Below are 72,089 nucleotides of genomic sequence, written 5' to 3'. Positions count from 1 at the left end.
CTGCTGCAGGCATGGTTGTCAAACTCACATTTTAAATCGTAGAATCGTACAATTTTAAGATTTCACTAAGCCTCAGCGAGTTAAATTGGAAGTAGAATCGAAAACAGAGTAAACTCATCTGAGTTACCACAGACTTGGGTGAGTTTGGGTACACTCGCGAGTCTTCTATGAGTATACGGGTTTACAAAAACTTGAGTTTCATTTTCTCTGTTTGCCATATTCAAGTTCTGCAAAGTGCAATCTGCCGTTGTGCAAGTGTGCGACACGATGAGTGAAGTCACTGAAGTGTTTTTCAATTTTTCCCCCTTTTTGATTTTTCAATATAGTGACCAGAATGTGAAGTTTATTCATGTTGGATCAAGTGACCTCGGAATAATTAAGAAGGGGGGAGGGGGGTTGAATTAATTATTAATGTGCCTTGACTAATTAAAACTTATCCTTCTTAATGTTACTAGATTCAATTAGGCTTTTACTACAAAGTTAAGAAAGTAAAGAACAATAATTGAAACTTAACCAAAAGTAAAAGGGATAATTAAAAGTGCACAGTGGAAATTAAAAGTGTAGCGAAGAAGAAGACAAACACAAGAATTTTATATTGGTTCGACAACAACCCGTGCCTACAACCAGTCCCCAAGCAACCACCGGTTCTTGAGATTTCTTTCAACCTTGTAAAATCCTTTACAAGCAAAGATCCACAAGGGATGTACCCTCCCTTGTTCTCTTTGAACAACCAAGTGGATGTACCCTCCACTTGAACTGATCCACAAGAGATGTACCTTCTCTTGTTCTCAGTTACAACAACCCAAGTAGATGTACCCTCTACTTGTACCACAAAGGATGTACCCTCCAATGTGTTAAGACAAAGTTCTTAGGCGGTTAGTCCTTTGAAACTTTGTAAAGAGGAAACAAAAGATATCTCAGGCGGTTAGTCCTTTGAAATCTTTTGTTTAAGGGAAAGGGAAGAATCATAAGAATTCTCAGACTGTGTCCTATTGAATTCTTTGAAGAGGGAGAAGGGAGACACAAAAGAATTCAGGCAGTTAGTCCTTTGTTCTTTTGGAAAAGAGAGAAGAGAGACACAAAAAAAATTCAGGCAATTAGTCCTTGTTGAATTCTTTTTGGCAAAGGGAGAAGAGAATAAAAAGATATAGCACACTTTTGTTTTCTGCAAAAGAACAAGGTTTGGAAAACAGAAAACTTGGAAAGCTTTTCGGCAAAGGAAGAAGAAGAAAGATGAGAAGCAAAGGTTTCAAAATTTCTCAAAAGTTGTTCAATAAATTCTAAAAGTTTTTCTAAAAAGTTATTGAAATGCAAGTCAAGGTCTTGCTTTTATAGACTCTTCATGTCTGGTCAAGCAAACCATTGGAAGAGTTATAACCTTGAGAAAAACCTGAAAACCATTGGATGAGTTACATCTCTTGACTTTTTATTCAAAACTTGTCACTGGTAATCGATTACCATAACCATGTAATCGATTACACAAAGCATTTTATGAAAGGATATGACTCTTCACAATTGAATTTGAATTTTAACATTCAGATACATTGGTAATCGATTACCAATATATTGTAATCGATTATACCATTTAAAAATCAATTTGAACGTTGCAAATTTAGTTAAAAGCTTTTGAAATCAAACTTTGCCACTGGTAATCGATTACAGGAAACTGGTAATCAATTACCAGAGAGTAAAAACTCTAGTAACTTAGAAAATTTTGAGAAAAACTTTTCTTGTAAAACAAAACTGTGCTATGTTTGGTTTTTGAAAAATTCTTTTCAATACTTCCCTTGTGAAATCATCTTCTCTTGAATCTTGATTCTTCTTGATTTAATCTTGATCTTGAACTTGTTGACTCAATCTTGAAATCATTCTCTTGGGCTTTTTGTCATCATCAAAACTACTTTTGAATAAACTTGATTCATCATCATGAAGCTTGCTTCTACAATCTCCCCCTTTTTGATCATGACAACCCTGAAATCAAGAAACACATACACATTCTTTTCCCTAGTCGATCACTCACTTAATTCTCCATATTCTCCCCCTTTGTTTTTGAGTTTAAGCTTCACTTGAAATTAAGTTATTTAATTATGTGAGTTCTTGATTTCCTATTTTCTCTCCCCCTTTGGCATCAACAAAAAGCCAAAGTGCGTAAGAAATAGAAAACATACATAAATAACTAATCATACAAGAGAATAGAAAATAATCAACCAAGATAACTTAACGATTCATCAAACTTAGAAAGGTAAGAAATATAAAAACCATATATAAATGACATTCAAAAGAATAGAAAACAATCAAACAAGATAACTTAACCATTCATCAATCTTAGAAAGAAAATACTTCATAGAATGTCATATAATCCAGAAAGTCATTCATAATAACCAAATAAAAACTACTAATGCAGAAATAAAGAAATACTAGAAAGTGTTTTTAAGACATAGTCAAATACACGGCTTGAAATCAAAGTACTAATAATAATACTATAAATTAACAAAAACTAAGATGATGGTGGTGCTGGTGGTAGATCAAAGCATGTGCAGATGTAAGTTACATCTCCTTCAACCTTGGTGATCCTTGAGTCCATCTCGTCAAATCGCATGTCCACTTGTAGTTCCAAAGCATCAAACCTTTCACCAACATAGGTTTGAAGACCATCGAACATGTCCAAAATGCTCTGAAGGAGAGAGGAATCCTCACCTGTGGTAAGTGTCCTTCATCATCAATGGGTTGAGCACCCTTTTTTACCCAAGAGCCATCATGCTCTTTGCGGTAACCAAAAGATGCAATCACAGCAGCACCGATCAAAAAGGATCTCTTGATTGGAACATAAGGTTCAGAATCAAGAGGGATGTTAAAGTGTTGAAGGAAGAGAGTGACTAGGTATGGATATGGCAATGGAGCATTTAATCGCAATGCCTTATGCATGCGATATCGAACTAAGTGTGCCCAATCAATTTGTCGACCGATATGAAAAGCCCACATGACAATAAGATCTTCTTCAGAAACCTGTGCAAGGTTTGAAGATCTTGGAAGTAAAATACGCACAATGAGATAGTGAAGGATGCGGCTTTCAAGAGCCAATGATCCGGCAAGCAGCCTTCCGGTCATATCCGCTTGGTTGGTGCAAACCAAGTGGCGGGCATCATGCATAAAGAAATCAAATTTCCAATCATCATTCAGTGTACCTTCAAATGGTGCACCTTCACTAGATAATTGGGTCAAGTCATAGAATAGGGATTGGTCAATGACCATTTTTATCCCAAAAACCTTAGAAATCAAAGTGCTTTCTTGAATTTCGAGGTTAGAATAAAAGGCTTTAACTAATTCAGAATAGACAGGCAACTTCAAAGACAAAAGGAATGAGATTTAAGTTCTAAAATGCCTGAATGCATTCAAAACTCTCATTGGAAAAGAAATCCATGTCTATGAACTTAGGATCAATAATGGAACAAGAGGAGAAAAGGTTTGTATACCGTATCCATTGTTCTTCTGATGAGAACAGTGAGGAGGAGGAAACGGAGGAAGGAATCTGCGCTTGCTGAGCCTCGGAATGTCGTTGGCTTCGGCTCAAAGAACCCTTGTGCTTTTTTTATGGTTCTGCCGAACTTGATTTGGACAAGAAATGAGCAAGATATGGCAGAAACAAGAATTGGGAACGAGGGTTCGCGAGAGAAAATGAGGAGTTGCAGATTTCTGATTTTGAATTTGAATATATAGGGGCAGGGACATGTTGTAATCGATTACAGCATTTGGTAATCGATTACACCCTTCTTAACTGCCTGTAATCGATTGCACTATTGTAGTAATCGATTACCAGAGATCATTTCAGCCAAAACTAAATGCTGAAAGACTCTTAAGGGAAAAAGGATTTGAATGAAAGTCAAAATACTTTTTTTAAAAAATAAATATATAACATTAAATTTTTGAAAACACTTTATGAAAGAACCTTAAGCAAGTAATTCACATATCACATTCAAAATCACGCATAATCATTTTTTTTTAAAAAAAAATAGTTATTGTATATATTCAATTATATCAAAATAATCAACACAAGTATTGAAGAATAAAGATCATAGACATTATCAAACATTTAAAAAAGAAACTTCATGCTTTGAGAAAGAAAATTAACTCAATCAAATCATATAAACACATACTCACAATTTCAATCAATCAAGACAAACAAATAAAATTTTGTTAGTCATCATAATCAAATTAATTGAAAGGAAAATTTCAACCAAATTAATTTTTAAAAGAGAATGGTTTTGATGTTACCTTTTTCATGATTTAATTGCCTAGATCTTCAAAGATGAAAGTCATACTTTTGCTTTTTGCTTAATCTTCTTGAGAGATGTTCTCATCGCTCTCATAGTCTTTGGTTAGAAGGTTGATCTCCTTTTTTGAACCATCGGATGAGTCATTGTCATCCCATGCAATGTAAGCCTTCTTGGTCCTTCTTTCTTCATACCTTTTCTTATCACTCTTCTCAGGCAATTCCTCATTTGAGGGACAATTTGCTTTGATGTGACCAAGTTGGTTGCATTTGTAGCATCTAAGAATTTGAGAGTCTTCTTGAGATCTTCTTCCATTGTTGAAGTTTTGACGCCTCTTGATTCTTCTCTTCTTGACAAATTTTTGAAACTTCTTCACAAAGAGTGAGAAGTCTTCTTCATTTTCTTCATCTTCTTCTTCATTTTCCTCTTGCATTGATGAGAAGGCTTTTAGTGCTATACTTATTTTCTTTTTGTCGGTTTCTTCATTTTGATTAAGACGTTGGAGTTCCATTTCATGTTCCTGCAATTTTCCAAACAAAGTAGCAAGAGACATAGAGCAAAGATCTTTACTTTCAGAAATAGCAGTTACCTTGGGCTGTCATTCCCTACTTAAGCATCTTAAAACTTTATTAATTAGATCTTCATTAGGGAAGATTTTTCCTAAAGAGGCAAGATGGTTGACTATATGTGTGAATCTTTTCTGCATGCTATGGATGTTTTCATTAGGGTTCATCCTAAACAATTCATATTCATGTGTAAGGGTATTGACTCTAGATCTTTTCACATCAGTGGTGCCTTCATGTGTAAGTTGGAGAGTATCCCACATCTCCTTAGCATTTGTACAGTTTGACACTCTAAAATATTCATCTATTCCTAGGGCTGAAGTAATAATGTGTTTGGCTTTAAGATCATACTAAATTCTTCTTCTATCTTCTTCAGTCCACTTATCTCTATGTTTTTGTGTTGTGGTGCTAGTACTTACATCTACTACGGTGGGTATGTAAGGTCCTATTTCTATTGCTTCCAAAATGTTTAAATCTATGGCTTCAATGAAAATCTGCATGCAGGTTTTCCAATAATGGTAACCCTCACCATTAAAGATAGGTGGCCAATGGATAGAATTTCCTTCAAGAAACAAAGAATTTGAAGAGGCCATGAATCTTGAAATGGTTAAACTTTCTACAAGATACCTGCTCTGATACCACTTATTGGATCAAGTGGCCTCGGAATAATTAAGAAGGGGAGGGTTGAATTAATTATTAATGTGCCTTGACTAATTAAAACTTATCCTTCTTAATGTTACTAGATTCAATTAGGCTTTTAGTACAAAGTTAAGAAAGTAAAGAACAGTAATTGAAACTTAACCAAAAGTAAAAGCCATAATTAAAAGTGCACAGTGGAAATTAAAAGTGTAGGAAAGAAGAAGACAAACACAAGAATTTTATACTGGTTCGGCAACAACCCGTGCCTACATCCAGTCCCCAAGCAACCACCAGTTCTTGAGATTTATTTCAACCTTGTAAAATCCTTTACAAGCAAAGATCCACAAGGGATGTACCCTCCCTTGTTCTCTTTGAACAATCAAGTGGATGTACCCTCCACTTGAACTGATCCACAAGAGATGTACCTTCTCTTGTTCTCAGTTACAACAACCCAAGCAGATGTACCCTCTACTTGTACCACAAAGAATGTACCCTCCAATGTGTTAAGACAAAGTTCTTAGGCGGTTAGTCCTTTGAAACTTTGTAAAGAGGAAACAAAAGATATCTCAGGCGGTTAGTCCTTTGAAATCTTTTGTTTAAGGGAAAGGGAAGAATCATAAGAATTCTCAGACTGTGTCCTATTGAATTCTTTGAAGAGGGAGAAGGGAGACACAAAAGAATTCAGGCAGTTAGTCCTTTGTTCTTTTGGAAAAGAGAGAAGAGAGACACAAAAAGAATTTAGGCGATTAGTCCTTATTGAATTCATTTTGCCAAAGGGAGAAGAGAATAAAAAGATATAACACACTTTTGTTTTCTGCAAAAGAACAAGGTTTGGAAAATAGAAAACTTGGAAAGCTTTTTGGCAAAGGAAGAAGAAGAAAGATGAGAAGCAAAGGTTTCAAAATTTCTCAAAAGTTGTTCAAGAAATTCTAAAAGTTGTTCTAAAAAGTTATTGAAATGCAAATCAAGGTCTTACTTTTATAGACTCTTCATGTATGGTCAAGAAAACCATTGGAAGAGTTACATTTCTTAACTTTTTATTCAAAACTTGTCACTGGTAATCGATTACCATAACCATGTAATCGATTACACAAAGCATTTTATGAAAATATATGACTCTTCATAATTGAATTTGAATTTCGACGTTCAGATACACTGGTAATCGATTACCAATATATTGTAATCGATTACACCATTTAAAAATTAATTTGAATGTTGCAAATTCAGTTAAAAGATTTTGAAATCAAACTTTGCCACTGGTAATCGATTACCAGAGAGTAAAAACTCTGGTAACTTAGAAAATTTTGAGAAAAACTTTTCTTCTAAAACAAAATTGTGCTATGTTTGGTTTTTGAAGAATTCTTTTCAATACTTCCCTTGTGAAATCATCTTCTCTTGAATCTTGATTCTTCTTGATTTAATCTTGATCTTGAACTTGTTGACTCAATCTTGAAATCATTCTCTTGGGCTTTTTGTCATCATCAAAACTACTTTTGAATCAAATTGATTCATCATCATGAAGCTTGCTTCTACAATTCATGTAGGGATGCAAACAAGAGATGATGCAAAGTTTGGGGACCCAATTTTTTTAATTTAACCTTTTTTCTTTTGCGTTGGATTTGTAGTAATGCTCTTTTAGCTCAAAATTTTAGGAAAAAAAGTACATTCCCGCAATTGAGGATACCATACCTGGGTGCTATTGTTGACTACTGGCAGGTTCATCTTCTGGGCTGCAAGTTTTTGTGTCAAACTTTACTCCATCTACAGTCAAAACTCATAAGTAAGCTTTGTTTCCTTTGTATAGAGACTAAACATTTCTACATAGAGGTGCTTTATAATTATTTTCAAACTAATGCTACACCCTTTAAAATTGGCAAGACCCATTTAAGAACTTCAGAGTGAAGTGCTAGGTTGTGGATGCATTTAATAAAGCAATATAGGCAGAAGGAACAAGTATTCACATAGCTTAATTCTACTCAGTAGCTAGAGAACTAGGAATTCTTAGTTTAGTTTCTTACAGTTAAATGAAATCTTAAAGTCTTGGTATAATAAAAACATCTAATCCTTTTCCTACAAGATGGAGTTAGTGACATGAATCAAGCAATGCCTTAGAGTTTTATTATGAATCATGTTCATAGACAAACCCTTTACCTCCAAATCCTTCTTAATAGTTTCAAGGTTTTGCCTAATCAATCTCCTTCTACATCTAAGCTACTCTCTTAATACCAGTCTTCTCTCTTTGCACCCTTGTAAACCACTTAAAGGTAAGATTCTACCATGTTAAAGCCTTAGTAGTTTCTAATACATAAAAAATAAAATGTTTGTAACATGGCATCAGGGGAATCTCCATCTCTTGCAAGAAAGATCATAAAAAAATAGTTACTATGAACAGAGATAAATCATGTAAAACGTTTTTCGTGTACTATTTTTGCTTCAACATTGTAATTCAGGAAATTGAAGAAAAACAAGTATGCGATTATGGTTAGTTAGTTTCAAACTCAAAATATCAGTCTACAATATATCATATTGTTGGTTCAAAGATCATTTTTAAGGGTACATCCATATAACAGACAAACAACTATGTCCTTGAAGTTTTATGATCATAAAGTTCAAGAAAGTTCTTTCTAACAAAAAACATGACAGCCATAGGTGTACTACTCTGCATTTACTATTGATGTATAATTCAACAAACATTTGTTAAAAATTGAAGCACTATTGCTCAAAATTTACCAATCATTAGAAAGAAGTCTTGAGTCTGATTTGTGCAAAGAAGGCATAGCTTTTAACATCAAGGGGAAGAGAATTTGACTGATGGCGTTATCTGGAATTTGGTTTATGATGAGTATATTTTTGGGATCTGCCATTGCCTAATTCTCAAATTTTTGTAGGCAGGTTGCAGGAATACTTCCTAACTATAAAGGAGATTAATAAGAAATTTAAGTGGAAAATAAGAAAAATGATAATTGGTTAGTGTATTCTTGCATATTGCAATTTAAGAAGAAAAAGAATTGGGGCTACAACATCGCCATAGTTTTATATTTTAGACAAAATTGGCTGAAATTTTATAATCCTTATATTAGTGGCATCACTCAACTGTTCTGATAATATTAATTATTTATATTTTCACTTATATATGTATGGCTGAATTTTTATAATCCTTAAAGAGTATGCAGAACATATTTTTTACATGATAATAATTTTTTAAAGCAAATTAATTTTCAAAATGAAGATCGTCTCCATGCTTATCATTCAGTTTATTTTTTATTTCAGGTAACCACTCTTAATCTTGAAATTGTTATAGCACTAGCCAGAGGTAGTTTTACAATTATTGCTATCTATATATGCCCAAATATTCTTTCTGTATCAGTGCATTAGGTATTTATCTTTTGTGTCAAACCTTTTTGCTTTTGTATCTTGTTTGAAAAATAAATCATTTCATAACTTGTTGTGATTTCCAAATTCTTGCATCCATAGCTCCGTAATGATGCCAAACCTATTTTGTTTTCTGTTTACTATCATATGTCATAAATAACCTTTGTAGGTTCAGTTCTTTGTTATTAGTTTGTTATAATGAGTTGAAGTGGATCCAATTCAAGTGGTGGAGATACAACTGCGAGTGGCTCTTCTTCGGTTGCTAGAAGTAAATACAAAAATGCCCCTGGGAATAGGACTGATATTGGGTGGAAACATGGGATTAATGTTGATGGAAATGGTAAGAAAGTCAAATGCAAGTATGTTCAAAGATTGTGAGTGGTGGAGTTTTTAGATTCAAGCGCCATCTTGCTAGGACTAAAGAAGATTTTGAGCCTTGTGCTACAGTGTCGGATGAGATCAAATTGCTAATGATGAAAATTGTTGTTGAATCTAAAGCAACAAAAAAAAAAGAAAAAGAGATTGAATAGTATTGATGAAGTTGAAGAAAGTGCTGAGGGGGCGAAGGCAACCAACTTACAGGGACAAAGGGGTTTTGGTTTAAAAGGAAAAGAAGGTAGTGCAAGTAGTGGGAGTGGCAGTGTTCATGAAACTTTGAATCAATTGATGAAAAAAAAGATAAACCTTTAGTTGATGCTCAAGTTGCTGAATTTTTTTACACAAGTGTCATTCCATTCAATGCTATAAAAAATCCTGCATTTCTAAAGATGTGAGATGATCGGGAAATATGGACCTGGCTATAAACCTCTATCTTATCATGATGTTAGAGGGAAGCTGTTGAAACAAGCAATGCAAAAAATCATGACAGTTTGCAAGAGTTTAGGGATGAGTGGAAGAGAACTAGTTGCTCAATAATGTTTGATGGGTGGACGAATAAAAAAAGATGTTCAATTTGTAACATTTTGGTGAACAGTCCAAAAGGAATAATATTCATGTATTCCTTAGATACTTCTGACATCTCAAAAACAACTGACAAAGTTTTAACTGACAAAGTTTTTAAGATGTTAGATGATGTTGTCACATTTGTTGGATAAGAGAATGTAGTTCAAGTGATTACTGATAATGCTGCGAAATTCAAAGCATCAGGAGAATTGTTGATGCATACTTAGCCGAATTTGTATGGACTCCATGTGCTGCCCATTGCATTGATCTGATACTTGAGGACTTGGAGAAACATTTGAAGGTTCATGAAGTTACTATAATGAAGGGAAGAAAGATAACCACTTATATATATGGTAGAACAATGCTTATCAGCATGCTCAAGAAGTACACAAATGGGAGGGACTTGGTTAGACCTAGTATGACTAGATTTGCAACAAGCACTTTGTCTAGTATTGAAATCATTGGGTATTTCAACAAAATTATACTTATGATTCAATTGTACATACACACGTGAAGTTTTGAATCATTAGTTAAAAATAATATAGCTAATAAAGCATTAACAATTTGTATTGCGTACACACATGAAGTTTTGAATCATTAGTTTTGCATGTGATATTAATATAATAGTTTTGTACATATGTATGACAACAAGGGATACGAAATAGTGGAAAAAATTACTATAGACGTATTGAAAAAATTGGATCGTGTATACACTACTAGAAAAATAGGATTTGACATCACCTAGTTAATAACAATTTTTACAAAAATTGATGTTACAAAATGCACAATGACATTTTTGTAAATATAATGCCTTCGTTAACATTGGTTTCTAAAAAAATGATGTTGAAATGAGAACTTAACATTGGTTTTATCAAAACTGATGTTATAAATAGTCATTTAACATCGGTTTTTTAAAAATGATGTTAAGATTCTCATTTCAATATCGGTTTTTTCAAAATCAATGTTGTGTCTGCTCAGTCAATGTCGATTTTATAGAAACCGATGTTGAGGTTTCAATATACTTCTCTCTCTCTCTCTCTCTCAGTCAGAATTTTTTAAACATCTCTTTCTCTCAAACCCTTGTGCAACCATTGACTCCTCTTTCCTCACCTCTGGCTATGTCCTCACCGCTACAGGTCCTAGACCCTCTCCAATAATGCATTTTTTGACCCATCCAATGGTAATAAAAAAATGAGAAAAGAAAACCTTTTCCCCACTTTATTCTTCTACTTCTTTTTTCCTTCATTTTTTTGTTAGGTCTAGACGACCATGAGTGTCATCCTCCCTAGATTTTGATGTATAACATAAGTATAAATTATTGATATTCTAATAAGTTTTTGACAGGTGGACAAGATTATTATGTTAAAGGAATATCGTCCACAACTATAGAGGGTATGCTTTGTTTTAACGTAGCGTGCTCGCTATATTTAGTGAGCATCCACTCTTATGCATAACATGTTGTCATAAGGTAAATTCATGCGTCGAATTTCAAGGACTGAGTATCAGGGAAAGGAAAATGCATGTGTACTATTTTATTCAAATTCCATTTGTCTTTATTACGTTAGAATAGCTAACATTTGAATTCAAGAAAATGGAGACATAGAAGAGACTAGAAGACCTTCGTGGAAAATCACCTTGTAATGAAGCAACTAACAAAAAACGAGGAAAAAAAAGAACATGATCACAAGGAAAAAAACTTGAGGAAAAAATATGTTATAAACACTACATGTTCCACACTGTTATTATTCTTTGCAAAGCAAAGTAGTTTTGTATTTGTGCTTAATTGTATATTCATTCTCTGAGTTTTAAGAATACTTGTATTCAACAAACATTTGACTGTGAAAGTCATGAGTGACTTAGTGTTAAAAAAATACTTGGGTTCTTAGATTCAGAGAGAGTCTAAGAAGATACCATAAGTGATGTTAAGAATACCTGTAAAGCCAGGAGTGGCGGATTAGAATACTTGTTTGTAATTAGTTATTGATTAATGGAACCCTTTACTAGTGAGTAAAGGAGAATTCAACGTAACTCTGGTTGAGCAAACCCGTATAAACCAAGTGTTTCTACTTCTCTCCATTTGTTTTATGGAGTATTCTTATTACATTTTCTAACATCACTTTACACCAAGTGCTTATTTGCAAGTTGTTTTAAGGATCTTTTATTTGTCATTGGACGACCACTTTGATCTTCATTACATAATGCATTTATTCTTAGTGGACAACAAGTGTTTGTTTCTGTCTTATCCATACTATCCCTGTTATTACAAAAAGTTTTTATCTTTGATACACACACTATTCAACCCCCTCCCCCTTTTAGTGTGTTTCTTCCTGTTTCAGTTGGTATTAGAGTTTGGCTTTTAGGGTTGAGTATCTAACAATACTAAGGAAAAGATCCTACACATATCAAAGATATGGAAGAAGGATTTTCCACCAGCAAACCACCTCTATTCAGAGGTATAAAGTACGACTACTGGAAGGAGCCTATGATAGCCCATTTTGAATATATTCATATAGATTTATGAAATTTGGCAGAAAATGGAGATTACAGACCATACGATGACCAGCTAAACGAGATCCCGAGAAGCCAATGGATAGAGTAGTGATAAGTGCCAATTTTCAGTTATTTTTGGGATTAAATGGTTAGCACTTATTCTTTGATTGTAATAGTTTTCTTATAAACTACCCTTGAATCTAATTGTATATATATTGTACATTTACTAATATTGTTGTTTAAATATGAAAGATTCATCCATGATTTTGTAGGTTTTGATGGTTATTTGTTAGATCCAGAAACAAAGCCAAAAGGATGGGTAAAATGGTCTTTTCATGAAGGTTCCAGTCCCTAAATTCGCCTAGGCTAGCATCTAGCTTGCCTGGGCTAAAGATGTAACTTCAACCCTAAGCAAGCAACTCGCCTGGGCGAGCTACAACTTGCCTGGGCGAGTGGATGCTTCACCATTAAGCCATAATTCGCCTGTGTGAACTACAACTCGCCTGAGAGAATTTCTTGCACTCCTTGGCTGTTTTTCTATAAATAGCCATGCATGGTTGAAGTGAAACGGATCCAACAGCCTTCAAATACTAGTGAAAACACAAAAGAAGAAGGAGAAGAGGAAAAGTGGAGCTGAGGCATTGCAGAGTTGTTACCGTGAATCACTTCCTTTGTCATTTCTCTTGTTAGTCTTGTGCTCTACGCAATGATCAGTTAGTTTTTCTTAAGGATTAGATGTAATCTTTGTACCTTTATGTATCCCTTTTGATATTATATATGTATTAATCTTTTCTACTCATTATTGGTAATTTCATTTTACTCGTAATTCTTTATTCTATTTGATCACTAGTACCATGAAATTGGATTTCAAGTGAGACTGGAAAGTAATCTTAGAATTTGAACCAATTGATTTTACTCTTTACATTACGTTGCTAGGAATAGAGCATAACATTTTGATTGCAAAAAGCACGAGAATATAATTGTAATGTTGGGATATTTACTACATATGCAAGGGATCGATATTTAGTAAATATTCTTATGTTCCAAGTGAGAGGAATCGAGTTCGGATAACTATGTGTGCATCAGTAATGTTGGAAAATAATTGATATATGTTAATCTTATTAGGATACTAAGGGTACGAATGATGAAATCCAATCCTATGTTTTCTTAGATTAATTCAAGTCGTTATTATTATTTCCGTAATTTATGTATTTTTTGTTATTTTGTTATTTTTACTTTTCTTTTAATTTAAGTTGTCTTTAGTTAATCAAACCAAAACCAATGACATTTGATTAAATTTGTACATAACTATTAAACTGATAACCTTTATCCGAATGAATTAAGTAAACTCGAGTCCTTGTGGAAATGAACTCTTTTATAAATGTGAAACCTACAACGACAATTGGTACACTTGCCAAAAGTCCAAACAAGCAGCAAAATCTCAAATTTTTGCTAAACCCCAACGCCAGGAATGTGATGTTGTGTGTGTTTTCAGAAGAGGAGTACACAAAGGTACATAGCTTTAGGAGTGTCAAACAAATATGGGACACTTTAGCTGCAACATACGAGGGAACCTCATAGGTAAAGAGGAACAAATTTAGTCTCCTCACCTGTAAGTATGAGCTTTTATCCATGGATGAAAACAAAGACATACAATGTATGTTCGGACGTTTCCAAACCATTCTTAACAAACTAAGATCCTTAGGTAGAATTTATGATAATTATGACCAGATTGAAAAACAATTCTAACAAGTCTATCTAGGAAATGGAGACTGCAGGTAACAACACTGAGAGCGTTAAAGAATCTTAAGTCTATGTCCCTTGAGGAACTTGTTGGTACCCTCAAGGTTCATGAACAAGAGCTCCAGCAAGACGAAGGACTTAGAAGAGAAAAGTCTTTGGCTCTTAGCAATTAGAAGAACAAGAAAGAACCATCATCCAGAGATGTGGAGAACAAAAGTGGGTTGTTAACTAAAGTGGATTGTTAACTCGTTGGCAAGTGCACCAATTTGTCACAAGTAGTAAAGTACTCGGAAGTCCGAGTGTCCAATCCACAGGGACTTTGTTTGTACTTAGATTGATTCAAACCCAATTTATAAGCAATGAGAAGAAATAGAAGAAGAAAGAGATAAAGAATTACAAGTGTGAAATTTAGAGTAAGACAAAGAAAAAAATAACAGGATAAATAAACAACAATTTAATGCAAAATGATGAAATTAGAATGCTATGATGTTGGGGCCTAGCATGCCAAAACTACTTATAATTTATTGTAGTAGATTTTCTCTAATCAACGAAATCCCTGTTTCCACCCGCATCTACTAAATTACCCTATCTTTGGTTTCCCGCACGAAGGGCCTAGTTTATTTATCCTTTTCCCCCAAATTTATTTGTAGAGATAAAATAACAAACTGCATTAAGATAAGAGATGCAAAAATTCTTGGACAAAATAAATGTCAATCTATTTCTAGCAATGAATTTATTCAAATACCTTTCCCCAATTCTTTAGAAAATAACCATTTTTCAATGCATTACCCTCTTAACATTATATGGTTGACTAGGGCATAATAACAGAAAATTATAGAGAAGAATAATAGAAACAAAGATGCATTAAATAGATAATAGGGAAGAATTACAATACAAGAGTTTGGCCTCTAGGCTCCCAACAAAAGGGGTTTAGCCTCTCCTAGCCATGAGAGGCTTTACACTTCAGGGGCTAATGAAAGAAAGGGTTGGATGACTAATAACAATAAAAAGGGGGAATGGCTAAAAGAGAGAGAGGTTTCCCCTAAGGGATAGGCCCAGGCTTTGGATAGCTCTAAGACTCAGTGTGTTTTTTGTTATGCTTCCTCCTCCTTATATAGGCTCTAGGTAGCTTAATTTTTATGTTGACTTCCCGCTAAGCGCGCATTTGGGCTTCGTTATAGGCTTTCTATGCACTAAACCTGCAGTGCACGCTAAGCATGCATCGTGCGCTAAGCCGCCTACAGCATACGCTAAGCCTAAGGCACACTAAGCCTACAACGTGCACTAAGCTTGTATCGTGCTAAGCCTGTAGCGCGTGCTAAGAAAGCTATCCAATTCTTCCAACTTTTCTTCCAGTTTTTGCAACAATTTTTCCTCTAAAGCACCTGAAATCTTCTTCTTTTAAATTATGCTAATAAAAAATTGCAAAGATGTTAATTTCTTCATTATTTCCTTAAAAACAATAATAGAGTAAAGAAATTACAACCATTTATTAGTCAAAATTGGCTATCAAATTAGCTCGGTTTTCGCAGTTATCATGGGTCTAAGTGGAGAAGCTCTTCAAGAAGAATGACATGGGACAAGAAGGACAAAGACAAAATTTCCATAGTCTGCTATGAGTGTAAAAAGTCTAGACACTTCACATTGGAATGTCCAAATTTGGAGAAAAGTCAAGATAAGAAGAAATTCTTTCTCTCATTATTGGCCCCAAAGGTTCCAGTGGGCCTTTCAGCAATTTGCTTAGCTAGTTGGCCCATCTGTACCTCCAGATTCCTGATTGCTGCATCGGTACTCTTCTGATGTGATTCGGTCCTTTGCATAAACTATACTAGCAATTACTCCAACTTAGTGGTTTCCTCCTATCAGTTAGGCTCTTGGCTAGGAGGTTGATGAGATGGACCTCCTTGGTTGAAATTATTCCCTAGATAGGATCTCCAACCCTGGCGTTGCGAAAAATTACCTCTCTGATAGAATCCTGGTGGTCCTCCTTGATGATTCTGACTACCCATGTAGTTAACTTCATTGGATGTGTTGTCTTGGACCATGCATGAACTTGACTCGTGAGTGCCACCATAGATGTTGCATCTCCCAATGTGCATGACTAAAGATGGAGGAGGTTGCACTGCATGCAGCTGTTGAGGGAGATTACTTAGAGTTGTTGTGAGGGTCTCTAAGGTGTTGGCCAGGAGCTTGTTTTGAGCCAACATAGCATCTTGAGAAGTGAGCTCAAGAAGGCTTTTCTTTGTAGGCGTGTAGGCTTGATCACAGAGAATGACATGATCACTGGCTGCCATATTCTTTATCTGCTCCATGGCTTCTTCTAGAGTCTTCAACTTGATCTTTCCACCGATAGAGGCATCTAGGAGCTGCTTAGAATGGGGTCACAAGCCATCAATTAAGATGTTGAGTTGGAATGGCTTGCTGAACCCATGTGTAGGAGTCTTCCGGAGTAATCCATGGAAGCGGTCAAGTGCTTCACTCAGCGATTCATCAGGGTGTTGATGGAAGGATGAGATTTCCACCTTACCCTCAATAGTCTTGGACTCTAGAAAGTACTTCTTCAAGAACTTCTCCACCATCTCGTCCCATGTTTGCAAGTTATTCCCCTTGAATGACTGAAGCCATCTTTTTGCTTCACCAGCCAAAGAGAAAGAAAATAGATTAAGGCGGATGGCATCTTCTGGCACTCCTACTATCTTCACCATGTTGCAAATCTCGATGTATGTGGCCAGATGTGCGTACGGATCTTAACTCAGTAGGTCGTGAAACAAATTCCCCTGGATTAGCTGGATGAGGGAATGTGGATATGAGATGTTGGCCGATTGCACGTCCGGTCTGGCTATGCTGGTGAAGTATTAAGGTGTAGCAGAGCTAGAGTAGTCCTCTAGCGTCATCCTCTGTAGATGGTCTTCTGCAATTATGCGTTCTTCAAGGAAGGGATGTGGACTAGTCAAAGGAGAGGATAATTCGGATGATGAAAGTCCTCTCTCTCTTTGATTAATCTGCACCTCTTGTTGCTATCTCTTTTTTCTTGTAGTGTTGTTTCTTCTGTAGGTTGCTTCAATTTCTAGATCCAAAGGAACAAGATTGTTTCCTCACATACACAAAAGAAACAACTATCGTGCAGGTTATCACAAAAAAAATTAAAACTAAAACTAATTTTTTTCTTTTTTAAAAAAAACTAAGTAATATAAGAGTAAATAAAGATTTTTTAAAAATTAAATAAAAAACTAAAAGATAAAACAGAAAAATTAAAGAATAAACAATAATTGCTCTCGAATTGGGATATGCAAACAACCAAGTATGAACACCAAAGTCCCCGACAACGGCGCCAAAAACTTGTTAACTCGTTATCAAGTGCACCAATTTGTCACAAGCAGTAAAGTACTTGGAAGTCCAAGTGTCGAATCCACAAGGACTTTGTTTGTACTTAGATTGATCCAAACCCAATTTATAAGCAATGAGAAGAAATAGAAGAAGAAAGAGATAAAGAATTGTAAGTGTAAAATTTAGAGTAAGGCAAACAAAAAGATAACAGGACAAATAAACAACAATTTAATGCAACACGATGAAATCGCAATGCTATGATGTTGGGGCCTAACATGCCAAAACTACTTATAATGTATTGTAGTAGATTTTCTCTAATCAATGAAATCCCTGTTTCCACCCGCATCTATTGAATTATCCTATCTTTGGTTTCCTGCACGAAAGGTCTTGTTTATTTATCTTTCTCCCCCAAATTTCTTTGCAGAGATAAATAACAAAAGGGGGAATGGCTAAAAGAGAGAGGGGTTTCCCCTAAGGGATAGGCTCAGGTTTTGGATAGCTCTGAGACTCGGTGTGTTTTTCTTCTGCTTCCACCTCCTTATATAGGCTCCGGGTAGCTTAATTTTCATGTCGACTTCACGCTTAGTGCGAGTTTTCGTGCTAAGAATGCATTTTGGCTTTGTCATGGGCTTCCTGCGTGCTAAGCATGCATTGTGTGCTAAGCCTGTATTGTGCTAAGCCTGCAGGCGCGCCCTAAGTGAACTATCCCATTCTTCCAACTTTTCTTCTAGTTTTTGCATCGATTTATCCCATAAAACACTTGAAATCTTCTTCTCTTGAATTCTGCTAATAAAAAATTACAAAGATGTTAATTTCTTCATTATTTTCTTAAAAACAGTTATAAAATATAGAAATTACACCCATTGATTAGCCAAAATTGACTATCAAATTAGCTCAGATTTCGCAGTTATGATGGGTCTAAGTGGAGAAGCTCTTCGAGAAGAATGACACGAGACAAAGAGGACAAAGAAAAAATTTCCATAGTCTGCTATGAGTAAAAAAAGTTTGGACACTTCACGTTGGAATGTCCAAATTAGGAGAAAAGTCAAGATAAGAACAAATTCTTTTAAGACTAAAGAAAAGAAGGGGCTTATGAGCACATGGGATGATTTGGATGACACCTCATCTAATGAAGATGCTGAAGAAGCAAATATATGCATGATGGAAAACACATCGTCTGAAGGATTTGAATCAGACCAGGACAATGAGGTAAATTTCAATGACCCAAAGTCTCTTGGAAAAGCTTATTATGAACTTTTATCTAATTCATCAATTCTCTCAAAAGCTTATCAAAACCTACGAAAAGATTTCAAAAATATATCCAAAGATCCTTTAAAGCTTGAGAAAACCCTTCAAGATCAAGTAGATGGTTCACTAGACGAATTTGCTCAAGCATGTAAGGCTTGAGAAACTCTTAAAGAAAAAGAGTCTAGGTTATGCACTGAGATTGAGAGAAATGCTAGCGAAAAAGCTACCCTTTTAAGAACTTCCAGGAGTTGGAAAACAAACTGAAAGATCTTCAAAAGGATCTGAAGGAGCTTAATGAACTTCACAATGATAAAAAGAAAGAAGGATATGGTCTCTGAAGAGAATGTGAACAAGCATATAAAGATTATGATGAACTCAAAGTGAGTAAACACAACCTTTGGGTGGAATGTTAAGAACATAAGAAATCTGCAAGTTTTTTGAAAAATGAGCTTTTGAAGCATCAAGAACTTAATATCCAACCTCAAGATATTGTAAAACTTCATGAGGAAATAAGAACCTTAAAGACTACTGTAGAAGTTCTACTGACAAATATGGAAATGGATATGAAGGGAATGTATATGTTCATGATTAAGATACAATTGTATGTTATTTCTGTGGAAAAACTAGACACATGATGCCTAGATGCAGGGATTGTCCTAAAAAGGGTTCACCCAACTCCGTCATCACTAACACAAAAAGGCCCAAAAAGATTTGGGTACCTAAGAAAAGAATTTTTCCTGTTACAAATATCCTTGATAGCAGAAAACAAACGCCTGTCATGGTACCTGGACAATGGCTGCTCGTGACACATGATGACAGAAAAGTCAATGTTCCAATACCTGACTCCAGATCGTGGAGGAACAATCATTTTCGGATAGAATCAAAAAGGCAGAATAATTGGCGTGGGTAAGATTGGTATTTACCTATATCCCTTTATTGATAACATTTTGTTTGTTAAAGGTCTTAATCATAATCTTCTGAGCATAAGTCAATTATGTGATAATGGATGAGTATGTTGTTCAGTGTGAGGATGGGTCTCCCTTATTCTCTACAAAGAGAAAAGCCAACCTTTACAAGATAAAACTAGGGGAACTCTCAAATCAAAAAGGTGTCATATTGTCTATCAGAGAAAATCACTAGCTATGCAATAGAAAACATGGCCATGCAAGTTGGAGGTTAATCTCCAAATTGCAGAAAAATAACCTCATAAGAGGTTTACCAAGTATGTCATATAGAGATTATTTACTTTGTGAGGCAATTAAATAGGGGAAATATATTAAAAACTCTTTTACCAGTAAAAACATAGTTTCCACCTCTAGACCTCTCTAGCTATTACATCTTGATTTGCTTAGTCCTACTAGAACTGTGTCCACCAGTGGTAAGAGGTATGGACTTTTAATAGTGGACAATTACTCTAGATGGACATGGGTTATGTTTCTAAACCACAAGGATGAATCTTTTGATGTCTTCTTTAAATTTTGTAAGTGAGTTCAAAATGAAGAAGGAGTATGCATTACTTCAATCAAAAGTGACCATGGGGATGAGTTTGAAAATGAAAGGTTACGATTAATTTGTGAGGACCAAGAACTCCTCAACAAAATGGAGTAGTTGAAAGAAAGAACAAATCTCTCCAATAGATGGCTAGAATCATGCTAAATGATAACTCATTCCCTAAGCACTTCTAGGCTAAAATAGTGAATACTGGATGCTATCTTCAAAATAAAATTTATATAAGACTCATCTTGAAAAATATTCCTTGTGAATTGTGGAAGGGACGAAAACCCAACATATCATATTTTCATCCTTTTGGGTGCAAGAGTTTCATTCTTAACACAAAGGATAGTCAGGGAAAATTTCACTCGAAAAGTGACTAGGGGATAGTTCTTGGATATTCTAAAACTTCAAAGGCATTCTGAGTGTACAACTCCTATCAAAGCATTGTGTTTCAAATTGGATGACATATACCTCTTTTCAATAATGAGGCACTTGCTGAACTTAGAAACACGTAGACAATGCTCCATCCATCCAGCACATTAGTAATTTTGACGAAACAAGGACATGCATGTTAAGATATAATTTATAGCATTAATTAGTTCAAAAATTGGTAATAAATGCAAATTATAAATAACAAATTCATATGAACATACATGAATGTAGTTGTGGAACGTCATATTTGTTGATGTCAATTGGGCTTTCATCAACACTATCGACAATCTCAGCTACACAATGACCTACAAAATGGGTAATTTGGTCGCACAAAAATAATTGATCCTATTGACGCACCTACCAATTGCGATAGCAATGCATTGTCCAAGGGCTTTGTTGCAGAGAAAATGAAATAAAGAAATATGTATATTAATTCTCAAATGATTGCCAATAATTGTATAAACTTGTTTATAACAAGTACGTTAAACATCGAATACACCACAGTGGTTCTTCCTATCTCATCTAAAGGTATGTACATCAAATGTTTTTAACTTTTAAAAAATATGTTGCTCATTTCTTGTGAATTGTTGTGATGGTCTCGATGTATAATGGCGTGCCATCACCAAAACCACTACAAAATTTAAAGTATAGAAATTAGTGACCTATATGTGAAATGAATAAAAAGTGATAGTCAACAATTAATTTTTTCTTAAAAGTAAATATAACATGCTCCAATCATTCTTCAACCCCCCGCTTACTATGTTCCACATCCAATACATGACATAATAGCCACACTCATACCCACCGGTTTGAACACGACTCTACATTCAATATAAAAAATGATTGAATAAGACAATTACGAACATACCAAACATCACTAGTTGGAAATAAACATTCATTATATGACTAACCTTTATTTCAATCCACTGTGTTGCAACTTTATCAATATGACCATCCAAACTACTCTTTAATGTCTTCATTGCATTGCTTAATAAGAAACATCAACGTGTAAACGAGAACAAAAATATTAATGTGTCAATGTTTAGAATATATTAAATGACTTATGATATAATACTTAACTTGTTAACTAAAACTTTGATATGAATATCAGGCTTCTTACGCAACAAACATAACCAAATGACAACATCCTTCATAGGACACAAAACAACCAACTACCAATGGGCCCTAGATTTGAAAATAATTAGGTATGTAAAATACAAACATTCTATACATGCATTTGATAAATTTTACTTACTGATTCAAGTAAGCTCCTAGGTAGACTTCTCGTTGGGATTCCTTAACCCATGTTTCAATGTAATGTTGACATTCAGCATGTCTGTCCTTTGCATTGTGTATGGACTGAGGCTCAAGGAATCCATATGAACCATGACCCAAGGTCAAACTCCACTCATCCATAAACCTATTTTGATCATTTGAAATGAAAAATTGAAAATCATGTATGTTATAACCAATATTAATTAATAGTCAATCATATAGAATGTACTTACATCCTCCACAACTACAGTATAGCTATGTTCAGACATTTGTCACCTGATATTATTTCATTTACATTAGAATATGTTAAGAATGATGCATCTGAATTTGGAATCCCAAATTTACTCCCATCCCACAACAAAACTCAACATGCTTGTCATAAATGTCATACAGGGTCCTAATCAACTGACGCAATAGATCCTCTGCACCAACATCATTCGACATTTGAACATGTTTAGCCACTTTCTTAGGAGTAACATGTGAATCCTATATGAAGAATGAAAAGAAGAATTAAAGTAATGTTAGTAAATAATTTATATCAATCTACGATTGTCTTAATACATGTTAAACAAAATAAAAATTACCTCATGTGATACAATTTTGACAAGATTTGTCAGCCATGCAATGAATGTGTCAAGGGCCTACCTGACATATTGAGTTTTTTACATAAAAAACGAGACTTTAGCGTCATCATCATAAATTTTCTGAACACTGACCCTTACCACATCATCTGCATAAGCCATGTTGTGTATGGTAGACTCCCCATCATATATGTTTCCTAAGGCCTCCAAGCACGTATAATTATCACCTTGCATATACAACCCCATAGTCAGTATCACATTAGCATCATGTTCTTCCCCTAATGCATTGTCAGCATTTTTAGCATTGCTACCCTTTGTGCTGATACGTGCACTTAATACCTACATATCCACATCAATCGAGGGTGTGTACGGTGATCCCCTCTCAGACAACTCTATTTTGATGGCCTCATTCAACTCTTGTTTCATTTTCTCTATAGTTCGCTTGTTTTCTTCTTCAATTTCATTCCTCGTTTCTTCCTTAAGGTTTACTATAATCTCATTAGTCCACTCTTACTTAAGACTTCCAATTATCTCAGCCAACTATTGTTGGTTGATGAATGTGGAGGAGGTGCTTGAGCCACGTGATTCCCTTCCATAGTATTGAGATATTGTCACACCAGATCCCACTGCACGAACACGACTTCCATGCTCCGGTCACCCAATGGCAGTGTTCAGTATGTTGTCACGACCTTGGGGAACAAAGGATCCTTGTGTCATCTGTTCTTCTAACAAGTCCTATATCAAGTATAAACTCACAATGACACCGTTGTTTTTTTTTTAAATAAAAAATTAGTCAGATAAAATATGAAAGATGCATTCATAATTTTATCAAATATTTCATGTGTTGCTTGAGATGTCATCTGCCCATATCGCTTTGTGTGGGCCAAATTCCACTTAACATGTCTTTAGATGGAAGATGAGGGGTTGTCAATTTGTGGCGTATTCTTAGTCAGCATTGCCTCATGATGTCTTTTCTTAATTTTTTCGTCTAACAACTTATTTTCAAGCAAATAATATCAACTACGAGACAATAAATGGGGGTAGTCATTGTGTTTTTTAATTTCTTGTGATCTTTTCCTAATTCCCTGTCATGCATAATATATAATTTCCATCAAATTAATTAAAATGAAATCATATAATTAAATTGAAAATAATAGTTAAAGACATCCATATTTAACCTGCCAATTAGGTGTCTTCCGAGTTGCAGCAAATTCCTCCCAAGTTTGTGGATCTATACCATATTTTACGGAAGGATCCTCTTTATCTTGTCCCTTATTGTTAGCATACACAAATTAGGTGGTCAACTAAGACTTAAATTGCCTCCATCTAGTGGCTATTGTTGACATGACCTTCTTCTTGGCATTTGCTACTTTTGGGATATCAAATTTGGCATGCATAAGAAATTTGGATGTCAAAATTTTTAACTTTTCATAAAAAATAAAAAATTAAATACACATCCTCATTAACTGTACTTACCAAGATTTCATCCCATACTAGCTCCTTTAGAGATTCCGGTACATCTATCCAATTGCTATGTACAATTGGAATCTTTCCTCGAGCTACTACCCCTGGATATTTGTGGAACTTTTCTTTATGTGGGACTGATCCTCTCCCAGTTGCAGGATCGATGATAACCACTGGTCTAGGAAAATCTAAGGTTCTTAGTCAATCTTCTGAGTCATGTGGATTGTCTACTTCTCTTAGACGCAACCTGTGAATGACCATCTGAATATGGAGGGGAGCTAGGCGGTGATCCCATGACCTGTGCAAATTAAAAAATTCATTAATGTAAATCGATTACAAATAGATATACGTAAGAAATTATAAAATATTTGATGCAATCCTACCCCCAAGAGCATTGGATAGAAGACTCCAAGAAGATTGAACCAGAGATGCAAGAGAAGACCCTAGGGTTCTCATGAGCCTTAGGGTAGATTTCGGGCCCATGGGATAAGTATGAGCCCACTTATCTTTGTACATATTAGATTAGGGTTTCATTATTTTTGAACCTTGCATTTTGGGCTCCATAGTGTAGGGAGGGTACCCTAGTAGTGTAGGATTTTTCAGCCCTTGTATTTTAGGACACCTAGACTAGTTTTTGTCTTAGAGATAGTTTTGTAATTTCACATGCATTAAGTGCACTATTTGATTTGTGTATTTGTTGGGAGAGGAGTTTAATTGAATTGGGAGAAGCCCAATCCAATTAAATTTTGGACCTTCCTAAAGGGGAGGTGAGCATTTGCTTGCTACACCTCATTGCCACATCATATAGTCACACTTTGTGCATGTCCTTCATGCTTTACATGCCTCATGACACCTAAGCACACTTAGTGGAGAATCTTGGACATGATCTTGGATTAGTGGCTGAACCATAGCTAAAATTCATTTATCATAATTAGTGAAATTTTGGCTCCAAATTTGGCTCCACAAATTCAAATTCAAATTCAAGTGAAATTTGAATAGAAATTCAAATTTTCCTCTTATTTTGTGTGACACTAAGGGCTATAAATAGAGGCCTTGTGTGTGCATTTTTTCATTATTTGAGAATTACACTTCAAAGTTCAGACCTCATTTGAGGCATAAAATTTTGTACTGCTTCTCTCCTTCTCCCTCCACTCATCTTCTTCTATCTTCAAGCTCTTATCCATGGCTTCCTATGGTGGTGAGCTTGTTCTTGACTCATCTTTTCCTTGAAGTGACATCTCCAATCATCTTTCATTCTTCTCCATTCTGCTGCCATTGAACTTCAAGAAGCAAAGGACTCCATTGATGATAAAGATCTAAGGCCTACAAGCTCCACATGGAGCTACTTCAATATCGACATTAAAAAAATAGGTTACAAATAATGCAATATGGTATACATTACTTTCATACGATGCAGTTACGTAGGAATGTTCTCCTATAACCCTTCATCATGATCGGTACGGGTTGCATGTACAATCATCCACGTCGTTGTGTTCATTTATAGAAGACATTCATTTGCAAAAAGTATGTGTCTCACAAATGTCAAGTGTTGAATTGTCATTTTGGTGACTGATACCACTTGCTCTTCCTTGTAGAACCACTGACAATCTTGAACCACATGGATCTTCGACATAAAATACTTGTTTGGCTTGTTCTGCCATAATGAAAGGTTCGTCCATGTAAGCTACCTTATTAAGGTCAACTAAAGTAAATCCCAGTTGATCTTGATGCACACCGATATTCGCATTGATCCACTTACACTTAAATATAGGCACTTTAAATTCATTGTAATCAAGTTCCCAAATTTGTTGAATGACTCCAAAGTAAGGCACGGAAGCTCGAATCAGATTATTGCCTGATGCACTACAAAAGTGATCTGAATTAGCATGAACACTAACCCCAATGTTCTACATGTATTGAGTTTTATTGTGCTCTTGCAACACCCTCATCATGTTCATTTTTGGGTGACTAACACTAACATTTTTTTTGTGAGTCTCTATGTATGGAAACACCTCTGTTATGTTTTTTAATACATATAGATGCACTTGTAAGACCTTTTGTCGAGTCATTGTAACAACATTGTATCCTCGTGTACCCTTACATCCCCGTGTCCGGTCATGACAAGTTTCAGGAAGCCCGACAGATTTAACTATTTCAATGTAATGGGAGCAAAACTCAATACATTCTTCAACAATGTACCTTTCAACAATAGAAGCTTCTAGGTGTTATTGATTCTTGGTATAACCCTTTAAAACCTTCGTGTACTGCTCAACTGAATACATCCACTGTAAAAAAATAGGACCACACAATCGGATATCCCTCACGAGAGAACCATTATGTCAAAAATTGATGGAGGAAAATACATCTCCATTTGACAAAGGACAATGGAAGTCACATTCTCCAAATCATCCAATTGTTGAGGGTCAATAACTTTGCTACAAATAACATTAAAAACAAAGCATAAACGAGTTATGGCTACCCTAACTTTGTCAGGCAAGATATCACGAATGGCTATGGGCAATATTTGTTGCATTAACACATGACAATTATGAGATTTCAAGCCAACCAATTTCAAATTATTGACGGATACAAGGCTCTTAATATTTGAAGAGTATCCTTGTGGGACTTTTAGACTCCATAGACATTGACAAAAACTTCTCTTCTATGTTGTTGACATTGTATGACATGTTGGTGGTAGATATGCTCATCGATCATGTGATACCAGATGCAACTGCTCTCGTATACCCATTTCAACCAGGTCTTGACGACACTATAAACCATCCATTGTCTTGCCTTTATTGTTAAGAAGAGTGTCAATTAAACTATCATAGACATTTTTCTCCACATGCATCACATCTATACAATGTCTAACATCAAGATCAAACTAGTATGGAAGATCAAAGAGTATTAACCTTTTCTTCCATATGTTTGGCTCATATGATGGCTTCTTTTGGGTCTTCCTAAAGATAATTACGATGTCGTTGACCCGATCATAAACTTCTTTTCTAGCTAATGGTTTTAGTGCACTTTCATTTTCCTGACTCCTATTAAAAGCTTTCTTTAATCACTGATACGAGTGATAAGGTTTGAGAAATCTTTGGTGCCTGGTATATACTGTCTTCTTTCCATGTTTCAGTTAGATGAAGCTTGTATTTTTCTCACAGATAGGACATGCATGATGTCCTTTGACACTATACCCACTAAAATTCCCATATGCTGGAAAATCATTAATGGTACAGAAAACCATTGCATGCAACTTAAAGGTCTACTACCTCCTTGGTCTGCTGAAGGTCTGCTGCAGATACCCGTCTTCCCATAATTTTCTCAAGTCTTCAATCAAAGGAGTGAGATACACATCAATATCATTCCCTAGCTGCCTTGGACCTGCTATCATCATACAAAACATTATGTACTTTTGCTTGATGCATAACCAAGGAGGCAGGTTGTAAATCGTCAACAAAACAGGCCACGAACTGTGGTTATTGGCTAGGTTACCAAAAGGATTCTTTCCGTCAGAAGCAAGACCAAGCCTTAGGTTTCTTGCCTCGGCCCTAAAATCTGGATACAAACGATTGATTGTCTTCCATTACGGAGAATCAGCTGGATGTCGCAACAATCCATCACTTATGCATTTTTGCAAACAGATTTATGTACAATATGAAGTCATTAGGGCATGCATGGATTTTTTAGTACTCCATTTCCACTGGACATAAAATCTTTTTTGCCTAGTAGTGATTCTTCGGCAACATGTTATATTCATGAAGCATCTTTTTCAAAACATAATCAATTCAGTGAAGCTCTTGTCACTCCACCCAAATCGTGCCAGTTGACCAAAGCTAACACCGCTGACAACCTTGTGAAAGCTGTGCACCCCAAATATAGAGCCCTCTTTGAATCATTTTCTATTTTTTCATACAAAGGTGCATGTGCTTGGTGAAAATCATGTTGCCAAAGATCGTGAATCATGTCTTCTATATGATGTCCCATGTCTACATTAATTGGCTCAGTGTGAGAGGATGTTGGCCTATCTGGCAATTCCCCGTGCCATATCCATTTTGTGTAATTAGGAATGATCCCGTGACATATAAGATGTGACCTTATGTCATTTAATGATTGATGTATCCCATTTGCACAATTAACACATGCACAGAAAAATTTTCCACGCAAAGGTGGTGCATTAGGTTTAGTAAATTACAGGAATTGTTCAACGCCATTCTCATACTCTTCAGTAATGCATGATATTTTCATCCAACTTCGATCTATGTTTCCCATTTGCTGTGACACTTCTTTAAGTTATCTGACATGCATGAAAACCTCAGTTTTTTCATTAAAGGTGTGGCTCTATCCCATTCAGGAAGACATTTTTTTTATAGTTGATTGGTATGTATATGTTAATTGTCTTTTGTTAAATTTAACGAAATTTTGGCAGCATTGCGCATTGGTCTCCAAGTACACGACATGAAAGTGGTGGCATTTGATCATCCACCACATTCAAGTATGGACATGGAGAACAAATTGAAATGAAGTACATCGAAATTTTATCAACTTTAACAAAAGACAATTAACCAATACGTAGGAATCAACTATAAAAAATGAGTCTTCCTAAACTGTCCAAACGGATAATTCCAAATTCAATACATTGATTAATGCAAACTGTCCATATTAATCATTGTATTGAGTCTCAAATGGGAAACTAAGGTTCACTCGCAATGCACATAACTGCTTAAGTAAAACAATAGTGATATATCAAGAAGCATGTAATAACGACAGGTGTGGGACAATCAAATACATACCTCGTAAGATGGTGACTAATGACAACAACGAGTGCGATTAGGGCAGTTCTATATTATACATAACTGTTGACTCAAGTACAATGCTTGAGAAACATGACTTAACTTGGTAAGTGTGCATAAAAAACTTGTACCTACAACGAAAACCAATTGTTAAAGATTGAAGACTAATTAAAGTAAAAAAAAGGTAAACCAAGTTATGTTTGCATTTAATTGTATAAGCCTAATGGTAAAAAGTGAGAAAAATATAACGAAAAATAAAACAAAACAACAAGCATTTAAGTGTAACAATGGCATATAAACATACCATGTGATTACAAACTCGATGATTAAGGACTGAAGTAGAGAATTAGAGAAATAAATCAACCAACTCCTATTATTTTGTTATACACAAATTGTAACGACTCATACAAACATAGAAATGGGGTGCTCAATGAATAAATTGACAATTACTAATTACTTGTATAGATTTGGAATGAAACACAAAGGCAATGCATAGACAAAAAAAAAACTACATTCTACGATAGCAAAACGACGATGGTTCTTAATGACCATCTTAGAATGTGTGTGCGGTGGCAATTTTGTAATATAATCAACTTCAACAACGACGATTCTATAAAGACCATCTTAGAAGGTAGTGTCAATGACGGTCATTTATATAACTGTTGTCGAATGCTTCAAAACTCTATTTGTATCCCTCTCTATCTATCTCTCATAAACTCGTCTTTATAGTCACAAACCTTATCTCTACACTCGCGTCCTCATTCATGTCAACATTCTCCTCGAGTCTCTCTCTTTCTCCTCTTTTCACACCTTCTTCAACTCTACATTCCTCACTCACATTCTCATTCTCATAATTTTCTTCTTTTCGCCTTTGCAGATCACGATGACAGTTAGGAAAGCATGGAGGTTGCCAATTTCTCCAATGATGAAGTCTCTGCTCCCTACAACCTTGATTTCTCGGACTCACCAATACCACATAACTATGACGAGGAAGAATTGTTTGGATGCCAAGGCCACGGAGGATTTCTCAAGACAGGTTTGGCCAATCAAAACCTAACCATTCAGGTTCCCAACTCTGTTTGAAGGTTCATAGATAGAGAAATGGGTTTTAATAAATGTGTTCAAAGGAACCTCACTCCAGCTGCCGTTGCTCCTATTCATCTTCAAAAGCAAGCTCACCTTCTCAATGTGAATTGCCCTGATGATGACACCATTGGATTGGGTACTCCAAGTGTCCCTCCCATCATTGATTCTGATTTTCCATTGGAGAAGGATTCAGAATGCTCCCTAGGGAACGAACCAACTGACCCTCATGGGTCTTGGCCTTCAAGGCAATCTCTGGATTATGATGGCACAAAAAGTGAGACTTCCATTGAACAAAAACCCAAGCCCAAGACTGTTGCTAAACCCACTGTCGTTGAGCTTGCTCAAAGGTGTTGCATTTTCTCTTTTTTTGTTTGTCTGTTTGCAATTTTTCTTCCAATTCCTAACCAGCCCTAGCTAGTGTCCTTCCTTTTAATATTAAATTCTACTCTGCAGACTAGACAAAACTTTTACAGACGACAGAGAAAAACAGACCCCTCATTTACAATATTACAACACCAGGTGTTGTCTATCTTTAACTTTTATTTATGTCTCTATATGCAAAGTTAATTGGTTCTCCCTTTTCCAGTGCATCTCTTGATCGCACCATAAAGTTATACATATGTTCTTCTTGCTAGTTGTGTCCTGCATTTTCTTTGTTTATTTCCATACACCTAGGATAACACTTAAGAACTACTATACAATATAGCAGAAGATAAGGAAGTAAAGCTGGAGGATGGTAGAGTGTTGTGGATGGAGTATGGGAGTCAAAATGGAGATGGAGGCGGCTTCTATTTCAATGGGAACAGAAACTAGTGGAACAGGTGGAAGATATATCAATGAAATCAACTTCAATTCTTCAAAAAGATGTAGGTAAAAGCGGTATCTTGGAAGGTACAAATGTTTGTGTGGAAGGTAGCTCTAAACCATATATATACAGTCTCTTGAAAATTTGATACAAAAATATAATTGATCTCAAGGAAGGAAACGTATGTGACAGAGTAGTAGAATGTAGAAGCTACTATGTACCTATTAATTTGTTCTTTTAATGTACAGTGGCTACAAGAGTGTGGGAATCTTGCTTGAAATGGTACTAGGGAATTACTACGGTGAGACACAGACATCCAAATAAGTTTAATTTCTTTGATTTATGGGGTTGGTGGATTGTGAGAAGGGTACTGAATGTCAGTGTGATTTGCTATAATTTGAGTGTTATGGATGACAATAAACTCAATCATTTTCATAGCAAATGCAAGGGGAGAGGAGCAGGTACATAATTGAGTATGTTAAGATACTATAGATAACAATTGAAGGCATGAATGTTGATCAAGGAAAAATAATTTTGAAGGTAAATGCTAGCTGTGTCCAATTATCCCATTAAAAAAAAGAAGAATTTTTCCAACGGTTAATGCATTGATGATCATCGTTTTTGTTCAATAGGAAAGTGGCATGACATTAATAGCAGCTTAAGATTTGGATGATGCCACCCAGAGCAGTGAAAGTGGCTTATTGATAAAGTATTGTGCTTTTGTTCAAATTTCAGTATTTTACAAATCAGTTCATTCACAACATTATTCTTTTAGTTTTAAACTTATTTTTCTCAGTTGTGGTTCATCTGAGAATTCACATTTATGAGGAGGGAATTGAAGCATGAAAAGTTCTTATTGAAGTTGTGGTGTCAAAGCTTTTTCAATAAGGAAGTGTACGTTTTTCACACGTTATATATACTTCATTTAGGGTTCATGCACGTAATGTAATTTGACTTCTTCTATGCAATTCCAAGTATTCATACCATTTTCTTTCTATTATTCCTGATTGAGTTCTCTTGCTGGTAATTGCATGGAAACACTTCTGTTAGTGGTTATATATGTTGGCTCATTTAGGAGCCTAAGCCTATAAAGCCTTTAAACTGGTATTTTCAATTTTGAATATGTTTGTTTTTGTTTAGATACAAGGCTAGAAGAGTTTTTTTTTATAAAAAAGTTTTATATTTCCAGTAGAGAAGCTCCCAAAAACTATTATAGCTTGTATCCAAATAGTTATTATATAATAATAATAATAATGGTTTCTTTTTGTCTGGTTATTTCTCTGTTTCTTTTCTTTTGGCATTTGAGGGGGCCACTAAATGTAGATTGAATATTTTATATTGCTATCTGGGTGGGAGACTTGGTTTGTCAGACTCAATATTTTATATTGCTATCTTATATACTTGCAAATAAATTAAAATGAATATGTAGAATCTAAGTTAACATAGTTAACATCAGGGACCTAATTGGTAGCAAGAGTGGCTTATGTCAGTTATGTGATTGTTTGTGACCACTTTTTCTTATATTTAATATATTAGTATATTAGTACTAGCATGTGGGTAGTAAACTTTCAGTTGAGAATCTTGTTCAGTACATTAATTAAAATTGGGATTTCTAATTTTTATTGTTATATTTGTTTACTTTAACATTACTATATATGTATTAATTTGGCCATTATGATATAATATCATTTAGTGTACTCAGGAAATTGATTATTATTTTTGCAGATTTAGTGTTGAGAACAAGTCTATTGTTTGCCTTTTATTTTAAATTTGAATGATCAAGGATTCTGGAAGATTTTGGTAGTTAACATATTCAGATTTGATTTTCTGGTGCAGAACTGGCTCTTAGCTTTTTGAATATGGTGCAAAATTTGAACCTTAACATTCCCTCTATGCACAGGAGATTGTTTACATTTTTTATCTATTAAATATGTCAACAGTGGGCTGTAGTTTCAAATCCATCTGACATTGTTGGAGTTTGTAATTTGGACAGAAGTAAAACAAAAATCCACTTGCACTTGGTTGCCAGGAACTTCTAAAGTTGGTAGGGATGGCCAATGCTATGATAATTCATCTCTTGTTGGAAATTGCAATGGCAAGCATGAAAACCTAACATCACAGTTTAGGATTTCAGCGGTGCAGCAAACCAACTACTATTTTTCTGAATTTTCAGTAATAGCTAATATAGTGATATTTCTAATGTGTCAAAATGTGGGGATGCTTGCTTGTCAGATTGTGATTATGCGGCTTCTATTTATGGGCTAAATGAGGAGAGGTCATTTTGTTGGGTCTTGAGGAGCTTTAGTTTTGGTGGTTTTCAGGATACTAGCTCAACTTTGTTTGTAAAGTTCAGAGCAAATGGATCATGGACTTCAGATGGCCAAGCAGGAGGGTCTAATAGCTCCTCCGATGGAATGGGAAGTGCAAAGGAGAAGCCTGTGATTATTCCTATTGTTCTCAGCATGGTAGTTCTTATTGTTTTGCTGAGTTTATTATTGTATTTCAATGTTCACAAAAAAAGAACTTTTAAAAGGGATATGGAAAGTTCTCATTGTTTTGTTGACTAAGAACTAGCATTTAGTCATCAAGAAGGCTTGAATTTACTTTTAGCTCCCCATAAGACTGTTTAAGGATTAATAAGACATACACAATTTTTAATGGTTTTAATTGCCTTTGACAAATATTGTTTTGCAGGCTTCTCGTTTATGAGTTCATGAAAAAAGGATCCTTGGATAAATGGATCTTCCCTTCATATCAAGGTCGAGATAGATTGTTAGATTGGACAACTCGTTTAAATATAGCCATAGCTATTGCACAAGGGATTGCATACTTTCATGAGCAGTGTAGGGATCGGATAATACATTGTGAAATCAAACCGGAAAATATATTGGTAGACGAAAACTTTTGTCCCAAAGTATCTGATTTTGGGCTGGCCAAATTGATGGGAAGGGAGCACTCTCATGTGGTCACAATGGTCAGAGGCACTAGAGGTTATTTGGCACCAGAATGGGTTAGTAATCGCCCTATAACTGTAAAAGCTGGCGTTTACAGCTATGGAATGCTTCTTTTAGAGATCATTGGTGGCAGGAGAAATCTTGACATGTCCTTTGGTGCTGAGGACTTTTTCTATCCTAGTTCGGCTTACAAGGTACATTAAGATACTGGTTTTTTTTATTATTTATCTTTTTATTGATGAAAAGATGACTTAAACATCATATTTTAGTTGTAGCATTTAACATCCTAATAAATTAATTCAATCCAGATTTCCCCCCTAGTATCTTCTTTTCATAGTAGAAACGTAAATTATTCTGACACTCCTTATGATTTCTTGATATTGCACTCATGATGCAACTCATGTTTTTTAATATTTACAACCACATCTCTTACAAGGGTATGCAGTGTAATGTTTTTAATACAATTAGGGGGGGTTAAGTGTAATGTTTTTTTCAAACAATTAAGACGGATAGTGTAAGAGTAGAAAAAATGAGAGGTATTGAGAGAATTTTGACTAAACCTCAAGGAGTGTGAGTGTGATTTAATCTACTAAATAACGTCTCCAAAACTTTGGCCTTTAAGAAGTTCATACATTCTACTCAATAGAGAGAAGCAGCTACCATAAGAAAAGAACCCTTTAAGAAGACAATGTTACTTCACTCTTCCTAAGCACGTTTGATATATTGTCAACTCGAGAAACTGCTTGACAAATACTGATAGTACAATGTTTGGTTATTGCAAGAGATGACAAATGGGTCAATAATTAAGGTGGCAGATAAGAGATGACAAATATTGATATTGCTGGAGATTATGAATCATTCAATAGCAACCACAAGGAGTCCAATTAGGACATCCATAGTTTCCATAGTTTTAGAATATAATTTTTTAAGTCTATTATATATAAATTTCACTATCATAGCTTACCCAATACAAGTAAGGTGTATTGACAACAACAGTTTCATAAAAGGGAACTTAAGAGAGACAACAAAGACACTTATATATCATACCCAAACAGTGACAAAGCAGAGACAACATTTAACATGTATGCTATACTAAACTAAAAATCACAAAATGACCAAACTTACCTCGAACCGAAACAGTGAGGGGCAATGGGAACTATTAGAATCCGCGCACACTTGAAGTTTTCCTTGTACCAATTAATTTATCAGTAGTTGTATCCTATAATTGTAGCACAAAATAAGGCCAATATAAACGAAAAGTTTCAAGTTAGGTAAGTTGAAATGGGAACTGAACCTGGCCAATACATACACAACTATTGGCAACAAAAAGCCAAATTATAGGCAGCTAGCTAGTACCCTAGTACCTCGCAGAGAAAGCTTTGAGCTTTGATCACCCACGAGTGTTTCAACACCCTAGTACCTCGCGGAAAAGTGACTAACACCAACTGTTTCAGCACCCTAGTACCTAGCGGAGGAGTGTATGTAGGGTTTTCTTTGAGCCACAGTTCCAAGAGCAGTGTAGGGTTTTCTTTAAGTTTTCTTCGATAGGGGGTTCTGTGGGTTCGAGAGAGCGGTTTCCGGCAGTATTGAAAACAATGTGGGACAATGTGGGTATCGAGCGAGTGGTTTCCGACAGATTTCAAGCGGGAAGAGAAAGAGAAGAACGAGTGCAGGGTTTTCAAGTGTGCGGGTTGTGAAATTTCTTCAACGTTTTAACTTATAAACATAACAACATCGGTTTTTTAAGGATACCCGATGTTAACTGAATATAGTTAACATTGGTTTTTAGAAAATCGATGTTAACATCAACTAGGTAACATTGGTTTTTTAAAAAACCGATGTTAAGATCAACTCCTTAACATCGGTTTTGAAAAAACTGATGTTAAATCTATGATGTTAACATCGGTTTTGTCAAAACCGAAGTTAACATCGATTTTGTCAAAACCGATGTTAACATATTCATCTTAACATCATGTTAACATCGGTTATTTAAATAATCGATGTTAACATGAAGTAGTTAACATCAGTTTTTCTAAAACCGATGTTAAGTAACTCCATTTATTTACAAAAATGCCTCTGCACTTTCATTAACATCGGTTTTCGCAATAACCGATATTAATTGAGCAATGTAGAAAGCCTTTTTTTTAGTAGTGGGGGTTCGAAGACACCAAAGCATTTTCACTGCAGTAGTCTTCTTAAGCTATCCTTTCTTTCTTATCCTAGCAGAATACTTCAGCTTATCAAAAGCAAGACAAAGATAATCAAGTAACACAAATATAAAAGACAACAACTTGAAAGTTTACATCAACCTCGAACAATTCCTCAACCAAACAAATGTAAAAAACAGCACCTACGTTTGAATTGTGTGCTCCCTTTTACAAGGTTGCTCCTGCAGAGCCAGTTAAAAAAAGTTTTACAATTGACAAACAATGTAAGTTAAAACAGATATTTTAAGTATAAATGTCTCATTTAGTTATCAGTAATAAAACAATTGCATCTGACACACCAAACTATGTTACATAGTTGTTATCATAAGAAAACACAATTAAATGTCTAAGACTATGTAGTTCTTTCTAGTAAAAATGGAAAAAAAAAGAATCATTTTCTTTCAAACGATGGGGATAGATCAGCTCAGACTTTGGAGTCCTAATGCATATATAAAAGTTTGAATGTACACCTGAAGCTTGTTGGCATTATTAACATGGTCCTTGAGTTGAGCATCAGAGGTGCTTCACATTTCCATGATTTCAATTCTAACAATCATTTGAGCCTTTAGTTCAATCTCCATTTTACAGTAGTTCTTGTCATTGTCTAACAATATTATGTAGCCGTTGCTACAAAATATCATTGTCTTCGTGAATATCAGCCCAATTTCTCCTTCAACCTGTGGATCCCTAATTTCACAATTGAAACAACTTTTCAATTAAAAAAAAATCTGCAAAACGAAATAGAGCTTCTTATAAAAAAAAACTTGTGCAAATGAGGCCTGAGATATACTGTTTAACTTCTCCTGACCAATTTTCTTTGTGTTCAGCACCATACCTTTTTGGTTTCAGTAAAAGAAGCTGCAACCATTTCATTACATTATTATTATTATTATTATTATTATTATTATTATCTCAGGCATTCAGATTTTCATACTATAAGGCATTACCAAGGAAGTAAATACAAAAGAAAAGAATTACCTCACCTCCTGTGAGATCAATTATGAAGTGGAGCCAACCATGCCATTCTGGTGGAACTTGGGAGGCATTATATCTAGTCTTCTCTGCATATTCAACCCACCTATGCCTTCCAGCCAAATATTAAGAAAATCATGACATTTATAAATTTGTTATCATGTCAAACATGGGGGTTTACATTACTAAAGTTGATTACTTTATGAAAATAGAAAAAAGTATAACATTATGTCAAAATATTCATGGTGATCTTTTATGGGAATGATGACATTTTCACAGCAACATTTACCAAGATATTGATTCGTCAAACTCTCTGCACTTGAAAATCAAATGTTGAGGAATGCTCACACCTCAAATTCAACTAAAGTGACAAGCTTTTTTTGTTGATCCTTTTTCTTATGATTAAAAAATAGGGAGATCAGCATCCCTTGTATAGTGGAGGAAAATGGATTGAAAATATATATGAATCTTTAAACTATAAAAAGAAAAACAAATGTATGTTATTGATTAAGAAATAATTAAATAATTATCATCAAAATATTTTTTTCATTAAAATGTATTGGACAATGCAGAAAGTAATATGATTAAAATATATAATTAGAGTAAAAATATTCTGATCCTTAAGCCAGAGAGTATAGAACAGTGTAGAACAACAACTCTTAATTAAGGCAACCTAGCTGCAAGATCCAAAGTTGGGCCACTGCCAACAGATTATCCATAAAGGATTATGTCTTCCTGTTTGGCACCATAACTCTCTTCTAGACACTTGTATGTAGCCTCAATGTTTGAACATGTATTCTGCTCACTTGGCTACAGTTCAGGCAAAACAATGTTCATTAGCATGTATGTTTACAACTCTACCACTATCCAAAATTAAGCATGACGAATCATGATTCAACACGAACAAACATTTCATATAAAGACAAACCTTCCCTGATGGTTGCCCATACCCAAAATAGTCATACCTGCAAAACATCATAGATTCCTGTGAAAAAACTCTCATTCCACACTCAATCTTTTTGGTTCAGCCCAAGTAACAATATTTACTCTAACCAAATCCTCTACTCTACAAATAAAGTACATGTACTCACAAATTTTTTTTGCCACAAAGGGTAGTCCAGTATCAACAAAATAGAGCAATTTCACAAGGCTAGACAAAAAAAGTTTAGAAAATTCAAAGTTTATTTGGGTATTTCATCAAACGTACAAGTTGCAACCCATCTGGCAAAAAAAGAGAGTAGAAAATGCAACTTGCAGAAAAAAAACAAATAAAAGAAAGATGGTTTTCTCTTTGTCATTTGCAGAAAAGAAAAAAAGAAACAACTAGGTCAATTTCAAGGAATAAAAATGCATATTGAAAGGTAGAACAAAGAAAAAACATGAGACTAAAAAATAGAAAAAAACATGAGTGAGAGAAGTAAAGAAAAAAAATATGGGAAATGAATTTCAAATCCTTGCCAATATTTGTTAACGCACACGGTTGGAGCTTGTTCATCTTCTATGACCTCTTTGATTCCCATGTACCTACTTGCAAAACAAAACACAATCAATTTTTAAAAATGAAAATGCATTAGAGAAAAGAGAGAAGAGGAAACAAAAATGGTATCAAAAAATGGAAGGTAAAATTAAAATTGAAACTAAAAAGTAGAATAGAAAACAATCTAGTAGAATAGAAAACAATCGAGCTAGCTAGAGGAGAAGCGTAATTTGTGGATTTTGAAACAACCGAAACCCAAAAGGAAAAGAAAGCATGAAATAGAGAGAAGAAATAGAACATAGTGCTTCTTCAATAGGTTTTTAGCGACGTGACCTTATAGGTTTGGTAGCTCGGAGGTGTAGAGCTAGTATAGGTAGGTAGCGCGGGAAGAAGAAAAAAGCTTGGATTTTGAAAAGAAAAAAATGAAGAAAGCATAAATTGGGACATGTAGGGATTACCAAAAGGAAATGGTTGGAAGAAAAGAGAAGCAGAGTTGAAGCCGGGAAAGGAAGGTGGATTATATTATTGTCAAAAATTGGAGGAGGTGACACATACCCCCAACTGGTCATTGTTTTATTACTAAAGATTAGAATATTTAATTTGATTCCAAACTTTTTGAAAGATTCAATTTGATTATCAAAATTTTTAAAATATATTTTAAGATTAGGAATCAAATTGGATATTTTAAAATATTTTTGTTGGAATTTTCTATTCAAATAATTAATGTGGACTAATATTATAAGACAATTGTATTAGTTATTTGTCATAAGTGGGTTTTATTTTATGTGATCAAATTAAGTGAGTCCGTTACACAACTAAATCAGAGGAAATGGAATTAAATGATCAATTAGAAGATAATGGGAACTCTATTAGGTTAATGCGCTATAAAAAGGCTATGGTGTCCAATATTTCGAGAGCCGTCACATATAGTTTCTCTTCTTCCATTTGAAAAGTTACGAAGGTCCTGTTAAGAAATAAAGAAGTTCCGGTTGAGGAAGAATCATGAAGCCACCGGTTATCCATTCCGTAATAGATCCTAAGAAGAGTACATAGATTAGAAATCACCTACGGATTCAAATTCCACTTCGTTTGTTTGGTCAATCATTATGGATTCAGGTATTCCTAAAACTCTTCCTAATAATTTAACTAATGTGTTTTTTTAGTGATTATTGGTATTTTATAAGGATCCTCTAAAATTCCAACAAGTGGTATCAGAGCCATCATTACTGTTAGATTATTGGAAATTAAAGTTTTTTTTTTTTTGCATTAGACTGGTTAGTAGGAATTTGGTTGTTTTTTTGTTTCATCGAAAAAAAAAATGTTGCTTTGCTGTTTGCATGATCATGCATATGGTTTCTGACGATTGGCTTTTAACGTCATCTGATCGTGTATTGGTTTGTTTCACTTCCTTTTGGATAAAATTTGTGTTTCACGTTTCTTGTAATGCTAATAAATTAGAGGAGAAACATTATTATATATTTTATTTATATAACTATAGTCTTCTAATGTGGGAGCAAATTAAAGTTGAAGGTGAAGTGAAGTTTCTCCGGTTTCCAAGGTGCATTGCACAAACATCACAAACATAAATCAGTACTAAGGAAATATTTTTTATGAATAATCTTATTATTTTTATTTATTTATTTATATAAAATCTTTTAAAGATTTCTTTTAGGAATTTATACATATTTTTTTTAATTCCTTTCATATATTTGTGATAACATTATTTACCGATGCAATATTTACTTGGGGTATTTTAAGTATAAATCAATGATAGCATTAAATATAATTTAAGGATATGTATTTACTTGCCGTAAACATGCCTTTCAATTATGCCAACGAATTAAATTAACAAGCAAACACAAGGCACTCACTGTGTGCAAGTGATGTAAATTTCCTTTAATTTTGAGTCTCAACTTCTCGATCCAGTTGCTGCTTCCAGGATGCTAGTAAAGCCTCATCCTATACCAGGAAATATATTATGAATAGCCTCATCTTATACAAGGAAATATACTATGACTACAGTATAAGGAGAGGAAAATCCCCTACAAATATTCCCCTGTATATACCTGTGGCATGTGAATTGTAATTTTATTTGGGAAAAGCTTAGTCAAAGTTCTATTTTGTTTTCGGGCTTCCTTCCCTTGTCATGCAATCGTCCAAAACTATCCTGAAAAGATTGAAGAGAGATAACATTTATTTCACTTAGATAGCTTGAAAGAAATAATATTAGGTTGAATGTAAGAAGCATATTGTAGATATACCATCCAAGAAGCTCAAATGACTACATATGCAAAAAAAAAGCCTCAGAACTATGTATGTAATGTTTTATAATATAATTAAAATGGAATAATATGCCCATAGACATATGTAATTGCAGCCAAAAGACTGCACCAGAAATTGGATAAAATCAGTTCTGGCGGCTACAAAGAGAGAAAAGACACTTTCCAAAAAAAAAGTGTAACATTTTTCACATTGTAACATTTTTTACTTTCAAAAAAAAAAATCTGTTTGCACACTATGCCATTGGGTTAGGTTATACAACCATGTAAAAAAACTCAATCAGATAAGTAAATATTTATTGCTTATTGCATCTTCCAAAAGCCTTGAATGAACACCCAATGGAGAAATTTGGGAAATTCTGCAGAGAGAAAAAACACACAGCAGAGAGAGATAGAAAATGAAGTACTTGAACAACAAATTGTCCAGTTCTTCTTGCTGCTGCTGTAAATCTTTTTCTTGAGTGTTCCTGCGCCTCTCCTCATTAAGCTTCGTGATGGTTACCTCAGCCTGCAGAAATTATAACTATATTGATTGCTTCCAACATTAAAGTTTTATTTAAAGAAAAAATAGGTTGAAAGATGCAACTTTAGGAACTAACTCCAGGTACTATAAGCTGGGATAACATCTTCATATGCTACACCGACATGGCATGAGCAAATTACAACCTTTATTGCCAATATTCCTCTTTTTTTGGCTCTATGAGAACTAAAACAAAATGGTATTACCGTGGCCTTATTTTTTAAAATTAGTAACACGCTCAATTAATCAAATATTAGATACCTTGAAAACAAACATTATAATTATTTTCTCCATCAATTCCCATTTAAAATAGTTGAGTAATGACTTTCAGATATTTTGGCAACAAAGTATAATCTAAATAACAAAGTTGAATTAGCATCTAACGTAAATATAATATTATGTTATAATTTTTATATTATAAATATTTAAACACGCTATCAGATTTAAAAACACTATCCTACAAATGTAACAACAGAGACATTCCATTTCTCTATTTTTGAAAGACTAGTATGTATCATGTATTTTATAAGTGAAGTAGCATGTGACCAGTAGGCGTATATATTTAATTATCTTTAATAATAATTTAAATTTAAATTTTGAGGATAAAAAAACATAATAAGTGAAAGAAAAAAAACACATTAAAATAATCAGTTAAATTTTTCAATCAAAATTAATTAACAACAAAATTAATCAATACTCCATATCAATAACATATTAAATAAATAAATAAACAATACCATAGTGTAGGTGCCGAAAGTAGGAACATGTGAACGTTGAAATTTGGTGTCTTAACGTTTAGACAATACCAAATAAACTACTTTAATTATTACTACGTTATTTATTAACTACTTATTAAATAATTTTATTGTAAAAGCTACAATTTGATTATAGATATAATCAAAATTATTATATTATTCTAAAGAAACTAGTTGTAAGCTTGTATAGTGTGCATAAAGATATAGATAAAGGGAAAGCATACCTTTAATGCTAAATAGTATGATGAAATGGTACCACGTACATTTCCTGTAACAACTGTTAAAGTATCCTTGATACTATGTGTGCCACGAATCAATAACAAAAGGCATTTCATCTCGTGATAAGCTATTATTGTAAAAGTTGGTTTCAAAATCTGTACAACAAGTTAATTAAGTGTAATCAAATAAAATTAAAAAGTATTCATTTTAAAGAAAAAATGAGTATATATATTGTTAACTAAAAAGTATCCATTTTAAATATAAAATGTTTAGACTAATTAATCTTTTTGGCTAAGAAGTATCCATTTTATATATACTGTGTCCCATATATGAAGTATTGAAGTAGTTAACTTCATTGAACTTGAAGGCCTCTGTTTTGAGTATAGAGATAATAACTACAAGCTATTATCAGACCAATGCATGAAATAATTTATAATTAGGCAATTTATTTAATATCACCCGCGATATATAGCCGATTAATAATTTTACTGCTACTAGTGATTTCTTTACTAGAAGACTATTAAGCTTCATAGATTAACAAAGGTTTTGAATGAAAAATAAAAGGCCATAAGCTGAATTAATCTGTTCATTCGTAGAAAACAAAAAAAGGTACATAAACCTTACAATTCCACCATTTGTGTTTCTTCCCCCCTTCCAATCCTACATTGGATCTCATGACAACCTTGAGACATCTTACATGACATTCGCACCATGTTTCAGAATATAATGCTTCAGCTGTATTCAAATTTCAAAAGCATAACTTGTGGATTACCTCTTTGTAAACATCAATTGGAAGAGGCAATCTAAGATATGCAATCCATGCTTTAGTAAATTTTAGCTTCTTCTTTTAGGCAACTTTGGCTGCTGACAATACTTATACATGTAAAATGAAAATTAAGTAGACAGTAAAAAAAGAAAAACTACACAAACAATTACAAGAGTTTTTAAATGAGAAGGGCCTTCAATATATAAATTCATTAAAATGAAGTTAAGAAAACTACTAGGGAATTCAAGAGTTCCTTAATAATGAAAAAACAAAAATGGAGAGTAACATTTAACTTAATAATTCAGTAACTTAATAAACGTAAAAAGGGGCTATGCACTAAGTGGTAATCCACAAGTACCAAGTAACTTAATAATTTAGTAACTTAATAAACTATTTTTTAGACTTATAAAAGTAAAATAACTGCACCGAGTAACTTAATAATTTAGTAAACCAACTAAACTCCATAACCAACATGAGTTATGCACTAAACACTCATGGAAATAAAATCGTGTCACTGAAACAAGGAGTAACATATTCATCCTCATAACACTTACTGCATAAATCCAGCCTTTCCAAAAAAGGGGCTAATAGTAAAAAAAAAAATCAGTATATGCCATAAACCGTGATAATACCAAAGATTCCATATAATTACTTGAATAGCCATTTGAAGATCCCTCGTCAGGATACTTCGAATTCAAAGTGGAAAATCTCACATTTTCCAGATCAGCTCGTGGCTTTCTCCAAAACCATTCCATCTCACTTCTCTCTCCATTCAGCCAATTAGAGAATTTGGACCCACTCTCACGACCAATTTGAGACTTGGGAGGTTCCTCCTGTTCTCTTCCTATTGTTTTACCCAGTTCATCTTTATTCCTGCCGACATCAACATCATCGTTAATTACCCCTTTCTCACCAGCATCCTCCGGTTGGTTCTGAAACACCTCACCATGTTATCTACTTTACCATCAACATCTGAAGCGTCATTGCAATCAACTAAGCCTTTCTCCAAAGAACTTTCTGATTTACCATAATCTCTTCCAAGTCCAACCTTCCCCTTATCCGACAAGCTACCACTCACATAACCATTATGCTTCGTTGCAAATTAAAAGCAAATGGAAACTAAAATTAGAAACTAAAACAATGCAACACGATCAAGAGAAGAAAATAGGGTACCTCGAAGAACGGCACCACAACTATCACATTGATAGACAGAGTAATCAGCGAGTTCGAGAAGAAGATTTTGACACTTTGGGCAACGCACCAATCGCAACTTGTTGGCCGAGTCCGACATGAAGAAATGTTCGTTTGAAGGGAAAGGAGAGGAAAGGAAAGGGAGCGGCGGAGCAGAGGCGAAGGAGGAAGGAAGCTTGGGGAGGAGAAGGAGGAAGAATGAGAGGAGTGACGAGGGGAGGAAGGGGAAACGAAGGTGAAGGTGAGGAGAAGAGGAAGATTGTTGATATGCGAGGTAGAAGAGAGAAGTTGAGGTGCGGCGTGAAGCTAGGGTTAGTATTATAAAAGAAAGAATAGGAAGGCGGTTCTGTTTTGAAACCCGTCATAGTTCAAATTTTAAATAATTACAAAAATGTCATCCTATCACATTCTAAGACGGTCTTTCATAACCACCTTAAAATGTACGTCGTAAAAACAAAATATAATGATCTTAATTACAAAAATGCCACCACATCACATTCTAAGACGGTTTTCTTATAACCGCCTTAGAATGTGCGTCGTAAAAAGAAAGTTTTTTAGTAGTGTACCTTATAGGTATGAGTTGGTGAAATTCCAACATTAGGCATATACACATTTAGGGATGTTCAGTCGAAGCAATGTCTTATAGGCTGCATAAAGGTAAGTTGGACTTAAAGATAATTAGTTATAATTTTTTTTGTTATATTTAAAGTTCTCGCATGTATAAGTTTTACAATCCCATATTTGAGACATGCAAGACTCCTTGAGAAAATTGAGTTTGGAGAGGAAGGTAACATAAGGAGTGTTGTCTTTAATGAATAATCTGTTATTGACAATAGATAAGCCTTTGTACTTACCATTGTTCAAGAAACGGATATGGTAAATAAATAATGATGTTACTCCTAACATTATTAAAACACAAGACAACACTAAGATTCCTTCTCAAGCACCACCTAAAGTTCAAACTCAATAACCTCAAGAAGAGTCATTAAGAAGATCCACTAGAGAAAGGAAAAATGTAATTTGATATGATTATGTCATATTTCTTTAAGAACATGAATATGACATTAGGTTGACTGAGAAGGTCTAATTAACCTTAGTCAAGTCATGTTGTGCTCTAACTCTCAAGTGGATTGATGCCATAAATGATGTAATAAAATCAATGGTTGAACATGACATTTGGGATATTGTCAAATTACTTGAAAGTGTGAAACCCATAAGTTGTAGATAAACATCTATAGTTGAAAGGGATTCAATGGGTAATTTTGAGATATATAAAGATTGTCTTGTCACCAAAAGTTTTACAAGAAGGAAGACATTGATCACAAAAAGACTTTCTTAGGACTATAATGACACTGTATGTTAAGCAAACTAAAGAAATTCATCAAGACTTTCATCTCTTGCTAGCCACTTTGAAAGCTCATATCACAAAATAGTATATAAACAAATGAGCCAAAACTATCCCAAATGATGTGGGACTTGCCCTTTTGTGATATTCTTCAAACTACAACATTGATATGTCTGGCATGTTAGTAAATTTTCTAAACCATGTTTCAAAATAAACTTACCAAATAGATATTTTTCTAATTATGTTCTCAAAAATAGTTTTAAAATTAAAAAATCACAAAGCATTAAGAGAGAATAAAGCTACTTTTGCTTTGAGTTGATATGCCCGGCATGTTCCCTAGCATAACAATGTTACCAAACACTAACATTATAGGTTGGTAAATTGTCAATCCAACTATCCTTATTAATAAAAGAAGCTAAAGAAAATTGTTTGAGCTATGACTGATTTAACTTCTTCATCCATCTAACACACTTTGAATTATCAACCCGTATTCTTTTACAATCATTTTCAGCATAAGTGAAGTTACTCCTACAAGGATTTGTTTAAAAAATAAGAGAAAGTGAAATGGATGGTTTAAAAATATTATGAATATTACTTTTTCATTATCTTTTAAGAGATATATTGATTTAAAACTTACTCGTGACCGGTGAAACTCCATGCATCCATCCATAAGAAGTTACTGTTGATTATTGGACGATTAAGATAGGGTGGACGATAGTGGTTATCTGATTCAGTACTCTTGACTTCTGTGTAGGTCGTCCAATCTGGTGGAGCGTCTAGTTGTGTAGAAGGGAGCATCCAGTTTGGTGGTACATCAACATAGGTTGTGTTGTGACCATAACTGTTTTTTTTTGTTGTTGTAATTGTTTTCAATTAGACAATTGTCAGTTGTCTCCTTTATAAGGAGCTTCCTATTCTAGGTTCAGTGAGCTTGAGTGTGCTTTCATCCCTTTAATTGTAAATTCTATTAATTACAATACACTTAACAATTTTGCGTGATATCTTTCTTCTCCTTCTATCATTTATACTTCCCTAACTGAATAAAATTTCTCAAATCTTCCCAACAAATTGGTATTTAGAGCTTCGGTTCAAGATCAATTTCACATCTATTTTGTGGTAGGTCAAGTCATCAATGATCAATTATTTTGTTTATTATTTATTCATGTTACATCTTCAAGATTCCATCTGGAAGATGGTCAACACAATCAAGATTGAAAAACTCATAGGGAAGAATAGCTTCAAATTTTGGTGCATCAAGACGCGAGCCTTGTTGAAAGAACATGTCATTTGGGCTCCTTTCTTTGGTCAATCGTCAAAGATTGATAAGTTAGTGCTTGAGTTACAATAGGAAAAGACAAATTCGTTAATTCTCTTATCTCTGTCTAATGAATTTCTTGATGAAGTTTCTAAAGAACTAACTGTAGTTAGGCTTCGGCTCTAATTAGAGAAACTACTCATGATGAAATCAATCTGCAATAAATTGCTTCTGAAATGACATTTGTTTGGCCTCCAAATGAAGGAAGGTACGCCATTGAAGGAACATCTTAATGAGCTAAACTCTATTCTGATGGAGCTATGCGATATTGATGTCAAGATGGAAAACGGAGATCTGACAATAATTTTGTTAGCCTCTCTTCCTCCCTCCTATGAGAATTTTGTGAGTTCTCTTAAAGCAACTCGATGTCAAAAGTGTCTTTCTCCATGGAAGACTGGAGGAAGACATTCTGATGCAATAACCTAAAGTTTTTGAGGTGGAAGGAAAGTAAAATTTGTCTATAGATTGAATAGGCCTTTTTATGAGCTGAAGCAATCACCAAGACAATGGTACAAGAGATTCGATGAGTTCATTGTGTGACACCCTTTACCCCACACATATATGTACTAATAATAAAATAAATAATTAAAAAAATTAAACTTAATTCAAGTTTTTAAAACATATTTAAATACAAGCCTTTCAAGAGGGTAGCAGGCTCACATTCACCTTTCTAACATCATCATAAAACTTTTCTAAATAATAATAAATTCACTTCGGCTCAAACAAGGCCGTCTATAAAACCCTATACCCCAATACCACATCCTATCAGAGCGTTGTGTCCCGACGTCCTTCAGCACATGGTTCCTTAAAGCAATTCACCTAGTCATCTGCTCCCCCGAACACAAAGTTCAAGATCATCACAGGATCCAAACACAAACAACACACGGGGAGTGAGTTATCACATTCCTAACTAATAGAGAAACAAGACAACTAGATATACATATCATATAAACCAAATAAAACTTAGTTACACGTAATTCCACCACTTTGTCATTCAAAGTTTACTTTTCAATCATCAATCACATTACACAAGAATCACACGCTCTGATCAAGACATAATAACACATCAATTTCATAATAAACTATTAGCAAGCGCATGAGACAGTTATGCTAAGACTCAAGCCTATATGCAATGTGGTACCATGTTAGTGAAAAACCACCCTAGGGCGCTTAGGAGTACATAACAAGACACACTACACAATGCGTTTGTCAGGTCACTCTCACTAAGTACGATCATAGGGAGACCAGTCAGGGTCACAATGTTTTGCGAGAATGCTCCAACCATATGGGATCAGCATAGGCTTAAAGGAGCACTCAAACCCGGTGACCCCCAAGGCCTACACTCCGAAGAGTCCGTCAGGGCCTCTCCCTCCTGATTCAGGTCCAACCCCTAAAATCATTTTAGCACACAGACACTGCTCGTGAATTATACAATACCTATGACCTCACACTCGTGTGTTAAACACGTACAACATATTGCACTAAAATTTAACACTGGTTCCTAAATAGAAAACCTACACTTTCTCTTTAACACTGGTTCCAAAATAGGAAACCTACACTTTCTCTTTAACACTGCGCATTTACACTTTTCTCAAGATAACACTGGTCGGGTTTTTGTACAATTCACAGCTTACAACACAACTAATGTCACATCAAGAGTTAATCACATACTTATTGATGAAATAAAGTAAGGAAAAATTTAGAGAGAGATATTGATTTTGTATTTTCTCTTTTTCTTGCTTCTTTTTAGGTTTTTATATATAATTTAAAAAATTAATATCATAATTGAAATTGACCAAAGTGTTCATATAATTATTTATAATTTGTGCATTGAAAGCTTACTTTGATATTTGTGATTCAATATGATGTATGCTAGCTTATATATATAGAGGTAGTTATTTATATTAATAATTTATGTAAATAATATTGTAGAGTGTTATAGTATGATTCCAAAAATTATTAAGTGTTGGAGTTGAGAATATTATGGTTAAATTTGATGAACATGTGTGTGTTGTACCTTATGAATATCATTAGGAATGCTATGAGATGATTGATGTGATGTTATGAGATGTTAAAGTGTGGACATGATATTCGGTTGTGAATAAGTGGATGTGTTTAACACTTGATGTTACATTAATTATATTGTGAACTATGAATTATACAATAACCCGATCAGTGTTTATGCGCAGTGTTAAAGAGAAAGTGTAGGTTCCTAGTTAGGAACCAGTGTTAAATTGTAGCGCAATTGTGTTAAACATGTTTGAAACATGAGTGTGAGGTCGTGATATTGTATAATTCATGAGCAGTGTTTATAAATGAAATATGTGATGAATTATGGAATAATATGTTGCCTTGAGATTATAATATTGTTATTGAGATTGAGTAAAAGTGTAAAGTAGAACATGTGTTGAATTGTGAGATACGTGAAAACATGTGATGGTGGATTGTGACATTATGAGATGTGAAATTGTGAATGAGTTTTGGTTGTGAATAAGTGTGTGATTAATTCTTGATGTGACATTATTTGTGTTGTAAGCTGTGAATTGTACAATAACCCGACCAGTGTTATCTTGAGAAAAATGTCAATGCACAATGTTAAAGAGAAAGTGTAGGTTTCCTATTTAGGAACCAGTGTTAAATTGTAGCGCAATATGTTGTATATGTTTAACACACGAGTGTGAGGTCATGGGTATTGTATAATTCACGAGCAGTGTCTGTGTGCTAAAATGATTTTAGGGGTTGGACCTGAATCAGGAGGGAGAGGCCCTGACGGACTCTTCGGAGTGTAGGCCTTGGGGGTCACCGGGTTTGAGTGCTCCTTTATGCCTATGCTAATATCATATGGTTGGAGCATTCTCGGAAAACATCGTGACCCTGACTGGTCTCCCTATGATCGTACTTAGTGAGAGTGACCTGACAAACGCATTGTGTGGTGTGTCTTGTTATGTACTCCTAAGTGCCCTAGGGTGATTTTTCACTGACATGGTACCACATTGCATATAGGCTTGAGTCTTAGCATAAATGTCTCATGCGCTTGCTAATAGTTTATTATGAAATTGATGTGTTATTATGTCTTGATTAGAGCATGTGATTCTTGTGTAATGTGATTGATGATTGAAAAGTGAACTTTGAATGACAAAGTGGTGGAATTACGTGAATTACGTGTAACTAAGTTTTATTTGGTTTATATGATATGTATATCTAGTTATCTTGTTTCTCTATTAGTTAGGAATGTGATAACTCACTCCCCGTGTGTTGTTTGTGTTTGGATCCTGTGATGATCTTGAACTTTGTGTTCGGGGGAGCAAATGACTAGGTGAATTGCTTTAAGGAACCATGTGCTGAAGGACATTGGGACACAACGCTCTGATAGGATGTGGCATTGGGGCATAGGGTTTTATAGACGGTCTTGTTTGATCCGAAGTGAATTTATTATTTATTTAGAAAAGTTTTATGATGATGTTAGAAAGGTGAATGTGAGCCTGCTACCCTCTTGGAAGGCTTGTATTTAAATATGTTTTAAAAACTTGAATTAAGTTTAATTTTTTTTTTAATTATTTCTTTTATTATTAGTACATATATGTGTGGGGTAGAGGGTGTCACAATGTCCTTTTCATGTTGAAAAATTATAATAAACAAAATAAATTGATTTTTTAACTTAAAAAGCATACATGTATGACACACAAACATTGCATGTATATCATAACCTACACACACCTGTATGCACACACACACATATATGCACTAACATACACACGTATACATGCATGGAGTAATTGTAAGAGAAATTATATGAAAAGTAAATTAATTGGACCAACAATGGCAACATAAATATAATTTTTCAAAATACGTTTTGAATTAAACTTACTGGATAAGTTACTTTTTTAACTCTTCTCAAAAATAGTCTTTAAAAATTAAAAAACTCATAAAAATGCTACCAAGCACTAACATTACAACTTTGCAAATTGTCAATCCAATCATACAAATTAATAAAACAATCTAAAGAAAATTCTTTGAGCTGTGACTGATTTAAATTCTTCAGCCATCTAACACAGATTGAAATATCAATACATGTTCCTTTATAATTAACTTTAGCATAAGCAAAGTTCCTCCGACAAGAATTTATTTAAAAAATAAGAGAAAATGAAAAAGATGGCTTAAAAATATTATGAATATTACTTTTTCATTATCCTTTAAGAAATATATGTATTTAAAACTTACTCGTGATTAGTAAAACTCAATGCATTCATCCTTGAGAAGTTACAAGAGAGGAAAAATTTGTTCCATGAAATATGACTTTAGAGTAAGGACACCACACTCTTCCTAAATTCACCTTCACATCCCCAAAAACAGAATTTCCTTTAAATACAAAACTACTTCAACCATCTATTGATTCTTGAGCTCTAACAAAACTTAGTCCAATGTCATTTGTCTTCACAACATTGATGAACCAATTCTACAAGTAAACAAAAAAGATCTAAAAAGGACTATTTTATTATTTCATGTTCAAAACTATTTCTTTTAAAAAATATTTATATATTTATGTAATTACCTCATAAAAAGATTGTCTATCACCAAAAATAAAATCTCATTCACCTTCAATGTAACAATCTTTGAAGTAGGAACATCCCATTACATCAAATAACATATCTTGGTAGCCAATGAAATCACACCTGAATAAAAATGGAATTTTCTCTATATTCTTACTGTCAATGTTAGTGCACTATCCTATTGACATTATTATATGTGTTCTATACATAAGTAACATTACATTAGGAAAAAAAAAACAATAGTGAAGAGTTATTAAAATTGATGTTTTATCATTTGTTTATGTTCCACGAAACCAATGTCACTCACCGCCACATTACTTAAATTGAGTTTCATTGCTCATGTCCTTTTAACATTGAAAAATTATATTAAAAAAATATTTTAATTTTATAACTTAAAAACCATACATGTATAACACACACAAATATTGCATGTTATGGCATACATATATGTACCTATATAACTATGCACACACGTATGTACATGAACACACATGTATATAATAACATACACACACTTGAATGCACACACACACACATAAGGACGGACACACACATGTATACATGCATGGAGTATATATAAGAGAAACTATAAAAAAAGTAAATTATTTGTACCCACTGTGGCAACATAAATATAATTTTTCAAAACATGTTTCAAATTAAACTTACCAATCAAGTTACTTTTGTAATTCTCCTCTCAAATATAGTCTTTAAACATTAAAAAAGTCATAAGAATGCTACCAAACAATAATAGCACAAGTTTGTAAATTGTCAATCCAAACTTCAAAATTAAGAAAAGAATCTAAAGAAAATTCTGAGTTGTGACTGATTTAACTTCTTCATCCATCTAACACCCATTGAATTATCAATACATGTTCCTTTATAATTAACTTTAGCATAAGCAAAGTTACTCCAACAAGAATTTGTTTAAAAAATAAGAGAAAATGAGAATATGCTATAAAGAAATTATGAATATTACTTTTTCATTATGCTTTAAGAGATATATGTATTTAAAACTTGCTCATGGCCAGTGAAACTCAACGCATCCATCCTTGAGGAGTTACAGCATATGAAAAATTTGATCCATGACATGACTTTGGAGTAAGGACATCACGTTCTTCCTAAATTAACCTTCTCATCCCCAAAAAGGGAATTTCCTTTAAATACGAAACTACTATGACCGTCTATTGATTCTTGAGCTTCAACAAAACCTAGTTAAATGTTATTTGTCTCCACAACATTGATCAAGAAATTCTAAAAGTGAACAAAAAAGATATAAAAATGACTATTTGATTATTTCATGTTCAAGACTATTTCTTTTAATATATATATATATATATATATATATACACACACACACATTCATGTAATTGCCTCATAAAAAGATTGTCCATCACCAAAAATAAAATCCAATTCACCTTCAATGTAACACTCTTTGAAGTAGAAACATCTCATTACATCTTGGTATTCAATGAAATCACGCCTAAAGAAAAATGGATTTTTTTTTTCTGTATTCTTACTATTAGTGCTGGTTCATTGTCTTATTGACACTATTATATGTATTCTATACATAAATAACATTACATTAGAAAGAAAAAAAAAGAATGGTGAAGAGTTATTAAAATTGTTGGTTTATCATTTGTTTATGTTCCAAGAAACCAATGTCACTCACAACCATATTAATTAAATTGGGTTTAATTGCTCATGTCCTTTTAATATTGAAAAATTATACTAAACAAAATATTTTAATTTTATAACTTAAAAAGCATGCATGTATGACACCCAGAAAAATTACATGTTATGGCATACATGTATGTACCTATATAAATATGCACACACATATGCTCATGAACACACATGTATATAATAACATACACGCACTTGTATGCACACACGCACATACATGCACGGACATACAAATGTATTCAAGCATGGAGTATATATAAGAAAAGTAAATTAATTATACCAACAATGGCAACATAAATATAATTTTTGAAAACACAATTCAAATTAAACTTACCAAAAAAATTAATTTTTTAATTCTATTTTCAAAAATAGTGTTTAGAAATTAAAAAACTCATAAGAATACTACCACGCACTAACATTACAAGTTGGTAAATTGTCAATCCCATCATCCATATTAATAAAAGAATCTAAAGAAAATTCTTTGAGTTGTGACTGATTTAACTTCTTCATCCATCAAACACACTTTGAAATATCAATACATGTTCCTTTGTAATTAACTTTAGCATAAGCGAAGTCACTCTGACAAGAATTTATTTAAAAAATAAGAGCAAATGAAAAAGATGCTTTAAGAAAATTATGAATATTACTTTTTCAGTATTTTTTAAGAGATATATGTATTTAAAACTTACTCATAGCCAATAAAACTCAACGCATCCATCCTTGAGGCATTACAAAAGAGGAAAAATTTGTTCCAGGAAATATGACTTTGGAGTAAGGACATCATGTTGTTTCTAAATTCACTTTCTCAAACCCAAAAAGGGAATTTCCTTTGAATACAAAAGTACTTCAACCATATATTGTTTCTTGAGCTTTAATAAAACCTAGTTCAATCTTATTTGTCTCCACAACATTCATCAAGTAATTCTAAAAGTGAACAAAAAAGATCTAAAAATGACTATTTTATTATTTTATGTTCAAAACTATTTCTTTTAGAGTATATATATGTGTGTGAAATTGCCTCATAAAAAGATTGTCCATCTCCAAAAATATATATCCAATTCACCTTTAATGTAACAATCTTTGTAGTAGGAACATCTCATTACGTCAAATAACGTGTCTTGGTAGCCAATGAAATCGCACGTGAAGAAAAATGAAATTTTCTCAATATTCTTACCATTAGTACTCGTGCAGTATCCTATTGAAACTATTACATGTGTTCTATGCATAAATAACATTACATTAGGAAAAAAAAAGAATAGTGAAGAGTTATTAAAATTGTTGTTTTATCATTTGTTTATGTTCCAAGAAATCAATGTCACTCACAACCACAATACATAAATTGAATTTAATTGCTCATGTCATTTTAATATTGAAAAATTATACTAAATAAATATTTTAATTTTATAACTTAAAAAGCATACATGTATGACACACATAAACATTACATGTTTTGGCATACATGTATGTACCTATATGAACGTGCACACACATATACACATGAACACATGCATATAATAACATGCATGCATACATGCACTATTATGCACACAAGCATATATATGCACGAACATACACATGTATACATGCGTAGACTATATATAAGAGAAAAGAAAAGTAAATTAATTGTACCAACAATAGCAACATAAATATAATTTTTCAAAACACATTTCAAATTAAACTTATCAAACAAGTTACTTTTTTAATTCTCTTCTCAAAGATAGTCTTTAAAAATTAAATACTCATAAGAATGCTACAAAGCACTAACATTACAAGTTGGTAAGTTGTCAATCCAATCATCCATATTAATAAAAGAGTCTAAAGAAAAATCTGAGTTGTGATTGATTTAACTTCTTCATCCATCTAACACTTTGAAATATCAATACATGTTCATTATAATTAACTTTAGTATAAGCGAAGTTACTCTCACAAGAATTTGTTTAAAAAATAAGAGAAAATGAAAAAGGGGCTTTAAAATAATTATGTATTGTTTTTTCATTATCATTTAAGATATATATATATATATATATATATAAAACTTGCTTGTGGCCCGTGAAACTCAATGCATCCATCCTTAAGGAGTTACAACAAATGAAAAATATGTTCATGACATATGACTTTGGAGTAAGGACAGCACGCTTTCCCTAAATTTACCTTCTCATCCCCCAAAAGGGAATTTTCTTTAAATACAAAACTATTTCTACCATCTATTGATTCTTAAGCTTTAACAAAACCTAGTTCAATGTTATTTGTCTCCACAACATTGATCAACAAATTTAAAAGTGAACAAAAAAGATCTAAAAATGCCTATTTAATTATTTCATGATCAAAACTATTTCTTTCAAATTATATATATATATATATATATATATATATATAATTTCCTCATAAAAATATTGTCCATCACCAAATTATAAAATCCAATTCACCTTCAATGTAACAATCTTTGAAGTAGAAACATCTCATTAAGTCAAATAACGTGTCTTGGTACCTATTGACACTATTATATGTGTTTTATACATAAATAACATTACATTAGAAAAAAAAAGAATAATGAAGAGTTATTGAAATTGATATTTTATCATTTATTTATGTTCCACGAAACCTATGTAACTCACCATCACATTACTTTGATTGAGTTTAATTGTTCATGTCATTTTAATATTTAAAAATAATATTAAACAAAATATTTTAATTTTATAACTTAAAAAGCATACATGTATGACACACATAAACATTGCATGTTATAACATAGATGTATATACCTATATAAACGGGCACACATATATAAAGGTGAAAAAACATATATATAATAACATATGTGCACTTGTATGCACACACGCACATAAATGCACGAACATACACATGTATCCATGCATGGAGTATATATAAAAGAAAGAAAAATAAATTAATTGTATCAACAATAGCAACATAAATATAATTTTTCAAAACATGTTTCAAATTAAACTTACAAAACAAGTAACTTTTTTAATTCTATTTTCAAAAATAGTTTTTAGAAATTAAAAAAAAAACTCATAAAAGCACTAACATTAAAAGTTTGTAAATTGTCAATTCAATTATCCGTATTAATAAAAGAATCTCAAGAAAATTCTTTGAGATGTGATTGATTTAACTTTCCATCCCTCAAACACACTTTGAAATATCAATACATGTTCCTTTATAATTAACTTTAGCATAAGCTTAGTAACTCTGACAAGAATTTGTTTTAAAAATAAGAGAGAATGAAAAAGATGCTTTAAGAAAAATATGAATATCACTTTTTCATTATCCTTTAAGAGATATATGTATTTAAAACTTACTCATGGCAAGTGAAACTCAACACATCCATCCTTAGGGATTTACAAAAGAGGAAAAATTTGTTCAATGAAATGACTTTGGAGTAAGGACATCACTTGCCTAAATTCACCTTCTCATCCCTAAAAAAGAGATTTCATTTGAATAGAAAATTAATTCGACCATCTACTTAATCTTGAGCTTTAACAAGCAATTCTAAAAGTGAACAAAAAATGATCTAAAAATGACTATTTTATTATATCATGTTCAAAACTATTTCTTTTAAAGGATATGTGTGTGTGAGAGAGAGAGAATGTGTAATTGTCTCATAAAAAGATTGTTCATTAACAAAAATAAAATCCAATTCACCTTCAATGTAACAATCTTTGTAGTAGGAACATCCCATTACATCAAATAACGTGTCTTGGTAACCAATGAAATCACATATGAAGAAAAATGAATTTTTCTGTATATTCTTATCGACAATGCTGATGCACTGTTTGATTGACACTATTATATGTGTTATATGCATAAATAACATTACATTGGAAAAAAAAAAGAATAGTGAAGAGGTATTAAAATTGTTGTTTTATCATTTGTTTATATTCCAAGAAACCAATGTCCCTCACAACCACATTACTTAAATTGAGTTTAATTGCTCATGTCATTTTAATATTGAAAAATTATATTAAACAAGATATTTTAATTTATACCTTAAAAAGCATGCATGTTTGACACATATAAACAATGCATGTTATGGCATACATGTATGTACCTATATAAACGTGCACACACACATGTATATAATATCATAAACACACTTATATGCACACACGCACATATATGCACGGGCATACACATGTATACATGCATGAAGTATATATAAGAGAAATTATAAGAAAAGTAAATTAATTGTACCAACAATGCCAACATAAATATAATTTTTCAAAACATGTTTCAAATTAAACTTACCAAAAAATTTACTTTTGTAATTCTCTTCTCAAAAATAGTCTTTAAAAACTAAAAAACTCATAAGAATGCTACCAAACACTAACAGTACAAGTTCTTAAATCGTCAATCCAAACATCCAAGTTAAGAAAAGAATCTAAAGAAAATTTTTTGAGTTGTGACTGATTTAACTTCTTCATCCATCTAACAAACTTTGAAATATCAATGCATGTTCCTTTATAATTAGCTTTAGTATAAGCGAAGTTAGTCTAACAAGAATTGGTTTAAAAAAATAAGAGAAAATGAAAAATATGCTTAAAAAATTATGAATATTACTTTTTCGTTATCCTTTAAGAGATATATGTATTTAAGACTTGCTCGTGGCCAGTGAAACTCAATGCATCCATCCTTGAGGAGTTACAATAGAGAAAAAATTTGTTCCATGAAATATGATTTTGGAGTAAGGATACCACGTTCTTCCTAAATTCACCTTCCCAACCCCAAAAAGGGAATTTCCTTCGAATACAAAACTACTTCAACCATTTATTGATTCTTGAGCTTTAACAAAACCTAGTTCAATGTTATTTGTCTCCACAATATTGACCAAGCAATTGTAAAAGTGAACAAAAAAGATGTAAAAATTACTATTTTATTATTTCATGTTCAAAACTATTTCTTTAAAATATATATTTATGTAATTGCCTCAAAAAGATTTTCCATCACCAAAAATAAAATCCAATTCACCTTCAATATAACAATCTTTGAAGTAGGAACATACCCTTACATCAGATAACGTGTCTTGGTAGCCAATGAAATCACACTTAAAGAAAATGGATTTTTCTCTATATTCTTACTGTCAGTGCTGGTGCAATTTTAATTTTATTGTTTCTTTCCTTAGTCACATTATTATGTGTTCTATAGTTAAATAACATTACGTGAGAAAAAAGAATAGTGGAGTTATTAAAATTGGTTTTTTATCCTTTGTTTATGTATCAGGATACCAATGTCACTCATAACCACATTACTTAAATTGAGTTTAATTGTTCATATCCTCTTAATATTGAAAAATTCTGTCAAATCAAATATTTTACTATTATAACTTTAAAAAAAAACATACATGTATGACACAAATAAACATGACATGCTATGGCATTGATGTTTCACACACACACACATGAAAAAATATGTATATAATAACATATAGACATTTATACATGTATATATAAGAGAAATATGAGAATAAAATTAACTATTCCGTTAGTAATAACATAAATATAATTTTCTAAAACATATTTCTAATTAAACTTACCAAACAATTTTTTTTATTCTCTTCTAATAATATTTAAAAAATAAAAAATCATATCGCTTTGAGTTGATTGTTGAAATTGGTCCTGAAAGTCATGAACAATGTCTTCCAAAGGTGTGTAAGAACATTGTCCTAAAAGATTTATCCACGGTATCCCAGGCAAATCCCCTAGCATGCAATAGGAACCCCTAAGCCAAGTTGAGGTTACAAAAACTAGCAAGGGCGAAAATCCAAACCAGGAACAAAGAAAGAAAATGAGAAAGAAAGGATAAAAGGTTGTTGTGGTGTGTTTGAAACAAGGTTTGAAGTGCGGTGTATATAGGGTGAGAGGGGAATACGAGAATGAAAAAAAAGGAATTAGAGAATTAAACCGGCAATAAAAACACATTTGTAAAAAAAATAGTAATATAAATTGAAATTAACATGGTAATTAATTTGATAATAATAATAACACAAATTAACAACAGTCAAAGGAAATTAATGTTAACATCACATGCTAGAACCAAATAAATTTCTATCTCGTTGAAATCAATATATTTTGGATAAGCTCAAAATATTTTTTGAAAAAGAATTTAATTAAAAAATAAAATTTGAAGGTACTCAAATCTTAGTTATCTTTCATCTCTTTAGAGAGCTATATGTGTTCATTATGTGTAATGCTTACATAAAAAAAATATTTACTATTATACTAGGAGAATGTGGTTGTGCTATATGTTTTGCACATGCAAGAGAATGTGGTTATATTGTGTATTTTTCCAAGATGTTGTTAATTCTGGATCTATTATTCAACCTTTGTTACTATTACACCAGTTTTTGTTGATTATAAATATGCTATGTTATGACTTAGTAGCAAGCCACTTTATTCTATATATTGTCATTTTAACCCTTCCCAAAATTTTAGTACAGATTAGTGACTTATTCAAAACTGTTTGTGTAAGCATATACTTAGAACTATACTTTTAATAGTTTTGTAGACTAATTAGTTTTTATGCATAGAATAAATATTTTTGGAGAAAGTGTCTCTGGCTGTTTTGAATTTAGTTTTTATGCATATATATATGTCTGTTTATGCATATATATCATACTTAGAACTATACAGTTGTTTCCAGTGTTTACTTAATTAATAGGTTGACTTCTACTACTATACAAGGGGAGATTCCTTATCAGAGGTTGCTTAAGAAGCTGCCAGATTATAAGTTTCTAAAAGTTTTTGGGTGTTCTTGCTTCCCACTATTAAGGCCTTACATGACTCACAAGTTTCAACAAAGGTCTCAAAAATCTGTCTTCTTAGGATATTCAATGTCCCACAAAGGTTATAGATGTCTTGCAGCTAATGGTAAAATCTACAATTTCAAGGATGTTATCTTTAATGAGTATAAGTTTCCCTATACTCATTTATTCCCTAGTGGCACTACCTCCCATCCCATCCTATCTACACTCACAAATCCTTTAGTTGTTCTAAATACCAACCCACCTACTATTTTTTAGCATACCACTGTTGCTCCTTCTGTTTCTTTTTACCCAACCCAACCATTAATCCTATTGCCTCACCTCAATATTTTCCTAAGAAGGTTATTGTTTCTGATTGCACTACTCAGCTAGCAACATCTGCACTTGTTTCTGTCTCTTTGAGCCACCTAATTATGTTTTTGAACCAGCTTCACCTATATTGCCTAATTCCTTTTCCATTGAATCATCTACCACCTCTTCATTTAACTCTTCTAGTTCCGAAGTACCCTCACTTATTCCATTAGTCAGAGAAGATAACAACCATCCTATGACTACTAGAGCTAAGGCTGGAATTGTCAAGCCTAGACTTCAACCCATTTTGCTTCTCACACATGCTGAACCAAAGTCAACCCTTTCCAACCCTACTTGGCATGCAACTATGCAAGATTAATATGATTCTCTCATCAACAATGGAACTTAGATCCTTGTTGATCTTCCCTCTTCTAGAAATCCCATTGACTATAAATGGGTTTTTAGGGTTAAGGAAAATCTTGATGTGTCTATCAATAAGTATAAGGCCAGACTTGTGGCCAAAGGTTTCCATCAAAGGTTGGGTATGACTACAATGAAACCTTTTCCCCAGTTATTAAACCTGTAGTTGTTCGGATTCTCCTTACTCTTGTTGTGACAAATCCTTGGAAACTACAACAATTAGATGTCAACAATGCCTTTTTAAATGGCATCCTTGAAGAGGAAGTCTATATGACTCAACCTGTTGGTTTTAAGCACTCTAACAAGGACCTAGCTTGCAAGCTTAATTAGGCTATCTATGGTCTAAAACAAGCCCCAAAGGCATGGTTTGAAAAGCTTAAGAGCACTCTTCTCTCCTACAATTTTCAATCTAGCAAATGTGATCCCTCACTGTTTGCTTACAATGATTCATCTATTGTGGTTTATATGTTGGTGTATGTAGATTACATTATTGTCACTAGCAGCAATCCCATTTTCATTAAATCCTTGGTCTCAAAACTGAATTTAGAGTTCTCTCTCAAGGATTTGGGTGACCTTGATTATTTTCTAGCCATAGAGGTCAAGAGGTAGTCCAATGCCTCTCTTTTACTTACACAATCCAAATACATTAGGGACTTGTTAACCAACACTAAAATGGATGAAGCTAATCCTATCTCTTCTCCCATGGTTGGTGGCTGCAAGTTATCTAAGACAGGTTCTAAAGATTTTTCTAACCCTACTCTTTACAGATCAACATTGGCTAGCTCTAAAGAGAATTTTGGACATAGAACAGTTAGTCTACCATGTTAGAAAGTGGATTTGGGCTTTAACTCAACCCTACAAAACTAGCTTGTAAGGTGAGGATTGTTTCCCACTTATATAGTTTATCTTGGACTATCTTTATTCGATCTGGGACTTCAACATTCCTTATTTTCCTCATGGCTACCCGCCATGTGCGACTTTCAACACACCCCTCTATCTAGGTGTGCCCATAGTAATTCCCTTAGGGATCCAACTTTTCTTGCAGTCTTTGGAGGATTACATATTTTCCAATTTCTGCCTCCAAATTCAGAACATAAAAACTAACTTTCCCCAATGTGTGATCCCCCTCCCTCAATACTATTTCCTAGTCTCGCATTTTTCATGCTACTCTCATTCTTTCTGCTAATTCCTCGTCTTTTTAATCCTTAGATGTTTTTGCAGGAGCATTCAAGTCCAGAATACAAAGTTACTCACTATAGATAATTGTAGGTGAGAGTAAAAATGACACAGATTAAGAATGATGCGACCAATACTATAGTTTGGCATCACTGAAATAGGTTTGGTGTGGTCCAAATATAATAAAATATAGACTTTATAACTTACAATTTTCCAAAAAACAATTAATGATCATCCTATTTTCAATTCACTTTTCCACCATTCTAAAGATCATAGATTAGAATTACCACTGAAAAAAGCTGTCACATTTTCAAGCTAACCTAGTGATAGGAAATTTTTAAGCTAACCTAGAGAAAACTCTTGGACTTTACAGTCTACCTATGTGACGGGAAAAAAGAATCAAGAACCAAAGGATTTAACATACCTAACAATAATCTCAAAGTAAACTTCATATTCATCTGCAATATGGAGAAGGTTCCTGCTTGCTTCACTCTTTGAGAAGGTCAAACAAAAAAATAGCTGAAAATTTTTTGGCTCCTACATTCAACATTAAGGAAAGCTATCATGAATTAAGGGTTTCTACCCCAGGAGCAGTGTTTGCATAAGAGTGAATCAAATTAAGGACAAGGTTCAGACAAACATTAAATGAATAGGTTCAACTACCACCAACATTGCACAATCAAAAAAGAATCATAATTTTTTTAAAGAGAAATACTGACTTGAGATGACAACAATGTGGCTGCTTTCTTTTACAAAGAATGGCATTTCATGCAGGAACTGTGTGGAAACGTCATGCTATAACTTATATGGTACTGTGATTCTATTTAAAATAATTTTGATTCTCTTTATAATAGACAAGTTACCAAAGTTGTCAGTTACTAAGAGTTTTGTTGCTTCATTGTGTTAATTTTTTGATACAAAAGTATATTTTAAGCTCTTTTAGAGACAAAAAAGGAAATTGCTCCTATGTTTTGACAATACTTGTAAAAACAATAGTTATAATTTATAAACAGAGAAGACAGATCTAGTGACCAAGTTTAATAGCAATATCAAACATATTAGTTCTATGATTACGATTGTTACATTCTTGCAAATTGCCTTTCCAGAATAAAATATAGAAGCAGATAGCCAATAATGATTTCCTTAAACTACATCAAAATTCCTTTGTATTCAAGATCATGCATCCTTTACATCATTAATAGGGGTGGAAATAGGCCAGACCGACCTACAGGAGCCTACGACCTGGCCTACATAAAGTTTGGCCTGAACTGGCCTATTTAATTAAAAGGTTAGGCTCAGACTTTTTAAAAGCCTATTAAATTAAATAGACCAGGCTTATTAAAAAGTCTTATAAGCCTGATAGGCTGACCTATATATATGTATATATACATAACTTCTATCCCTATAATCAAGTAAGACTTTAATTACAATTTAGGTGTGAGTCATGTGCCCTTTATATTTCTCATTATTTTTATTGGCTTTCCTATTTCTGTTAACGTTTCCTTTTCCTTTAACTTTCTTATTTTGTGCCTGCTCTAGAGCAAAAGAATATTAAAGATTCAATGTAAAGAAGGCTTTTAAAAAGGCTATCAGGCCGGGCTAGACTTTTAAAAAGGTCAGACCGAGCCAAAATAAAAGCCTTTAATAGGCTATAAGCCAGGCTCAGGCCTCAAAAATTCATCGTAGGCTAGGCTCAGACCTTTCAAAGCCTGGCCTGGCCTAACCTGGCCTATTCCCACCCCTAATCATTAACCACATTCATTCTTGAACATATATAGACCATATCCGATCACTTCAATCAAATGCCTCAAATAAAAATTCTAAACTAATCTAACTTTATAATATTATTTGTTAATCATTTATCCTAGTAGTCCACTTTTAAATGCCTCAAAAGAACACAAATCAACTGTTTGAAATATATATACACTAATTATGTGATAATAATTTGGTATTGTTTGAGTATTCAAAAGAAAAATGGCTATGTCAGTGCATCAAAAGAACACAAATCAACTGTTTGAAATATATATACACTAATTATGTGATAATAATTTGGTATTGTTTGAGTATTCAAAAGAAAAATGGCTATGTCAGTGCATCACCAAATAAAACATCATTTAGTACTAATCAAAATATAAGATGCAGAAAAGGTAATCACTCTGAAAATAAAATTGTTTATGTAATTTTTTAACCTGAGCATATCCGGTAATTAGTTTTACTACATACTTGCATTTCCTCAAAGAAAAAGAAACTATTATTAAAAAATAGTGAACAATATTTAAAAACAAGCTTAGTAAATTTAAAATGATAAGAGAAACCTTGTGAATAATCTATGATACTCATTGTATATGTTTTCTGCATCATTTTATGAAACCCAGAGTATGCTTAAAATCCACTTAATTCCACTCCAAAATAATCAAATTCAATAAACAACTGAAAACCTGTTTTTAACAACATTTAGATTGAAGAACCAAACTTATTTGGATGCATTGTTTTCCTTGTTTCTTTTTTAACTATCTCACTCTTAGTTATTTCCACTTGTGACTCGAATGTTGAAACATAACAAACATGTAAAGTGCATATATTATAACGTTTTCAATTTAAAAGACATTAAAAATGTTAGAAGATGGGTATGGCCTTTAACTCAACCCTACAAAATCGATTTGTAAAACAAGGATTGCTCCCTACTTATATAGTTTATCTCAACACTATCTTTATTCGATGTGAAATTTCAACATGTCTCATTTTCCTCATGATTACCTGTCATGTGAGACTTTCAATACACCCCTCTATCTAAGTGTGACCACAATTACCCACTATAATATATATATATATATATATATATATATATATATATATATTGGATATTTTGTATGTTGTGTACGTGTTATGTTGGATTTTAAAAGTCCCTTCATTTTAGAGTTTGTGGAGTATTCTGCAAGGTAATTAAACCATAGGTCTATTCTCAGAGTTTGTGGAACATAATGTATACATTATATATTTTTCACGTATCGTGTGTGGGAGAAGGCTTCGTGTGGTTAGATCTTGTTTGACTTTGGGTCCACCGGCTTAATTTGAATCTAATAGAATGTTTAGGAATGCAGACTAAGTAAATGTGGTAAGGCTGCTATCTGGTGGCACTATCAAGATGTATAAGGGAAAGTCATTTGGGAAGCACATATTACAGCGGTCATTCTTACCAAGGGAAAACGGGCATGCGGTGCCTATGATATGCAAGTCTTTTTTGGAGAACATGGGTTGAGTGGGAGAATGGTAGAGGATGTTTGGGAGATTGGTGTAAGAGTAAAAGGTAGGGTGCTCAGCAAAGGTGGGTTTCTTTGTCACATTTATCTGTCTATTTTGATGACAAATTATATATGTATGTATTTTTCTGACAAATTATATATGCATCTATTGAAGACTTCAATGTGCTTTTTCCTTCCATTCTTTGGATATGCAGTTCTGCTTTTGCTTTTGTAAATTTTACCATAACTTATATCCAGTTCAACCCTGTTTGAGTGGATTGTTTATATGCACCTTCTACTTGCATTTCCAACCTAATTTCCATGTCTTATTGGAAATAACAATCCACGAACAAATGTAGAAAAGGTTCAATCCTTTTTACGGGTTAAAAATTACATATAAATGACATATATATAGTTTAAGTGTGAGATTGAAATAAACAAGAACAAAAAGAAGTTCAGTAGAAGTAGCAAAAAGAACAAAATGAGATGCAGGTTTTATATGTCTGAGACTGAATATGCAGGCCATTTGAAGATTCTGATATCAGGACAAAACCCACACGTACGCACATATAGCGGAAGCCAAAAGAGAACAAGAAATTTGCACTCTACACACTCATTTACAAAGGAGAGACTGAGGAATAGATTTTGCTCACTTGCACTTATTATCTTTATTCGTAGAATTGATTCAAAATGCGGTACATTACAGCCTATTATAGGCAATGGAAAACTATAAAATAATAAAAATAATTCATGACTAAGAAAAGACAAATTGGCGGTGAAAAAAAAAACATGTGGTGACTAATTAATGGTATTTTTCTTCCAATTTCTTGATATTGTAAAATGTTACTCACTTAAAACAGCAGCACGTAGTTTTCTCAATTCTTCTAGGTAGTTTACATTTTTTTTATAAGCTTGATTTAATATATATGACAGATAAGGTAAAAGAAAAGAAAATAGTAGGATGATCGAGAGTGAAACATGGGGATACATGTGATCCTTCCGGGATCAGAAAAAAATTATGAGGAAATTATTAACTTTTTTAGATAGGCGCAAGGCAATCTATGGAAATTGAAACTCAGTAATGTTACATTTGATCAAATTTTGGTTGGGAGTAAATTTTACATACTTCAATGGGAAATTGAACGTACGAGGTATAGGGATGTAAAATGAAGATTGGATCATTCAACAAAAATATTTTAGGAAGTTTGAAGGCTTAGGAAGGACACTTATGTTGAGAATGAACAAGGAAAGGTGGACAAACTCTGTAACTTAGTTGTCTAAGGCGATACAATTTTGTGAGAACAGTTCAATGATCAATTCAAGATGCAAGATGAAGCCTATAAAACAAAATGAGTTTTAACAATTAGGTGCTTGAAAGACTTTAACTCAATAAAGGCAATGCGTTGCAGGCTATAATGAAAAGGGAAGAAAGGATTATTTTTACAATTTCTGCATCTTCGGCCTATTTCTTCTTGACTCTTGAGACATCTTATAAATTATTATAATTGTAATTATAAATAATAGGAATTTATAAGAATTGTTTTGAATATGTTTTATAACAAAATTGGGAATACTTGTAAATTGAAAAAAGGCCAAAGAAATCAACTAATAAACATCATTTTCTACTTAAACATAAATATGTTTCCGATTTAATACATGAGGTACAAGAACTTTTTAGAAAAATTTAATTAGCTCCCTAAACAAAAAAAAATTATAACTGAGTCTTTCATCTTCTACAATTTTAAATGCTTGAATATAGTTTTTGTCTCCTAAATATACTCATTTTATTGTTTTGGTCCTCATAATTTTTGTTGTAGTTTTGGTCCAATGTAATATCTTAAATATGTTTGTGATTTAGGTTATGTTTGTCAAGATAATTTGAGCTGAAAAATTAACTTATTAAATGATAAGTATTTGATAAAATCAATTATTGTAATAGCTAAAAAGTGTAAAATTGCAAAAAATAATAAATAAATAAATAAAAACTATGGAAACAAAACAATAGAATGAATATATTTCAAAAACAAAAAAAAATATTTAAGCTTTTTTTAATATAGTCATTGGAGTTACTACATATAGCGGCTTGAAATAAATAAAAAAAAAAACTATTTGTGTCGATTTTACAAAATCCTAGGACCCAATTACAAAATATTTAAAAATTAAAGACCCAATTACAATTTTTTTAGTATATCAATCTAATTGAAAATTCGTAAATAGTTTAGAACATAGACCTACTCATATATATTAAGCCCATGTTTGCTTAAGCACTCTCATTCTTTCTTTATCTTATTAAGTTAGAATTTGTTTGAGTGATTATATTTTTTTCTCAATGTTTAAACAAGATTTTTTATTTGCTCGTTGTTGGAAATAAATTTGTATGTCCACGATCCAAGTCATCATGTAATCAATTCTAATTTTAATAATAAAGTATTATTTTATTTTCATTGTCATATTTCACTATTTGACTAAATGGTTCATTTGATAATGTCCTTAATTAAAATTAAAGACTTATTATTATAATAGAGATTATGATAATGAGAAACAAGTTTGGTCTAATTTTAATCTAAACCGTTCTTGATCATAGGATTATTGTAAATAGGATATCAATAATCTGAATAAATTAATATATATGTGATAGTATTTATTGGATAAATATTAATAGATCTCATTTATTAATTTGCATATATAGATGAGTCACATGTTGATGTGATCATTAAACTAACTCAATTGAAATTTTCTAATAGTTAAAATGTACCATAAACTGTTAATAGAAAATTCTCAAGAAAATGTATAATAGCTTTCTTTGATTTGAAATTGTCATAGTAATTATCAGGTTATTTGTTGTATTTTGATTCTGGATACCTAATGCTTTAGAGCACTTGTTGAATGAATATTGGATATGATTAAATACCTGTAGAATTAATGATTAATCAATAAGGAATCTATCAACTCTTGGTAATGAGTTTGAGCTCTATGAATAAAATTATATCTTGGTCAGGAAAATCAAATGAAAGAAGAAATGAGTTTCTTAAGTCATTATGAGTTAACTCAAAAGGGTTTGACACTAATATCATGCTCTAGAATTAACCCACAGATGTAAAGATGAAAGAAATTATTACACTACTTTTCTAATGGTTCTTGAAAGTAAAATGTTATTTCATGCTATCCGGACGTTAAGGAGTGTTGCTAGACGCCTACCTGGATTAGTATATTAATTTAATTAATATATTATCGGCTTAATATTGAACCTACGGGGTCACACACAAATGAGTGTTCTAATCTCTGTTAAAGAAATTATTTTAATATTTGATGATTAATTAAATTAGAGAATTTAATATGATCAAATGATTAATTGATTTAAAAAAGATGGAATATTATTATATTTTTACTAGCACTGAAAATATAAATAATATGAAAGATTTGGTGAAAGAAGAGAAACAAACATGTATGATTTTGTATTTGAAATTTGGGTTGAAAAGGCGGCTAGATACAAGTTTGACTTGGTCAATTATTATTTCAATTTTAATTGCTAAATGGTTAACAATAAAAGGTAACGATAAATAATATAGCTTTAAAAAGGATACTATCAATAATGATTTTGATTAGCGTGCTGTAAATAGAGCCTTAGGCTGCACGTTGAACAGAGCCCAAATATCACTTCTCCATTCTTATTTGTCCACTTGTCAAAGTTGTTGACGAATAAAGGTCAGTCTCGATGTAGATACACGTAGAGTCTTCGCACTATTGAAGAATTTTTTATGCTTCAAGAGCTCATCAACAGGTACATTTTTTAATATGTCATTTGTTTATAATATCATTTAAATACAAAATAGATCATTTTATTCCGCAATGTGTGTTTTTGAACACCCTTTTTCCTACAATTGGTATCAGAGCAAGGTTTTTTTTGTATTCAAATTATATTTAACAAAATTTGAAAAAGTTTCAATTTTTTATTTACTTACACGTAATGTTGCCTGTTATGATTGCATGATTACAATGTCAAATCAAATTAAATTTTCTTTTGTGCAATTTGTAATCTTGTTATGTGGATGTTGTTTTGAATCGGTGGAATGTTTGCAATTGGTTGTTAATACGGTGCTTGATTTGCTGGAGGTGTTCCATATCATATACGTTGGTATTTTTATAAAGGAGAATAAAGATTTTATTTTATTTGGATTCCTTTTAAAAGATTAAACATTTCCTTCTATTTTTGAGCAATTTGTTATTAATTCTTTTATTTTCAAATTGCTGGATATTAATTTAATGGAAAGACGCTGCATTAGGATATGTGATATCAAATAGGTATGCGCTTCAAGCACTGTATCTCATTCAATTATTTGAGAGAAATTTTTTTTTATGCTATGTGTGTAATTATATAATTGTTGTATATCTAAATGATAAATAGGTATGTCATCTGATTTATCTTACATATTAAATTGTTTAATCATAAGGAATGACCTTATTACCAGGGGACTTATAGAAAAAAGATAAATTGAGACATATGATGTAATTTTATTTTATTTTATTAATAACAAGGAACGACCTGACGAATAGGAGACTTATAATTAATAATTATTATTTTTCTCGCATAAGATGCATGTTTATGAGATTAATTATATACTGAGCGCCTAGACACCCTAGGGAAGTATTAAAATTAATTTATTATCCAACAAAGTATCTTTCACAAATTTAGCCTTTGCAACATCATCTTCCTTATAAGAAGACCATTGGTCACTAATGACCATCTCTTGGAGTCCTTTCCTCAATTGCTTGAATCTCTTGAGCATTACAATAGTGGCGGCAAATCTTGTTGGAGCAATGGATAGCAATTTCAATGAATTGAAAATTGAGTCTCATAGAGTGACTCATGACAAAGTTTTTCACAAACATTGCACCATCCGCAATTTGAGTGATCCAAGAACATTCTTCATAAGCAATATTGTTTTTTTTTTTTGTATTCTTGGCTGCACATATGTTCTTCAAAGCAAGATTTAATGTATGAACAACACATGGAGTCCAATAGATGGAAGGAAACTCAGCCTCAATTATTAAACCTGCTGCTTTACAAACAGCTGCATTATTCGTCACTATTTGCACAACATTTGAGTGCCCAACCTCCATAATTACCTCCCTCATATGTTTGGCAGTGAAATCCTTGTTTTTGATCTCATTTGAACAATCGATGGCCTTTAAAAACATAGGTCCACTCTCCGTGACAGCCATAAAATTAATAAGAGATCTTCTTTGTGGGTGACTCCATCCATCACTAACAATGCTCACACCCTTCTGGCTCCTTGCATTTTTAATTGGTTGTAACAAATTATCCACATGTCTTCTCTCATTTTGAAGTAATGTTGTCCTTGATTTATTATAACATGGAGGTTAGTAACCATTGATCTGATTGTTGGCAGCATAGGCAAATGCTTTCCTATAATGAGGATTTCTTGCTAAATGAAAAGGTAACCCCGAAGAGTAAAACATCCTAGCAATTTCATGATCAAATGTCTCTCTAGTTTGCAAATTAAAGGCATTTTCTACAATTGATGTCTTTCTCTTTTTTGGATCAACACCAAGAATGTTTGTATCCATTTGGTGTTGAGTAGAAACCGGAGGCAATGACACAGATTTTGTTTTTGACCTCTCCACCCCCAATGTAGCCTCATTGTCTATCTTCTTCAAATCTATAAGTTTGGCAATTGTTACCTTTTGACAAACTCTAACTCCCTTTCCCGTCATCTTCAACAAGTGTGCCCTCACTCTAGTGTAAGACCCATTAAAGGTAAAATCACAAATATTGCATTTTATCTCATAATTTCCACCACCACCTACACTTTTTATCTTTGTAACATAGGTCCATAAAGGTTTGGTATCATCATCTTGTTCTTTAGCTTGACTAGGACTAGAAGCACTCATCTCTACAACAATTTAAAAAAATAAAAAATGAATGTAAACAATTTCTAAGTAAAAAACAAACAACAAAAAACAATTTCTAATCAATGTTGTTCTTGTCTTACTGGCCATGTTGTAGCTTAATTTTATTCAAAACAGGACTATTCAAAATAATTTTATTTTTTGTAAATTATTTGTTTTATTTTTTAAACAATTTAGATACCTTTTTTAGCAAATAATTTTTTTAAGAATAAATAGGAAAATAAAGAAACATTCAAATTCATAGACATGTGTGAAATGTTTATGAACTGAAACATTCAAAATTTGAATTTACAAAAAAAAGTTAATGTAAAGGTGATACCCTTTGCAATATGTATGTTGTTATTTCTTTAATTACTTAGCAAATAGTTTTTTTTAAGAATAAATAGGAAAATAAAGAAAATTACAAGAAAGGTAATTTTTTAATGGCATCTGCAAAAGAATGTTACCACAAGATTTACAATAAAATAAAGAAAAAATTGCTTTTTATATTTTTTTTGACAACACAAAGAAAGAGAAATAGGGAGCAAGGGCCTACCTGCGCGGGGAAGGAAACAGACGCGGCACTTTGCAACAATGGAGGCGGTTGTGGGAACAGCAAGGAGAAGACATAGAAGAGCTGTTCTTTTGGTAAGCATTTTTAAATAAATAATTAAAATACCTAAGGCTTGTTGGGCTGCGTCGCGCGTGTCTACTTGGTGGGCCGCGTCCAACCGCGCGTGTCCTACTATTCAACCGTGTCCGGTGATGGCGGAGGCAACGGGCACCGCGTCGCACTGGAGTCATACCCGCATGCGTGTATGGTGTGAGTCTGACACAGGACACGCCGGTGATGTGCCGTGTCCGTGCTTCTTAGGGCTCGCTCACAATTTTTTAAGAGGCTTTATGTGATCCACTTAAAAGAAATAAGTATTTCTTACATTACTATATTATTATTGTAGTTAGTGGAAATATCATTAACATTTTTATATTTTTTAAAAGGTTTGAAAAATTATTCTCTGACATAACTATATTTTGTTGCGTGCTTAATCAATAGTATGTCTTCTCTATCGCTTCATGGTATTCTTGAATCTGGAAAACTAGTCGGAGCCAATTATGATGATTGGTACCGCAACTTGAGAATTGTTCTCATGCATGAGAAGCTTATTGACACTATTGATAAGCCTCCCATGGAAGCACCTGATCTGAGTGATGCTAAAGCAACCAAGGTTTTTCAAAAGTACCTAGATGAGTGCCTTACTGCTAAGTGCATTATCTTGGCATTAATGAGTTCAGAACTCCAGAGGCAACATCAAGACATGGACCCATATGAGATCGTCGAACATCTTAAGAAGATGTACGGTGGTCAAAGCAGGATGGCTAGATTTCAGTTATCTAAGGCCCTGTTTAGATCCTCACTTACTACAAATGAAAAGGTTGGACCCCATGTTATTAAGATGATTGATCTCATAGAACAACTTGAGAAGTTGGGGTGCACTCTTAGGAAAAAGCTTTCTCAA

At 33.1% G+C, this 72,089-nt stretch overlaps 2 protein-coding genes and 1 long non-coding RNA gene across 21 annotated transcripts; 1 reads left to right on the top strand and 2 right to left on the bottom strand.

The window, feature by feature from the left end:
* Positions 1–20,955: 20,955 nt before the first annotated feature.
* LOC114394993 lies at positions 20,956–35,291 on the bottom strand. Of its 5 annotated transcripts, none has more exons than XR_003662908.1 (10): positions 34,605–35,291; positions 28,635–28,765; positions 23,854–24,139; positions 23,556–23,746; positions 22,519–23,112; positions 22,381–22,441; positions 22,030–22,282; positions 21,777–21,941; positions 21,433–21,508; positions 20,956–21,152 (listed from the first exon to the last, which is right to left on the bottom strand). It is a non-coding gene; the product is annotated as an uncharacterized LOC114394993 (long non-coding RNA). The 5 variants fall into 5 exon arrangements; XR_003662909.1 differs by having other exon boundaries at positions 22,381–22,604; positions 22,717–23,112; XR_003662907.1 differs by having other exon boundaries at positions 22,381–23,112.
* On the top strand, positions 29,289–33,799 carry LOC114394992. 15 transcript variants are annotated; one of them, XR_003662905.1, is made up of 6 exons: positions 29,289–29,417; positions 29,512–30,067; positions 30,174–30,586; positions 30,774–30,826; positions 30,964–32,990; positions 33,220–33,799. XR_003662905.1 is itself a non-coding variant. In XM_028356676.1 (6 exons), the coding sequence occupies exons 2-5, from the start codon at positions 29,535–29,537 to the stop codon at positions 30,434–30,436; spliced, it is 501 nt and encodes a 166-aa protein (XP_028212477.1). In that variant the 5' UTR covers positions 29,289–29,417; positions 29,512–29,534; the 3' UTR covers positions 30,437–32,990; positions 33,220–33,799. The 15 variants fall into 15 exon arrangements, 1 of the variants encoding a protein (XP_028212477.1); XR_003662904.1 differs by having other exon boundaries at positions 30,174–30,611; XR_003662903.1 differs by having other exon boundaries at positions 30,174–30,632.
* A 919-nt stretch (positions 35,292–36,210) lies between the features above and the next one.
* On the bottom strand, positions 36,211–36,781 carry LOC114397019 (the record flags this gene model as incomplete). Its single annotated transcript, XM_028359156.1, has 3 exons — positions 36,211–36,373; positions 36,477–36,544; positions 36,665–36,781. Coding segments are annotated over 3 exons (348 nt in total), but the record flags the coding sequence as incomplete, so codon positions are not given.
* Between the last annotated feature and the right edge of the window lie 35,308 nt (positions 36,782–72,089).

The sequence above is a fragment of the Glycine soja genome, chromosome 18 (assembly GCF_004193775.1).
Source record: "Glycine soja cultivar W05 chromosome 18, ASM419377v2, whole genome shotgun sequence".
NCBI lineage: Eukaryota > Viridiplantae > Streptophyta > Magnoliopsida > Fabales > Fabaceae > Glycine > Glycine soja.
The sequence above is the reverse complement of the archived record's forward strand: the minus strand, read 5'-3'. Positions and strand labels throughout refer to the sequence as shown.

Bases quoted from the DNA above. Each gene is read 5' to 3' on its own strand.
- LOC114394992 (XM_028356676.1), top strand. From the start codon at position 29,535: ATGGAGGTTGCCAATTTCTCCAATGATGAAGTCTCTGCTCCCTACAAC. The intron at 29,671-29,775 runs GTTTGGCCAATC...ACCTCACTCCAG, and splicing joins CGGAGGATTTCTCAAGACAG to CTGCCGTTGCTCCTATTCAT. The intron at 30,068-30,173 runs GTGTTGCATTTT...TCTACTCTGCAG, and splicing joins GTCGTTGAGCTTGCTCAAAG to ACTAGACAAAACTTTTACAG.